Below are 72,089 nucleotides of genomic sequence, written 5' to 3'. Positions count from 1 at the left end.
AGGTCGAATCACAATGGGCAGGTGGCAGAGAATCAAAGTCCAATAAACAGTCCAGGTCATACACGGGAAATCAAACACGGGAAAAACGCTCGGAAAGGTTTTTTTGAAAAAAAATGTAATTTTTGTTTACTGGAAAGTGGTGTCCAGCTGAATTGAAATGGTGATTTGTTGTATTGGTATAAAAAAGGTTATTATACCGCGGCAGTTGTCGTGTGAAGCCCTCTTAGTGTGAAGACCGAAGAGTGTAAAGACCATCAACTCTACCGTGCGACTCCACCGGGCAGGGACACCGGCAAGGTATAGAAGTATCGCTTTTTATTTTAGTTTATTAATTTATATATTTATTGAAATGTTGTTATATGCATGTGTCAATTTTATTTAATTTCTTTATTTTCTTAAATATGTGGGTATATAGTATTTATAGAGTTGTAACTTTTAGTTTTAGTTACTTTTTCTTCTTTGTAAGTTGCTTTGGACAAAAGCGTCGGCTAAATGACAAAAGTAAAGTAAAAGTAAAAGTTTGCATGGCAGAACAAGACGTCGCAATGAGGGAATGGAGAGGACAACTTAAATAGACCAGGACTAATGTGTGACACCTGTGTGTTACGGGGTTGATGAGACGTGAGACGTGCAGATCCATTTGCAAAGCTTTATTACAAAACATGGTCAAGACAGGCAGGGTCAATGAACAGCAGACAGGTATGGCAGAGGCAAGACACAGAGCAATCCGAATGGCAGCGTGGGTCGACGATCAGCATACAGTATCCAGAGGGCTAGGCAGAGAGAATAATCCAGGAGACCGGGCAGGAATCAGAACACAGGAAATCTAACCAGGAAAACTACAAACAGAACGCTTCGTAGAGTAGCAGGGCTAAACACTACTCGGCAGAGAGCAAGAGAATGTCCCAAGCTTATGTAGTGTGTGTGATTGGGTGATGATGATTGTGAGATGGTTCTCAGGTGCAAGCGTGATCAGTGTGAACAGCGGTGTCAATGCAGTGGGTGATAGGAAATATAGTTCAATGTAATGTGCCTGTGGTGTGGTGTATGAGTCAGTGTGGTGAACGAGTGACCTCTGGTGGCAAGTGAACGGAAGTGCATGGCCAGGATTCGTGACATAGCCCTCCCCCAAGGAGCGGCTTCCAGACGCTTTAATGTGATCCAGGAGGGCGGTGGAGTGGAGGTGGACCAGGGGGAGGGATGGAGGGCCAGGTCTGTGTGCAAGTGGAGAGGCAGGGAACTGAGGCAGAGCGGGAAGCCAGGGCAGAGGCGGTGGGACTGGAGCCCACCAGGGCAGAGCAGACAGGACCAGAGCCCACCAGGGTGGAGCAGGCGAGACCAGAGCCCACCAGGTGGTAGGTGGAGTTCAGTGACGGTCTCTTTGACCACAACATTACAACATTATAGCGGGTGCCATTGCCTGGGACAGTTCAGAGGTGGTGTATGCGGCCCAAACGCAACACAAAGCGATCCCTAACATGGGAAGTGCTTCAGACAGGGGAGTAATTTCAGGGACAGGAGGGTTAACATGGGTGGATTTGGGAACACCTACTGCGCGTGCAGAACTCGAAGGACTGACCTCAAAGCTCTGGGTGTGACAGACTCTGGCTGAGGAGCTGGAGGCGTGAAGGGACTCTGGCTGAGGAGCTTTGATGGGGTGTGATACTGGCTGATGAGCTGTGATGCGGAGTGATTCTGGCTGATGAGTTGTGAGTTGGGATAATTCATGATGGTCAACGGTGGTTTGGTGCGACTCTGGGTGGAGAGCTGAGACGTGGTGTGACTCTGGCTGAAGAGCTGAGACGTGACCTGACTCGTGACGATCAACTGTGCTTTGGCTGGACTTTTTAACATAGGCTGTGGCTTGACTTGGCTCTTTAACATCAGCGGTGACTTGACTTGGCTCTTTAACATAGGCTGTGGCTTGACTTGGCTCTTTAACGTGGGCTGTGGTATGACTTGGCTCCTTAACGTGGGCTGTGGCTTGACTTGGCTCCTTAACGTGGGCTGTGGCTTGACTTGGCTCCTTAACATGGGCTATGGCTTGACTTGGCTCCTTAACGTGGGCTGTGGCTTGACTTGGCTCCTTAACGTGGGCTGTGGCTTGACTTGGCTCCTTAACGTGGGCTGTGGCTTGACTTGGCTCCTTAACGTGGGCTGTGGCTTGACTTGGCTCCTTAATGTGGGCTATGGCTTGACTTGGCTCTTTAACATAAGCTGGGACTTGGCTTGGCTCATGACCGGCAGCACTGACGCTACAGGGTGATGTTGTGGCCGCCATCTTGTGCGAATGCTCCAGCGCGGCTGTGATGACACGATTGGGGCCGGTGTCGCATTCTTCCGCAACACCCACGGTGAACACTGAACCAACAGTCAGCAGGGCATAGTCCATAAAATCGCCTAGTGACGATCGGAGACCTTCACGGATTAATTGTGATTTAAACGGCTGGTTAATGCCTTCACAAAAAAGTCTATCAGCAGACAGTCCGGCAAATCAGAGCCATTTGCCAAAATTAGATAGTCATTTATATAATCCTCAAGGGGTCGTGTTCCCTGCTTGAGGGTTAGCAACATACCTGCCAGGTCCATACTGGGCCAACATCTACCGGAAAAGCTGCTGGATCCTTTTGGGGCCGAGTATTCTGTTAAGGGGTTGACGAGACGTGAGATGTGCGGATCCATTTGCAAAGCTTTATTACAAAACATGGTCAAGACAGGCAGGGTCAATGAACAGCAGACAGGTATGGCAGAGGCAAGACACAGAGCAATCCGAAGGGCAGCGTGGGTTGACGATCAGCAAACAGAGTTCAAACAGGGCAAGGCAGAGATAATAATCCAGGAGACCAGGCAGGAATCAGAACACAGGAAATCTAACCAGGAAAACTATAAACAGAGACCGCTTCGTAGAGTAGCAGGGCTAAACACTACTCGGCAGAGAGCAAGAGAATGTCCCAAGATTATGTAGTGTGTGTGATTGGGTGATGGTGATTGTGAGATGGTTCTCAGGTGCAAGTGTGATCAGTGTGAACAGCTGTGTCAATGCAGTGGGTGATGGGAAATGTAGTTCAATGTAATGTGCCTGTGGTGTGGTGTATGAGTCAGTGTGGTGAACGAGTGACCTCTGGTGGCAAGTGAACGGAAGTGCATGGCCAGGATTCAAGACACTGTGCATGCAATCAGTCACAGGTACGGGGTGTGTGTGTGTGTGTGTGTGTGAATATTCTGGTGAAGGCGCCCTCTGGTGGTGAGTGGAGGGAGGCACAGAGGCTGAGTTCGTGACAGTCATAATGGGGTATGGTTGTAGAATTTTGAGGAAAATAATTAATTTAATCCATTTTGGAATAAGGCTGTAACATAACAAAATGTGGAAAAAGTGAAACGCTGTGAATGCTTTCCGGATGCATTGTAAGGATATCACTGAGGCCGGAGGTGATGGATTGTTTTTTATAAAACGTTTTTATGACATGACGTATTAACAAAGCCAGAACATTGTATCTGCAAAATGTTGAGTATATTTTGAGGATGTTGTTGAGGTAACAGATTATACAATTTTCTCAATAAAACACTGGCACAATGTTTCAAGATAACAAAGGAAGAGCATTCTCTCAGCCACGTTAGGAGAATGTTATAAGCATGTCATTGAGGCCGGAGGTGATGGAATGTTTTTTTATAAAACATTCTTGTAATGTGACATAATAACAAAGCTACAACATTTGACCTGCAACATTTTGAGGATGTTGTTGAGGTTACAGATTATACAATATTGTCAATAAAACATTGGCCCAATGTTTTAAGATAACAAAGGAAGAACATTCTCTCATCTACGTTAGGACAATGTTATATGGGGAGTCCTGAGATAACAAAATGGTCTTTATAAAAGTTTCTTGTAAAGCTGGAACATTTTACCTGCAACATTTTGGGGATGTTTTGAGGATGTTTTTGAGGTAACAGATTGTACAATGTTGTCAGTAAAACATTGGTACAATGTTTCAAGATAACAAAGGAAGAACATTCTCACTATAAGGATGTAATAGAGGCCTGAGATGGTGTAATGATTTTTTATAAAACGTTTGGGAATGTTCTTGTGTTTACAAAGCTACACTCTAAAAATATGGTTCTTTAAAGATTCTTTACAGGTAGAAACAGATCTTTTTAGAACCGTATCATCCGGAAGAACCTTTTAAATGCTGAGACAGTTCTTTGCTTTATAGTTTAGGGTTCGTTTTCTCCACCTTTTTGTTTTTCAAATCTGTAACTGTCAAAGCCGCATAATTACGTTTTCTGGAGCTCAAGACAGACTTTCAACACACTCTTAAGAGGTAAATGATTATTTTTTTTACATTTTGATACATTATACCTTTCAAATTGTAACTAGTTTGCTAATCATGTCTTTTTCTCTTTTTAGTTTAACAGAAAATGTATGTGACCGGCCCTGTTCAGTTAAAGATACATACTTTCTCTTCACTATGTAAGTCGGCCTAAATGTTGAAATAACGATCCATGATCCGATTTGTTTTTCTTTATTACTTTATGCACCTTATTACTTTAACACCCAGTCATAAATAACATTCATGTTATCCCAAGACCTTATATCAAATTTTCTTTTAACATTATAAAGGGCTCACATAGTGTCCATTTTTTCTAATAGTTTTACATAAATAACTGGACACATTATAACTCTAAACTCAGCTGTGTATTTCAGAAGCTGTCACATCCTACCTACCATCATCAGCAAAGAGAAACATAAAGATGGACATAAAGACATTGTGAAGATATTTCACTTGAACATGGTCTTCATTAATTCCATATCATGTTCAGTGTCAACTGATATTTATTAATGTTTTCAGCTAATAACAATTGTTTGAGCGCTGTCATTTTTCCTGCACTTTTCCAATAAAAAATAAATGTACATAACTGACATATGCTGTTTGTTTTTTTTTTGTTGTTTATTTATTTATGTAAAAACTAAATAGACGCCACAAGATATTATAAAATCAGGTAGATAGAGGGGTGAAAATTAATATTAATAAATAATATATAAAATCACGTTAATACAAATATGAATAATTTAAATATATTTACTAATATTAATTGAAAATAAATTGTAACACCAGGTCCTATAAACTTGTCAAAGCACAGTTCTTTACGGAATCTTATTAAAAAAAAGGTTCTATTTAGAACCAAAAAGGGTTCTGCTATTGTTAAAAGTCGAAGAACCCAAATTGGTACAGTTTAGAACATTTTACTGGCAACATTTTGAGGATGTTGTTGAGAAAACATATTATACAATGTCCACAATAAAATACTGGCACAATGTTCCATAATAATAGAGGAAGAACATTCTCTCAGCCACATTAAGAAAACGTTATATGGATATCACTGAAGCCTGAGATGACAAAATATTCTTGAAAAAAAAAACTTTCTTGTAAAGTGACGTGTCATCAAATCTAGAACATTACGCATGCAACATTTTGAGCATGTTTTGAGGATGTTGTTGAGGTAAAAGGTTGTACAATGATCATTTATAAAACATTGGCACAATGTTCCATAATAACACAGAAGGAACATTATCAAAGCATTGTGAGGACTTAAGATGACAAAATGTTTTTATTAAAACATTTTGCCTGAAACATTTTGAGGATGTTTTAGGGATGTTGAACAGAATTATATCTTATAAATCATTGGCACAATAACAGGAGTCTAAACAACATTTGTAAAATGTTTTGAGGATATTATTGCCTGAGATGATAAAATCTCATGATATGATGTGTTAACAAAAGCTCACAATATTTTTAGGATATTTGGGGAATGTTGAAAAAACCAATAGAAATCATCATAGAATTTGTAATGGTTTTACGGGTTATAATGGTAATTCGATTGGTTTTAATGGAAACTGTAATGGTTCCCGTTGGTCTCTACTGGTAATTGGTCTCCTTCTATCGGTGGCTTGTTAAAACCAATAAATCCTAATGGAATGTGTCGCAAAACACACTAGAGAAAACAATTTTTTTGATCAAATTCATCAAAGATGCACTAAATTGGCTTCTGCGTTGAGTGGTCAGCAGAAGTCAGCTGAATTCCAGGGTCTCGATTACAAAAGGAAGAAAAAGTCTGGCATTTGGCTGCAGTTCTGAACTGTTGCAAATGTGGGGAGACCGGGGAGTGTTGTAACACGGGGTTAGTTGTCAGAAAGGAGCTGTGGTGATACACTCCATTCACATTTTTATGTTACAGGAGAAGTGGCATGTGAATGTGAGCAACATTGTAGATTTTATGACAAAAATATTTGATTTTCACGAAAGTAATTTTTTTTCATTAAGATAATTTTTTGCCCAGCAGTCATTGCGTTGTAGATACAATTATTTGACTTACAAATCCTAAAGTAGCTGTTTAGTTTAATTTGATACTTTGCATTCATGTTAACTTAAAACCCACATGATAAAACAGTTAGCTATGTTATGGCTGCTTGGAGTGGGGATAGTTGTAACAGTTCATTAAAAATATTACAGCCAACTCCTTATGATTCCAATGAGTCCAGTCATCCAATCACATCCTCTACTGAGGCAAAGTCATGTGAGGTTTTTTGTTGCACATCAAGGGATTTATGTAAAATGTGTTTCATCGAAGTTTATACGCATATCTTCTTATTGGATAAAAACACTATCTGCCTCAAATGAGCACATACGTGTTTTTATTATATATTTTTTTTTTTTGTGCACTTAGAATTTGAATTTAAATTGGAAGTGTGGGTCTTATTTCAGCAAATTACTTCACACTCTTACATCTGTCCCCAGCCTGTGTGGCCTCAAGCTGGCACTGCTGGCATCCTGTCGGCAGTGGCATGTACCCATTCAGCCAGAGCTAGGCCATGTGTGGCAATGATGGCATGGCGTGGATCATGGCAAACAATATGAGGGCCGATTGTTGGTGGGAGGAGTGTGGCCCAGATCGTTCCGGTGATCATGTGGGCCAGGTCAGGCAGTGACCAGACAGCATATTATGAGACCCATGAAAAACAAGATAAGTAAAATATGATAAAATGATCACAGAAATTTTAATGAATTGTAGTATTGTTTAAATTGAATCTTTGAAATAGTAAGTCAAAACAGCAACATAGTGTTGGCCCAGATCCGGCCCACATCTGGTCCGTGTGAAATCCGGGCCAGATGTGGGCTGGATCTGGGCCAACACTGCTTGCTGTTAACATTATCATTTCAAAATAAAGCAAATCAGTCAACTGCATTAAACTGCACTTAATTATCATTTGATTATATATTATTATTCTCAGTACAAATAATCTTAGAATCTTTACATAAAGAGACAGAAAGAGAGAGAGAGAGAGAGAGGAAGATCATTTTATCATTATCATGTAATATTTATTTGGTTTACCATGGAGCACATATTTTTATACATACTGTATTCATACTGCATACAATTTTTTTTGTTTTCAAATCCTCTGTATCCATGTGATGATTTGTGTGAGGAACAGATCCAAATTAAAACCATTCATCAGCAATATGTATCTCTTTTCTCTGTAGCTATAGTAACAATTAAAAAATTTGCCATTAAGCAGTTTTACAAGTTTTACGGCAGCGACATCAAACGCTCATTGGCTCTCGCCGGTTTCGTCATAGATTGCGACATGCCGTGTTTCCGGTGATGGCGTGTTTTGAATAAGAAACGCGCGCCCTCACGGAGTTGATCAGGATAGTATTTTTAGCGTTTAACAAATTATGCCCTGCTCCTCACACTAAATTATTATATTCCGCCAGAGAGGACCGCGACTGCAACGCATGATCGTTTAGACTACTGTGGTACTGCTCTTTGACATTTCTGCAATAAATTATTGTGATTACAAGTTTGTCTTTTATGTTTTTCGTATAGACTGTTTTGGCACTCACTCCATTTTGGTTGATTTGTTCTTCATAAAAATAAAACATGTTCAATGCAATATTTTTTTTTATTGCACAGTCACATGACCTGTGAATTTTAAGGCTGATTTTATATTGTTTAATATACTTTATTGGCATAATTTATGTGTGCATTACCAAAACATTTCATAAAATGAATGATGGCGATTATAGTAAATGCAATAATATCCAATATAAGATTCTGTATTGGATCTGGGCTATATAAGGCTCAGGTGTGGCTCAGATTTGGGGATTCTGGTTTATTTAAGGCTGAGAATTGGTACCAATAATAAAACCTGCTTTGGACAGTTCAGGGCCAGTGAAGGGTGATTACCGGCTGAGATTCGGGCCGGTTATGGCCCACGTGTGGCCCTTGTCTTTAATCCAGTTGTAAAATGTTCGTGGTCGGGATCGTCTTAGCTGACAGAACTAAATGAGCACAGACTCGGAGTCTTTCACATTCAAACGTGACAGAATCGGACACAGAGCAGCTGGAGGATGTTTTACTGGCTGGTGAGTTACAGTGTGTGGCCCAAACAACAAACCTGTATCCTAGTCAGCAGAACTCTCCCTTCCACAATAATTACTGTACTGTACGTTTTTTTATGTCTTTTTCAGTTTACCTATTTCTTTTTTATCCTACCTATTTACATAAACAAAAATCAGTTTCAGTCGAAGATGACACGATTCTTTTTTATCTTTAAACTTTTGTTTCACATGCACATTTGATCTAGACATCTTTCAGTATTGGGGCTGGATCTTATTTTCTTAGAATTATATGACAGTTGCATCAATTTTGGGTGTAATGCTGCTTTTGAATAACAACAAGATTTGTTTTCATCCAGAACACAAGCTACCTGCTTGAAGATGAACACTGATGACGCAATAAAATGCCTCCATTTACAACAAAGGTACTGTAATCCGTTTCTACTTTCTTGGTAACGTTAATATTAGGAACACTTTATTTTAGAGTTCAACTCTCACTTTTAACTAGTTGCTTATTAGCTTGCATATTACTAGTATATTATAAGCACATATTAGTGACTTATTCTACATCCCTAAATCCTACCCAATACCTAAATTTAAATGCTACAAAAACTACCTTACCAACTATTAATAAGCAGTAAATTAGGAGTTAATTAAGGCAAAATTTGTAGTTAATAGAGAATATGTTCCCTAAACTGTAGTGCAGTGGTTTTCAAACCTGTCCTGGAGGACCTCCAGCCCTGCATATTTTGTATGTCTCCCTTATCAGACACACCTAATTTAGTTCTTGCAGTCTCTACTAACAAGATGATGAGTAGAATCAGCTCTGTTTGATGATGGAGACATACAAAATGTGCAGGGAAGGGTGTCCTCCATTAAATTTATTAATTAATAAACGTTTTTTTCCCTTGGTGTACACTAGTCAAAGTTATTTCTTTGCAGTTTGGAACTAGTGCAATCAATGTTTTAATCTACAGTAATTTCCTTTAAACAAAAATGAATTAAATATTTACATTATAAAATGATAAAAGTGCATACATTCATATTTAACGTAGAATTTCATACTAACATGTTTATCATACTTCAATGTAACTGCAAGTCGCTGCTTGAGTTCAATGGACTGTCTGTAGTTTGTTGTTTGCCTTGTTAGTTGTCCTCCAATCATGGAAAGAATGTGATCCATTTGCTCAGAACTCATCCTGAAGTAGTTTAGGTGGCGGTCAGGGTCAAGAGACAGTTCAGTCACAAGATGGTAATAAGCACCTCATTATGTCCTTTGTCAGTTCATGGAGTGAACCCAAAGTCTGTGTCTCATCCTTTTTTGTAGTCTTCGTAACAACATTATATAGCGTGATTGCCTTCCTTCTATCAACAACTCTCACTAAACGCAAAACAAAGACAACAAAAAGAAAGATGAAAAAAAACTTACATAAAGTAATTTATTAATAAAATAAGCTTGACAACTTTCCCCTCTCTAATGTATTCTTAATGGAAATAAAGCAATGCTAACTTACCCATTATAGAGAATTCTATACAAAAGTTGCGGTTTAGGTGCGCGCTTCTAACGCTACCAGTTTGAAAGCAAAATGGCTACGCGCTGCTCTGATTCCATCCTGCTTATGCTCTGCTTACGCGTGAAGTGTGAAACCGGCATAAGGGATATTAGAAAGCTACAGGCAGGTGAGTTTTTATCAACGTTGGAGCAAAAAGCTATATTCTGTCCACAACAGACCTAGATAAATACTTTTGGGTGAACTATCCCTTTAAAGTTAATAAAACAACAAAACACAAGAACTTTAATATCGTGCAGCTCGAGCTGGAGGCGGTGGAGAAGCAGGCCCAGATGAAGGAGCGGAGCGGAGAGCCGTGCTGGAAACACTCCCACCACCTCTACTCCGTGTGTTTCTCTGCACAGGCCCCGTGCACCCAGGACACAATCTTCCCAGATCTCCTTCACTCCGGCACTGGGACACCACTTAACCTGGGTGCACCAGCAGTGGAAGACGCCAGGCCCCGAGCAAGGACCTCTCCCCTCTGTCGCCTCTGGTCTTCGAGATCTCCAGAAAATAACCAGAACAATCCAAGGTTTTTATTTAGCACAGTGGCTAGATTAATAAGATTCAAGATTAAAAAACTTTATTATCTATCAACCAGTGATAGAAATTTGTCTTTGGTAAAAGGCTCACATATACACAATACAAAAATAAAAACACACAAAACAACCAAACCAAAATTAAACCACAAAACACCTCTAAAATAAATAATAACAAACCTGAGATATAAGATCCTGACACAACTGCTTGGTGTCACGAATCCGGTTTATGAACTTCCGTTCACTCACCACCAGAGGTCACCCACTCACCACATGGACTCTTGCACAACACTACTGTTGCACTTCACCCTGGACTACAGTTTCCATCATCCATTGCACTGATGACACACACACACACAGCTGAATGCACTGATTACACAGCTGATTCCCATCAGACATGCTATATAAGCCATGGACTTCCTCATTCAGATCGCCGAGTTTTTTTTTTTTTTTTTAAGCGCATATCACTCTTCTAGCGATAGCTACCTTAAGGAGCTAGTCTAGTTTTCCAGTCATAGTTTCTAGTCTTGTGTTTGCCTGTTACCTGATTCATGCCTGTGTATCTTGGATTAACGCTTTGCCTTGCCGTTTGGATTCTATTGTTTGAGTTTATGGATTACCCCTTTTGTCAAGCCCTCTGGATATTGTCTGCTGATCGAAGACCCACGCTTGTTCTAGGATTACTCTTCATCTTGCCTCTTCTATTACTGTTTACTATTTATCGACACATGCTTGTTTCATGACCACGCCTTTTAATAAAAGCCTTGCAAATGGATCCGCACGTCTCATGTCTCGTGCGCCTCGTAACATTTAGCCTTATTTATAATAGAATTTGCAGTAGGATAATACCCAATAATTTGAAATGCCTGCCTGATTACCCTTGAGAAAAATAAATCTACTTAATTGTATTTGAAATACATTTATTTCATGATGAGTATACTAAAAAATAGATTGACATGTCTATACTAACTGAAAATACATTCTAAACCATAGAATTAACCGTAGTTATTTCTTGCTTTCATCAAACACAAACTTAGTGCACTACAAATTAATTTGTAAAATACTGTACTTTTTACTAATGCATTTGGGGAAGGATGAAAAAAAAAATATATATATATATATATATAAATTACACAGTGGTGTGAAAAAGTTTTGGCCCCCTTCCTGATTTTGTTTTTATTTTTTGCATGATTGTCACACTTTAATATTTCAGATCATCAAACGAATTTAAATATGAATCAAAGATAACACAAGTAAAACATTTTTTCACACAGGGCCATGTGGGTTTGGATTTTGTTTTCTCTTCATAAAAAACCCTTCATTTAAAAACTGCATATTGTGTTTACTTGTGTTTATCTTTGATTAATATTTAAATTTGTTTGATCTGAAACATTACAGTGTGACAAACATGCAAAAAAAAAAAAAATCAGGAAGGGGGCCAACACTTTTTCACACCACTGTATATATATTTCATCTTTGAGAAAGTACACTGGCTAGGTTCTTAATTCCATCTACAACATGTTTGAAACTTGTTATAAGTGATTTTCACACATACATACCCATATAAACTAACTGGATGAAACCTTTGAAAGAGCACGCCACTTCATAAACCCAATGACGTGTATGATCACTCAGCCCAACAACTAGTGTCGATAAGGGATGAATGAAGCAACTCAGCTTATGATACTGTAGCTGTATGAAAGCTATATAATGTATGTCTGTGGGGATTGTTTGTATTGAATGATGTTATATCATTTAAGTAAACAAGGCCGCTGTATTCCAAGATGGCGCTGAGCATGGCAGCCGTGTTGCGAGCTCCAAGATTTCTCAAGAATTTCACTCACGAAGGCACACGTGCTGTGGTGATGTGACAATAAAAGTGATTTGATTTGATTTGTATGAGTTCTCACCTAAGACAAAGAGACAATTTCACATTCTGTGTATTGATATTTGTTTGTTCCTTCACACCTTAAAATTGTCTTAAAGTATTTTAATTATGTGATTTTAACATTGGCTTAAATATAAGCTACAGTATGTGCAGTGAGAGGGGCTTGATAAATCAGTCTCTTCTCACCTTATACTTTCATGAGCTCTGAAATTCACCAACAATCGGTTTTGTTGTACTTTTGCTGAACATCTGAACTCGGTAGAATGCACACTACTGGGAATCTGTGTTGCAGATTTGGCACATTTTTCAGAAGAAATCTTTAGAGTCTAGAAACATTGCAGCTAAAGACACACCATGTATTTCAAATCTAAGAATTATGAAATTATTTTAAGATGATGCTGTGTATTTTATATTTTTTTAAGTTGAGACTTTCTTTTTGGGCAAAGAAAATGTGAGGTATGTATTGAAACATCCAGTATGTTTCTGCTAACAGGTGCTGTAAGGGCAGTTTCCACACACAACTTTTGCCTACAGCCCAAATGTAACAATGGGGGATTTGCAAATAAAACTATTTAATTAGTTAAATATTGAAGTAATTCTTCAGTAATTTATTTTAATTGAATCCGCTGTTGACCTGTTATGATTAAATATACAATACAACACACTGTATTTGAGTTCTACTTGAGTATAAAATAGTATAGATAAAAATAAATGTTTTGAGTCGCAAATATTAAAATAATAATTCATAATGATGCAGTATTTTGTATAGTTATGATCTTTACCTTTTCAATAATTTAACTACACTTCAAATAGTGCTTTTCACAGTTTTGCATGGTTGAAAAGCCGCTTTACACACGTGACCCTGGACCAAAAAAAAAAAAAACAGTCTTAAGTAGCAAGGGTATATTTACAATAGCCAAAAATACATTGTATGGATCAAAAATATAGATTTTTCTTTTATGCCAAAAATCATTGGAATATTAAGTAAAGATCATGTTCCATGAAGATATTTGGTAACACTTTATTTTGATAGTCCACTTTAGACATTATACTAACATTAAGTAACTTTGCAACTACATGTCAACTAGCAGTCATTAGAGTACTAGTAGACTGTCTGCTTAATATCTGCTAACACTTCATTTTGATGGGTCCACAACATAAAACATACTGACTATGAGAAACTTTGCAAATATGTCAACTTATTCTACTAAACCTAAACCTACCCTACTGAGAGTTAGTAGACATGTAGTTGCAAATTAATGAGAATTAGTTGACATGTAGTTGACGTAGTTACAGAGTTATATATGATATATATATAAACTTAATTTTGATTAGTAATTTGCATTGCTAGGAACTTCATTTGGACAACTTTAAAGGTGATTTTGTAGCCTCGGATTACAAATTTTCAAATAGTTGTATCTCAGCCAAATATTGTCCTATCCTAACAAACCACACATCAATGGAAAGCTTATTTATTCGGTGTATAAATCCCTTATGACTGGTTTTGTGGTCCATGGTCACATATAGAAAGTAGTTACAAAATATGTAAACATATAGTCATGGATTTGAAATTGTGAAAGAAATTTATAAACTTGGTCAGAAGGTTTATTACTTTAGTTTATTGCAAATACACTCCAATGCACCTGGACCAACACTATTTCCATTAATGCTTCTTTAATGTCCCGTACAGACAATGACAGCATTGCACTTGGAAATGTGGACTGCAGTCCTTTGGGCTGTCAAAATATTATGAATTATTAAGCAAATTATTAAATTATTTTGACCGCCCTGGAGGCTGGAGCAGAACCTGGACAGGACAAGGAAGCCTCCAGGGCGGATCAGGAGCCTTAGGAGGCCAGGGCAGGACTGGAGACTCGGGAGACCATGGCGGATCCGGAGACTCAGGAGGCCGTGGTGGATCAGGAGCCTTGGGAGGCCGTGGTGGATCAGGAGCCTTGGGAGGCCGTGGTGGATCAGGAGCCTCGGGAGGCCGTGGCGGATCAGGAGACTTGGGAGGCCATGGCAGAGCAGGAGACTTGGGAGGCCGTGGCGGAGCAGGAGACTCGGGAGGCCGTGGCGGATCAGGAGCCTTGGGAGGCCATGGTGGATCAGGAGCCCAAAGGGAATCATGAGGCCATGAGGATTGAGCCATAGTGGCCCTGACCAATGGCGCTCTGGAGGAGCGGGCACTTGAGGGCGCTCTGGAGGAGCGGGCACTTGAGGGCGCTCTTGCAGCGCGGACGCGTGAGGGTCGGGAACGGCACTCCTGGCCGTGGTCAGAGAACTGGATTCTCAGGGTTCGGGATCGGCACTCCTGGCCGTGGTTTGAGAACTGGATTCTCGGGCTTCGGGATCGGCACTTCTGGCCGTGGCTTGAGAACTGGATTCTCGGTTTCGGGATTGGCACTCCTGGCCGTGGTTTGAGAACTGGATTCTCGGGGATCGGGATCGGCACTCCTGGCCGTGGCTTGAGAACTAGATACTCGGGGGCGCTCTGAAAGCACGTACTCTTGAGGATGCTCTTGCAGCGCGGACACCTGAGGGCGCTCTTGCAGCGCGGTGCTGGGCGGAACCAGCGGAGACGTAGGAGAGCTGGGCGGGACCAGCGGAGACGAAGGAGAGCTGGACGGGACCAGCGGGAACTCAGGTGGGCTGGACGGGACCAGCGGGAACTCAGGTGGGCTGGACGGGACCAGCGGGAACTCTATCAAAATTCCCACCGGTACCTGAACTTCCTCCCTTGGTGGCTCGGAGTGAGCCGTAATTGGCGGCGGAACCCTTTTCGTCGCGGCCGGCGCAACTTTCATCATCCTTTGCGGCGGAATCCTCCTCGCCGCGGGCGGAACATTCATCGCCATGTACGGCGGGATCCTTCTAGCCGTGGGCGGAATTCTCTTCGCCGCGGTTGGAAACCAAAGGCTCGCGGAGTGTGGAGGAAGCGAGCTGAGGATCTCCGGAGCTTCCTTCCGGGGAACCAAAACTAAATGCCTCCTCATCATGTTGTCTTCGGTAGCGGTCCGATCTTCTGTAACGGAACTGGTCGGACATAGAAGGTAAGTTAAATTACACAGTGTTTATTAAAGAAGTGAGCAGCACACAGGAGCAGTGAAGAGTCTTCAGACTTGGTGAGTATCAATCCGTGAGATTAACGTGAGGTGAATGTCTCAGTAACAGTTCGTCTCTCTATCTTGATAGATCCAGAAGAGCGGCAGCATCAGAGTGGCAGAGATGAACAAGCGTACACACAGGACACCAGGAACGGGAGAAGAGGATATATACCCCCGGTTTCACAGACAAGGCTTAAGCTAGTCCCAGACTATAATACATATGTTTGAGCTGTCTCAACTGAAAATATCTTGCTCTAATGTATCTTAAAATATGTCAGTGTCATTGTTCTGTTTCAAGATGCACACCTTAATGTTTTCTTCTAAGGCATTTTTGTAAAAGTTTCTTAAATATCTTAATTTAACTAAGTCCTGGCTTAAGCTAAGCCCCGTTTGTGAAACCGGGCCTTAATGTTTTGTCTGCTGACTTTAACAGCTTCAAGTTTAATGCACTTTAGTGTTCTATACAGGTCGTTTCAAGTTTATTTCCACGCACCGCCTATAATAAGACTCTTTGGCGATTCGCAGTCTTTAAGTCCATATAATTTATGCTGTCACTGATTGAAAAAAAACTATTTACTTATTGTAGTATTTGTAACAGTATAGAAAGACTACAAAGTAACCGCAGTTTTACACTACACGTCTGCTTTGGTGGTGCATCTGGTAAAGCGAGTGCACGTGTGTGGCAGCGACCCTGGTTCGAATCCCGTCTGTCAAATGTCCGTGTCCAATGTTCCACTGACATTCTCTGGATATTTGAGTTGACTGGTATGGTGGGGGTCTTAGTAAAAGGTAATTTCTTAAGCTCTGCCATTATTTATAAAGGTTAATTTATTACATTTGAAGCACACAGTAATTGTGCCATTAGTACATTTCAAGTTTACTTGGAATGCCATTGCAATGCATTTTAAAGTCACTAAAAGTAAGAGATAAAGTCGTGACGTATTGTCAAGTATGGTGACCCATACTCGAAATTGGTGCTCTGCGTTTAACCCATCCAAGTGCACACACACAGCAGTGAGTAGTGAACAAATGCACACACACACACACCGTGAACACACACCCGGAGCAGTGGGCAGCCATGCTGCAGCGCCCGGGGAGCAATTGGGGGTTCGGTGCCTTGCTCAAGGGCACCTCAGTCGTGGTATTGAGGGTGGAGAGAGCGCTGTACATTCACTCCCCCCACCTACAATCCCTGCCGGCCGGGGACTCGAACCCGCAACCTTTCGATTACGAGTCCGACTCTCTAACCATTAGGCCACGACTCCCCCTAGATAGTATGACCTCAGTTTGTTATTGGTATAATAGTAATGTATGTTCAACACTCTTACAGAGTATTTGAATTGCAATTGTAATGTCAACAAAATACATTTGAAGTTTATGCAGAAGTAACTCTGCATTTCAAAAATTAAATAAAAGAGTGGATATTTAAAGTGTACTTAAGTATACTTGGAATAGTTCCACTTTAGCACAAACAAGTATATTTATTACAACTTTAACTGAATTTTCAGTTGAGTGCTTTTGCACAACTAAAATGCATATAGTAAACAATTAGTTGTTCCAATTTAGCAGACTTTAAGTATACCAATTTATAGTCTGCCACAAATATATTTAGTTGTTCTAAAGAACATACAAATAAATTGTACTTAAGTATACTATTTCTTCACTAGGGTACTCTGATATTTTTTTTTTTCTTGTTTGCAGCTGAAAGACCAAGAAACAATATTAAAGGTTATAACTGATTCCACAAATGACCGATACACTGCTAAGATGTTCTGTCTTACACTGAAGCTCTTTAACCTTCTCAAAAGAGATAATCACTGTTGAGCTTTCTTATAGACGAATAATCAGACAACAAACAAATAATCAGACATCAACCAAACTAAATATTCCCTCACAGTTTAATAGAAAAAACGTCATGAATTTCTTCACTGATAAAATAGGTAGCATTAGAAATACAATAACAAATGTAGAATCTACAGCGTCTTGTAATTCAGTTTCATTTGTCGCACCCAAAGAAAAACTGCAGTGCTTTACAACTACAGGACAAGCTAAGGAAGAGCTACATAAACTTATCATTGCATCTAAACCAACAACATGTTTATTAGATACTGTGCCCACTAAATTACTGAAAGAGTTGTTACCTGAAGCAGAAGAACCACTTCTCAATATTATTAACTTGTCGCTTTTTCTAGGTCATGTCCTAAAACCAAGCTGGCGGTTAGTTAGACTTTTATTAAGAAACCACAACTAGATCCTAGTGAACTGGCAAATTACAGACCCATTTCAAATCTTCTGTTTATGTCAAAATGTTTTGAAAAAGTTCTCTCTGTTCAATTGTGCTCCTTCCTGCAAAAAAAAAAAAAACTAACAAAAAAAAAACATTATCTATGAAGAACTTCAGTCAGGTTTCAGGCCCCATCATAGCACAGAAACTGCAATTGTTAAAACTGCAAATAACTTGCTTCTTGTGTCAGACCAAGGTTGCATCTCATGCTAGTTTTACTTGATCTTAGTGCTGCACTTGACAATAGATCATGACATACTCATAGATTGAATGGAAAACTATACGGGTGTTTAAGGGCAGGCTTTAAGATGTTTTAGATCCTATCTGTCCGATCATTATCACTTTGTCTATTTAAATGGGGAATCATCTCAATTATCACCAGTAAGGTATGGAGTGCAGCAAGGATCTGTCCTAGGACCTTTGCTATTTTCAATATACACGTTGCCCCTTGGTAATTTTATTAGAAAATATGGGATTAGTTTCCATTGTTATGCTGATGATACTCAACTATATATTTCAACAAGACCAGATGAAACTTCTAAATTATCTAAGCTAACAGTGTGTGTTAAAATTTAATAGACCAATATTGTTTCTTATTAAATTTGGATAAGACAGAGATATTACTTATTGGACCAAAAAAAAAAACAGTACACGAAATCTTAGATTACAATTTGCATCTAGACCGATGTACTGTTACTTCCTCTACAGTCAAAAAGTGGGTGTTATATTAGAAAGCAGTTTGTCTTTTGAAAATCATATTTCCCATGTTACAAAAACAGCATTCTTCCATCTTAGAAACATTGCCAAGCTACATCAGCACCTGTTCCTGATGCAGAAAAACTAGTTCATGCATTCATGACCTCTAGACTGGACTACTGTAAAGCTCTTCTAGGTGGTTGTCCTACATCTTCAATAATCAAGCTACAGGTAGTCCAAAATGCAGCTGCTAGAGTCCTTACCAGGTCAAGAAAATATGATCATATTACCCCAATTTTACAATCTCTGCACTGGCTAGTTCCGTACACATTACAAAATATTAACACTTACTTTTATTGTAAGGACCTTAATGGTTTAGCTCCTGCATACCTAACTAGTCTTCTATCACACTACAATCCATCACACTCCCAAAGGTCACAAACTCTGGATTCTTGGTAGTACCTTGGATAGCAAAGTCCACTAAAGGAGGTAGAGCTTTTTCACATTTGTCTCCCAAACTCTGGAATAGCCTTCCTGATAACGTTTGGGGTTCAGACACACTCTCTCTGTTTAAATCTAGATTAAAGACACATCTCTTTAGCCAAGCATTCACATTATGTATCATAGAACCTAGTGCTTCAGTTATATCTGGTCAAATGCACATCATCATTCTTTTGCTTGGGTTGAACACATCATTTTTGCTTGGTTGGAACAGCAACCGCTAATTGTGTCTCTGTTTGCTTCTCTGTTTCTGCCACGGGATTGGGATCCCGAGGTAACTAGGAATTAAAGGATCCAACCCTTAAAAAGATCTGAAATGACTAAACACCTGAGAATAGATGATGCCAACTCCTCAGAGGACCTCAGATGATGCCAACCCTCAAACAACATACAAAACTACCAAATGTTGCTATAAGTTTAATCACAACATATAATCATTGCAGTTAGTGTTCACCGTCTTTTTGATTACATGTTATTAACTAACTGCATGAATTTTACTGTACATTTCTGCCATATGGACATCAACTTGACATAGTCACTACTGATGAGCTACTGCTAAATATACTGTAGAAACTTTAAAATAGAAACTTAAGTTTTCTGTAAAGCTGCTTTGCAACTATTTGTATCGTGAAAAGCACTATACAGATAAACTTGACTTGAATTCAATTGATTTATTATTCCTCCCAAATGGCAGTCAATGGCAGCCCTATGAACAGAACATATGAAAATGATGAAATTTGACACACTTGTAGAGATGGCAATGAATCTAACCAACTTTGGGGTCTGTAGGACCAACTCTATAGTGCAACCACCAGTTCAAAAATTCAAAATGGAAATGGTAGTAACTCTTGAACCCCTTGTTCTAAAAATAATGAGATGTAGTACAACTGATTACCCTCCTCATGCTGATCACATTCAGTTGCTTACATTAGCCACGTTTCCACTGTCGGGCTAAAGGCAGGCATGCCTTTAACTGAAAATTGAGTGTTTAATCTTATCATTGTACATTACTGACACTCTATTCTCCAATTTGATACTGTTAAGTGCTTTGACACAATCTGTATTGTTAAAAGCGCTATATAAATAAAGATGACTTGACTTGCCAGGGCCAGTCGCGTTTCCATTGTCACTTCTGGGGCTTGATCGTGCCTTGTCGGTGCTTCCTCAGGGCCAACGGTCAGGTTTTTTGGCCCGATGAAAACCTTGGGCCATAGCGGGCCAACTGGGGCTAAAAGAGTGGTTTTGAACAAAGGCATTTTTCTCCACGAGTTTCTCCACGCCTGGAGAGCATCAGCACTGCGGTTCAGTTCATAAAGTTAACAGCTATAACACCAGCATTAAAGACTTTTAAAATAAATTTAGCTCAAAACTCACTTTCAAACAGCAGCGAGTGTAAAAATGACACTTTGATGACCTCTTGAAGAAATCAGACTTCAGCATCTCATTCATATGCGTATTTATTTAGTAACATATTTTATCTGTCATAAGTCTCGTCTTGAGGCTTAGCTCCGCGTATGTCATAAAAATGAGCATAATGTTTTTTTTATTTGGGAGCTCCCTCTGCTACTCAGGTTCTAGTTTTGATGGAAAAATATAGAAATGATCATTCAGTCTTTCTAAATGTGATGTATACAGTGACTACAAATAAATAGAAATAGACTCGACTGAATAAGTAGGCTATATGTCCTCTTTCTTTTGTGAAATAACGGTTCATACCGCTTTATTTCTGTGTGAATAATTTTCAATCCTGATAAATTAATTCATTATGATCAATGCATCACTTATTATTGTAAAACGTTGATGTTTTTGGATTTAAATCTTTAACAAAGCATGCAAACAAATGGCCGCTTTTATCATGTTCGTTTTATGATCGCGCTAATTCCATTGAGTGACTTATTTCTGATTAGTTTTCTGATAGCTTGGGGGTTGCATAAAGTTGTTCCAAAGAGGCATGTAAAAGAGCGGGTTTTAGTGATGCGCTGCAGAGCTTTTGGCCCGATGGTGGAAATGCATCATGATTTTGGGCTCGGTGCTACAGGTCCGAGGCTATTAGCCCCGCCCAGCCCGTTGAAAGCATTGGCTCGCACTGGCCCGACAGTGGAAAAGCAGCTATTAAGACCCATTAGCGGTCATTTTGAAAAGTACAGTATTTTTTTTTCGCTACTCCTCTGTCACACTTATGTTCCATTCTTTTTAGTTTTCATGGACTTTTGTTGTGTGTTCATTTCTCATGTGTTCTGTGACCCAGTTTTTCCCCGTGTTTGATTATGTTAATCAGTTCACATGTGTCCTCATAAGTTAATCCTCCTCACATGCCTGTCCCTCATTAGCACCCCTACTTTAGTTCTAGCCTGTTCAGTTGCCCCTCGTCCAGTATTGAGAATGTTAATGTTGTGATGTGCGTGTGTTACCTGCCTGACGGATACCCTATATGTGGATTATTAAATACTATTTGACTTCATCTTTTTCTTTGTGCGCTTATTATACACTGCACCCATGACATCCACCTTCAAAATTTATCCAATTCTTGCTAAAATCGGCTCAGATGATCTTTGGACTGAGCCGGACAGAAATGACTCAAAAGATTTTTAATATTTTTTATTAGTTTTTTCATGTTCATTCATTCAAGTTCTGCTGTTTTTGTTCTTCCTGCTCTGCACTGCGATACAGCCCTTCAGGGGCTTGGCCCGTATCGCTGCTTGCATCTATATTTCTTCTTCTTCTTCTTCTTCTTCTTCTTTTTCTTCTTCTTCTACTTCCCCCAATGGGAGTCTATGGCAGCCCTATGAATGGAACATAGAGAAATTATGAAATGTGGCACACTTGTAGAGATGGCCATTAATAGCGATCTGAGCAACTTTGGGGTCTCTATGACCACCACTTGTCCAAATATTTACTTTTCAAACAGTTATAACTGTCAGTGGTGGATCAACCCGATGTACTATCAACCCGATGAGACAATCACAGCTTATGAAACAGCCAAACACATAGACACTTTTGGAGGCACTTAACAAATCCACAGCCATAACAATAGCTATTCCTATAACAATGTGTGCTCTACTTTTGCATTTCTCTTCTGCTGTAGCATTTGTACTATTCTAGCTTAAATTCCAAAATTGCCATTTTGTACCGTTTTTTTTTTTTTTTTTTTTTTTTGACTCTTTTGATAAATTGCAACTATAACAACATTTATTGCATGCATTCCCTCATGTCACATTGGGTAGAAGTGTCTGCAAAATGAATAAATATAAATGTACTCCTTTCCAAAAGAATAATATGTATGTGCTCTTTTACTTATGCAGAGTACATAATGTGAATGATATTATGAAAAAAATTAAAGTGCACCTACAAGACTAGTAACCTAAGTAATTCTTATTTGATTATTTGAGACTTATAGTCATATAATTAGTGTCATAAATGTTATTGTAATAGTATAATCACTGTATTTGAAATTATGCAGAAAAGGGCTTCATTTCAGGAGTTTATGTCTGTCTTTTCACACATTTGACATAACATTTTGAATAAAATTTAACAGGTGAGAATGTTATAAATGAGGCAATTTTAGAAGAATATATCAGTAAAGAAAGATCACATGAGTATGCAGACATAGTGACAGACAGCAGGAAGTGTGAGTGTCTGAGCATCAGATGTTCCTGTTCAGGTAAGACACTGACAAATGCACCATCCACTCAACAGTTCTGCTAAAATAATGACCATGGAGAAATGGCAATCAATGTCACAAAACAGCCTTAAGGACAGTTACTGACAGATCTTCATCTGTGAGAGCTTCCAGGAATACACTAATAGGCTAAACTAACCCATTTAATTTTGTTCCCATCCAATATTTATTTGTCTGTGAGGAACAGAATCATCACCATAACAACTACCATACTAACTATTAATAAACAGCAAATTAGGAGTTTGTTCCAGGAAAACTCTTAGGTCTTCTGGGCATTAAGTGTAGTTTTTCAAATATATTTGGTCCATTCCACCGAATGGGTGGCATTTGCTTTCAAAACTCTTCAAAAAATATATATAATTTTTTTAAAACAGCAGTAAGTACACTTTTTGGGGGGTAAACCAGATTAATAAAAGCACTACACAAAACACATTTTTTGTGTACATTTGAGTGCTTGTCAGATTAAAATACCCAGTCCTTAGATTAAGTCACATTACTTAATCTTTGCCTTATTGTCATATGTTTGTTTGCTTTATACTTCATGAGACATACTAAACAACATACTTCATACAACATAGTAAATACTCAATGTTATTCTCTGTTTGCCTGTCGATGAAGTTCTTGTGTTTGACAGGCCAATATCAGAAAATATCAGCTGCTTTTCCTTAGTGTTTTATTTATACTTTTAAATTCAGAGACTATGCATATTCAGCTTTACTCAAATTGCACTGCGGGAGCTGATGCTTATGTCTTGTGCTAATGATTAGAAATGTTGCTTATACGAGCCACAGTACATTTTCCAAACGTCTTGTAGACATGGCATGGAGAGCACTTCAGGAATGAAAACATTAGCTGATTTGATTTGATTAGCATTCTCTTTTGAAGAGACAAAGTGAAGCAAAAAGTATTGTCATTTTGAGGTCCATAAGAGACAATGAGAAGGAAAGTGTGGAAAATGAAATAAAAGCAGAGAGCATTTTTGAGCACTAAAGCACTAACGATTAAAGGTAAATGTTCACACTGAGATAGTGGCTCTAAATGAATTAGCCAGAGATAACATGTTGTGCTGCATTTGTGGGGGTAGTCAATTTTAATTAGTGTTTTGGAGACATCTTTTATCGGACTGCTGGTAACCTTTCTCTCCTCTCTCTCTCTCTGCTATCTCACATTTGAAATGAAATATGCTTTTTGAATACTTAAGACTCAAAGGCAACTGTAAAGCTGTTTTTTTATATTTAAATTTTAAGTTCTGAAATTATTATTACAAGGTATTAAATGAGTCATATCTTCATAGCCCTTATCAGAGTGAATTTGTCTTCTCATTTTCATTGTTTCACTTTTTTTATTAAATGTGCAAAACGCAGTTCACATTATTACATGTTTTATACTTCAAAAGTCTTGAACTTTACTGGAGACTCTCTCTCTCTCTCTGTACGTGTCCTTTTTTTCTGTTGTGCATTGTTAGGCTGCTACTTTACTGGCCTGAGCAGCACTGCTGTACTGGACATCAGCTGAAACTACCAGTGACAGGATGCAATAAACTGGAGAATAGCAGCAATCTGAGAAAAGTTCCTCATTCACGGCCTCCTGTCTTCTATCCTGGGAAGAAAATAAAAAATCAATACAGGCACACAAGGCCTTGATAAAAGCACTGGACAGGGAGAGAGTCAATGCTGAATTGACTGAATTAAAGTGATCAAAATTTTCTAGTCAACTCAGACTGCTGCCTACGTAAACTAACAACCCTATCTCCGCAACTGCCTGTCATTCACAGTGCTTTACCATTTTCTGTCCGTCTTTTCACCCTCTCTCTGTCTTTCTCTTATCAGGTTTAGTGGACTTTATTGGCATGACAAATAACATTGCATTTAGATGGCCAAAGCATTTGTAGGCTGCTACAGAAAATAGTTACATAAAGGACAGAATAATAATAATAATGCAATAAACATAACTATGTATTTAAGATGTAATGTGAGGCTTTAAACTAAATTTAATTCCTTTATAATTATTATGCATAATACTTTTTAGTCTCATATTAATTGAGAGAACATAAATTATTTTTACTTTTAAAAAATAATTTGTCATATAGCTTCACCAAATGAACCTTTTAAATAAACTTGAATACAAAAAGGTAGCACAGATGTATTGAACTCCCAACCTGTTTTTTACAGTCTATGCTCCCAACTCGATGTCATTCATTGTACGCGCAAATTCAAAGCATCGCATCTTGTCACATCAATGACGCTCGCACTCTTTTAAACTCGTATTAAAGCAGTGAATTATCTTTCCAGAAATCACGCTGATCGACAGAACAAGTTTATATTGAGAATACATTGCAATCACTCCAAAATAGATGACAACAACTCACACACCTGCATTTGGAGCTATTCTTCTTTGCGTGCCTAATTAGCCTTTTGCATCATATAGTTCGCAGCACCTGAAGGATGCGTTCATTACGCAAATATCCACAAGGCGGGACCCGCTTTGAAACTGCAACATTAATTGGTTTAATTGCAGATGAGTGACAATTCAGCTATATCCAATGAACAATGAGGCCAGTATTTCTGCCCGACTTGATTGGTGGACTGGCGTTTAGGGGATGCTACGGTTATGGAGGCCCCTTCTCAAATCCCGAGGCCCTAGGCAATCACCTGCTCTGCCTATAGCTAGCACCGGCCCTGATCCTGCCTACCTTATGTGGATTACCCTTATGTAAAGGTATTAAAGCCTGTATACTGTTATCTTCATCATATTCGTGCGTTTCTTCTACAGCGCACCGTGACAGAAGACCGGACCTACAAACAGTGTTAGCGGCGTGTTCCCCCATGTTTTGTTTTTCATTTATTGTCAGTTTTTCTTTCTTGTTTTATGGATTCCCCTGCTGTCCTCCCTCTGCTGGAGCAGGGGGAAAAAACTCTCGAGACTATTCATGGAAATGTCCAACTTTAACCCTTACCCAGACGACTGCCTCTGCTCATTCTAGCACGCTAGCTTAAACTCCATGAGCAGAGCGCAGTTGTCCGGAGATGTTCCTCGGGAGGATTTTGCCGCCTTTGTGGAGTGGGTACTGGTGTCCTGGGGTTCTCTTATACCATGGACATCGCAGACAACAACACCAGTCCCACTTCGGACCCAGAGCCCAGCCTACCATTACCCTGTGCGGAGCGTCAACTACAGCCCACTCCTCCAGCTGCATCTAGTCCCTCCATCCCTCCGGCACTTTCAGGCTCCTCCTTCCATCCAGCTCTGCCTTGGTCCTCTGTTGCTCCGGCTCCACCGCAGCCTTCTGGATCCCCACCTCCGCCTCGGTCACCAGAGCCATCTGCTCCGCCTTGGCCTTCCAGATCCTCTGCATCACCCTGGCTTGTCAGCTCTCCGTCTCCACCTTGGGCTCCACCACCTCCTGCTCCGCCGCTGTCGGTCGTCCCCCCGGAGTTGTCAGGCCTTCCTCCACCATGGCTCCTCCCTCCATCAGCTCCACCATGGGTCGCCTTCATGGGTCCCACGTCCTGGGTCCCACTTGACTCCTCCTGCTCCAAGTCCCCCATGTCTCCGTCCTGGCTCCACCCTCCGTCTGATACACCCTAGCTCCTCCTGTTTCATCTATGGCTCCTCCTTCCTTTGTCTCCAACCTGGACTCTGTTCGTCGTCCTCCTCCCGGGGCTCCGTAATCTGCCTATTAGACAGGTGTGTCTTGTAATTACCATCATTTGCTCTACTTACCAATACTTAAGTTCAAGTCTATTCTGTATGTCTTTGTCTGGTCTTAACGTTGCCTGTGTGTATCATGCCTACCTTATGTGGATTACCCTTATGTGGATGTTATGTGTAGGTATTAAAGACTGTACACCGTTATCTTCATCGTATTTCTGTTTCTTCTGCACCACACCATGACAGTTAGTTGTTAATTTGTTTGTTTGTTTTTTTTATTATTACATTTATGTTAAGTGTCCATGACCAAATAAAAACAGAAAACTTTTGGCAATAGCAACTGCATTTAAAAGCAGAAGTGAATACCTTAAAGAACTGGTCTGCAACGTTTTGACTTCTCCCAGGTATAAAGAGAGTGATGTCATAACATTAATAACTACTGTAGTTGTTTCATTTGGTTGTGTACAAAGTTGTCTCCAATGTTATTTGAAACTAAGAGTACAGTCTGGCTGACTATCTTATCTCAGTCAGGAATATAGCACACAGATATTTGTTGACTAAGTACAGACTTGGTGACCACCAGCTGGCCATAGAAAGAGGATGACATAAGATGACGTGGTTACTTCTTTTTAAGAATAAAAAGAATAGAGAAGCTAGTGTTAGTTTTTTTTTTTTAAGGAGTCATCGGATGCAAAATTCACTTTTCAAGTTGTTTGAACATCAATGTGTTTTGGAATTGTGTGTACACATTTATCCTATAATGATAAAAATCCACCCAGTGGAACCCCTTTCTCAAATCAGGCTGCGAGCCCTGTCAGAATGATGTAGTTCTGTACAGGCCCCTCCCACGATAGTTGATTGACAAGGCCGTCTTATCTTAGGCCCGCCCTGAGTGAGCTGAATGAACTGAGTGAGCTGTAAACAGTCCGACCGCCATTGTGTCGACTCTGGTGCAGGGGAAGACAAGATGTCTCAGATTAAGCGATTGAGGTGCTTTGTTGTTGAATGTAATAATGAATACAGTATTCATTGCTTGTTTATGTGCAATGCTTTGGCAATATGTTCACTATCAGTCAAACGTTTTTGAACAGTAAAATGTTCTGCTCACCAAGCCTGCATTTATTTTATCCAAAATAAAGCAAAAGCAGAAATATTGTGCAATATTTTACTGTGCAATATAAATTTTCAGCATCATTATGCCAGGCTTTAGTGTAGGATGATCCTTCAGATATCATTATAATACACTGATTTGTTGTTCAAGAAACCTTTATTATTATTATTATCATCATCAATATTTAAGTATGTATTTATCTGAAATAAAAAGCTTTTGTTACATTATATATTATACCATTCAAAAGCTTTCTTTTTTTTGGGGGGGGGGGGGGGGGGGGGTAATATAAATTAATACTTTTATTTAGAAAGGATGCTGTAAATTGATCAAAAATGATAAAGACAATTATAATGTTACAAAAGATTTCTATTTCAGATAAATGGTGTTCTTCTGAACTTCTATTCATCAAAGAAACCTGAGGGGAAAAACTACTCATCATCATCATAATAATAATAATAATAATGTTTTTGAGCAGCAAATTAAAATATTAGAATGGTTTCTGAAGGATTATGTGACTAGTGTAATGATGCTAAAAAATCAGCTTTGTAATCACAGGAATAAATTAAAAAATTTTAAACATTTTAAAATATATTCTAATAGAAAACTTTCTTTTTAAAAAATAACAAAATAAATAAATAAACATTGTACTGTTTTTTCTGTACTTTGGATCAAATAAATGCAAAACTTTTGACTGGCAGTGTACCTAGTATGTCATGCCAATACTTATGCCTACAAGGAAACGTTTTACTTTATTTTTAAATAATTTGTTGTGCTAAAGAAATTAGTTTAAATATGTTAAGATACACAGACTGATCTCAGGCCTGTTTGCAGTTGATATAGATGATTCAAGCAGATCTCCTACAACTTTATCACTTTGAAGTGCACTTTGTGTGAAGATGCAGTACTACTGTCTTTATAAAGACAGACTGTCATGTTTTAAACTCTTTTTAATTTTTATGAAAATATTTCATGTAATGTTTCAACAATGGTATGAAATTAATTATAAAGCAAACACATGCTGAATAGTAGTGAATCTCTGTACAAGCCTTGTTACTGTTACAAACGCTACAACATGTGTTAATGTGTTTGTCTGTTTGTGTTTGTCTTTTTCTGTGTGTGTGTGTGTGTGTGTGTGTGTGAGGTGGGTGAGGGTGTTAGATGCATGCATGCTTAAAACTTGCTAATTTGGCTTGTACAATTAAAAGCAGATAAGTAACCACTAAATAAATGAATCATGTATTTCACAGACACACAGAGAAAACTATTATATCATACATAAAAACTTTACATTTTGTAACTTAAAACGTGCTATTTTTCTACAAACAAGGCGGCTCAGCTGGGACAACGAGAACCTAAAATGGAACTAATGTGTTATAGTCTTGCATTCTGGCATTTGTGAAATACAGAAAATGTTAGTAAGCCACAATGACTTGTATAGTACAACAACCGCGAATACGTCATTCAACCAATCAATAAAAACTCAATAGGATGCATATTTACCTGGAACGTTTCGCTGTGATTCACGTCGCGGTTCAGTAGCCTACTGCCTTCAGTTTGACTCCTGCGCTCATCTGATCTATCGCTTCAGATTTAAAGAATCAACGGACACAATAGACAGCACAATATCAGTGCTTTGCTTTTACAAACAGTTCGTGAAGCTTTAAACGGATTCGTTAAATTACATGTGCTTGCCTTCTAAACCGCTGAAGTGACCCTCCCCGTTCTAGCCCTCGCCTCTCTGAGCTTCACACTAAGAACACAATATTAAAATAGGTTCTGCAGTTCTGCACGCTATTTAACCTCTTTAACAAATATGAATATATAAAACCATTTTTTTAAAGTAGCTAATTACTAAAAATGACATTTTTTTACGTAATAAAATAACTAATCTGGGAGTGTTTAATGAGGATTTTCTTTTACCTTTCTATTTGTCTGGTTCCATCATCATCTCTCTAATACAGATACTAAAACCTAATGGTGGTAAAATCTCTCTGAAGATATTCAGTTTACTGGTGATCGCAAAGCGGGAATTTTGGTTTCTGTGATCCAGCTTAGTTATAACTAATCAATTTTACATCAAGAGGATACTCTCGTGATAAAGGACTTTAGCTGCGTCGGCTATTCATCATAAGTCTGTAGCGAGCAGATAGGTCAAAAGAAATGATATTGCTGTAAAGAGTGAGTGTTCTTATCTCTCTATAGCAGGACACGCCGATCGATACAGGACCTGAGCTATACTCTTGCAATTATCAATGGTTGATTCTGTCTTCTGCATACATTAATACAAGATTTAAGGTCTTTTTGGACATAAGCCTAACTTTTGTAGGGGTGATGGAGTAGAGAAGGAAAAAAACGCTTATGGGAGAACCTGTTGTAAAGGAAACTTTGTACATAAAAAATAGGGTTGAGACGTTATATTACTTTACTTACTTACTTTTGTCATTTAGCAGACACTTTTGTCCAAAGCGACTTACAAATAAGAAAAAGTAACTACTATTGTATATTGTAGCTAATTACAAGTGAAATCCGTTGTACCAATTCTGCATTATATTAAATTAAATTCTGTATTAAATTAAATTAATATCAGGATCAAACAGATACGATACATAGGCTACATCACGATAATTAGGCATACAGATGAGGGAAAATCAGACAAGAAAATAAAATGTAATAATTAATGATAAGCTCATATAAACACGATATAAACATTTGTTCTTTGCTTGTGTTTGTCTCTGTGCTTGTGTGTGTGTGTGTTTTAATCGCTTTGAGGCTATAATTATGTTGCTTATCTACCACAAATTTTTCTGTTGATGTGCTAAAATAAAAAATAAAAAAAATAAAAAAAACGTTTTCTTCAAAAACTGAGACTAGACAGCGGTTTTATCGGATCAGTTTCATGCAGTCGTGAGCATCAGATGACGGGCTGTGGTGAATTGGTGTGTCCTGCTACATCCTAGCGGTTGCTCTCCGCAATGGGCTCAACTCAAGCCTTCAGCAAATCCCTCACACGACACAGTCTCACACACGGACACACACCTCTCCAGCGCCATCACCGACAACTAACAAACTTCTGGCGCTACCGCTTCGCCCAGCTGAATGTAAACCAATACGACAGACAACGACAGTAAAAATCATGTTTTTATTATTATTATTATTATTATTTGTATTTTTTTAATATATTAAATCGCGGACGTTTTTCAGGCAATGCGAGGTGACTTGTAGGCCTGGAGCGAGAGGCAAACGGTCTTATAGAAGACAACCACTGCAGACTCTTGAAACGAATGACATACGACGGATCATGCGTTAAACTGATTAACTTTTAATGACTCCAACACTTTAACTTTCTTTATAAATACGGCTAAATTTGTGTTGCTATAGCCTAAGCATTAAAAAAGAGTGGGGTCTTACCGTTGTACACTATTGCGCACTAGTTGCCAAAATATTGGATTTTTTTTTTTTTACATCGGAGGACGACTTTTTTTTCTTGTGTTTATCGAGAGAAAGAGAGGCATTGATTATGTTATGCGTTCATGGTATCGACTAATGGAACAGCGGAACCTGCAGAAAAGTTATTCTGAACAAGAGCAACCTGTATCATTCACTTTTCTCTCAATAACTTATGGGAATATACATTTATACCATTTGAAGTTAAGAGTAAAATCTTGCTAAAATGAACTACTGAGGAAAAGCCCTAGAGAGCAAAGAAAACATTCGACCCTCCTCCTTTTTCTCTGGGCGTTAGAGGTGATTTTGGGTGGATGGTGATATTTGAAGGTGAAGTTGCCTAGTAAATTGGAGTCCGTCCCTCATTTCCATACGAGTGTGCCCACGGGATCTCTGCCAATCCAAAGTATCATTCACTGTCATAATGATACATTCACATAATAGCAGATCATCTCCGTTATTTTGCAGCTTGACTTTTTGAGATTTTTCATCGGATCTCTGCTTATGTTCATGAATGAGGTTGATCTTGCAGCAGAAGAATGTCCCGTCGGAAGCAAGCAAAACCACAGCAGCTGAGATCGGACGAGGACCCTTCACTTCTGGAGCTGCTCCCTGAACGCGGTGAGTGCGTTGCTATCACTTTACTGTGTGGTGCGTTATTAAATGAAATAATTATATATAATATAATATAATATAATATAATTAAATAACTGACTATTGCAATTCTAAAGTAGGCTAATGTTATAAAATTTTTATAGTTTATGTAGTTTCACATTTGCAAGCTTATTTTGCAGTTTACTAAAATTGTTATGCATTGTTTTTTTTCGCTTTTCGAATATATGACAGGTGCGACTTAATATCGAAATCTTAATTTTTCTGATGTTATATTTTAAGTCAAAGCAGAAGGTTAATATGACGTTAAAATGCTTCAGTTAAATTTACATTAGTGTAGTCCTCGATAGATATAAATGACTGAAAATACATAGACGTTTTTAATGTGACTCTTAAATTAAACAGCAAACGATGGACTTTGGAATTCATATGAAACTTCAAATATTAGTTAATCCAACAAATAAATAATAACAAACTAACAAATCTAATAAAAAGCATACAAATAAATTCGCAATGCAGCGATTATTGTTCAAGTTGAGAGATTCACCTACAAAACCTAATTTATCGCGTGTGTGTGTGTGTGCGCGCGTGCGTGTGTGTGTGTGTGTGACTATGCAGAAGCATCCTAAAAGCAGGTTTTGTTACTCGGGAGATACTCCAAACTTTTAACCGAATGTCTTTACAAAGACTTTAAATAAAAACGGGCTGATTTTCAGGTGAAAAATTAAGTAGGCTATCTTTTTTTGACATTTAACTTTTTTTTCTTAGTTTTAACTGGACATTTTTACTTAAGTCGTCACTAAATCACTGCCAAAAGAAAAGGAAAAAAGAAAAGGTGTCAGTTTCACATGTGTATTGACGATCGCACTAAACTCTCAGACATTGCACTCATGAAATAAAACAATCCGGGCTTCTACTTGATTCTATTTTATACAAAAACAGTTACTAGAGAATTAGTTGTTAATAATAATATCAACAACAATAATAATAATCACTTGAAAGTAAAAACCTTCCTCATATCTCAGTCACTCAGCAGAGTATGTAGAAAAAATAGTCTAGTTTATAAACATCAGCTACTTTATCATATTTATTGCTAAATTATTTTTTTATTATATTATATTATATTACATTGTTTATTTGAAAAAAAATAAAATAAACAACAGTGCAAATACGCATGTAATCCAGATAAACTCATAAATCTATCAATACATATTTTCAGTACATATTTGCCATTTTTGTGTACATATAATAATCACAGTAAGTCAAGAGAGAATTAATGAGAAATGCACATTGGAAATTTATTGACAAATTAAACTAACATATTTGAACTCTAACAGTACTGAACATATTATGTTGACTTGTATTTCGGTTTTTGGCAGTATACTGTTGATGTATAATCTGTATTATACTGCATATGATTAGCAACAGAAGTATTGATTGTTTCCCCATTACAGTAATCTAATGACACGATCGGTCATGCTGTGAGAATTTAACCATTTTGTCCGACAAAGGTCTAGATGTCCATTACACCATTCTCATACTTCAATTTCACTTAGTGGAATGTTTTCTAGTAAGAATGTTTAAGCAAATTTGTCCTTTTCTTAATGAGCACAGTGTTTTTAGACATTTCCTCTGTTCCTCTTTGCACAATTATTTTAAATGCCCATTTTGATTCTCTTTTGGTTGCCTGGCTTTTGAAAGAAAAAAAAAAAAAACTATTTTGTGTGGGAACTCAATGGTGTGTCAACAAGAAACAATCATTGTCCCCCCCACCAAGTAAGTCCTGACCTGACACAATTGTCCCTGAGGAGGGCTGCTTTAAAGTGCTTTGATACTGCATGCACTTAACCTTTGGCTTTAAGGCACCATCATGGGTGGCCAATAGATGTCAAACATTAAATGCAATTTGTGCAGATGTTCTGTTGACCTGGGGAAAGTGGCTCATATATGCCCTATGAAGTATTAATTATAATAGTCTTTATGTTGTCTTTCATCTCCAAACAACTAAGAGTTCTTTCAAACTTGTCATTATGAACACCTAACAGAGTTTACAATGTCAAACACCAAAAATCTTACATAAAGATTTTTTTTTCTTCTGCTGATACATTTGAATTCACTGTGTATTTTTTAACACTACTTTTCCTGTCTTTTATATTTCCCCGGTCACCGAGTAAGAATATTTAAGTAACTTTGTCCTTTTCTTAATGAACGCAGTGTTTCTTTAGACATTTCCTCTGTTCCTCTTTGCACAAGTATTTAAATGCTCGTGTTGATTCTCTCTTGGTAATCCACTATATAGAGATATACCAGATATTATTTTTAAAATATTTTTTACTAGTGGGTGCAAGACACTATAGTAAGTGAGGAGAGCAAAATAAAGTAAACTGTGACATATTATACTTAAAAATTCTTCATACAGTGGACTACCAGTAAAACTGATAAAAAAATTTGGGATGACAAATTATTCAGACACTTTGACCTGACCATGTTTTGCTTAAGTGTTTTTCCTTTAATTGCTAATGTGAACTTTTTACACCACATACTGAACAAAATTAGGCATTGATTGGCAATTGGTTGACTTAAATTGGTATTATTTAATTGTGTACTTATGTATATATATATATATATATATATATATATATATATATATATAAAACTATTGCGAATAAACTGATAATGTAAGAAATGTTGAAGGTGTCTGAATGGTTTGACTATATATATAGATTCAGATTCAGCTGTTAAATTAAAGTACACAATTAAATAATACCAATTATATATATATATATATATATATGTCCAGCATGTATATATGTCCACATGTATATATGTGAATGTCCAGCGCTCTCTCCACCCTCAATACCACGACTGAGGTGCCCTTGAGCAAGGCGCCGAACCCCCAACTGCTCCCCGGGCGCCGCAGCATAAATGGCTGCCCACTGCTCCGGGTGTGTGTTCACGGTGTGTGTGTGTTCACTGCTGTGTGTGTGCACTTTGGATGGGATAAATGAAGAGCACGAATTCCGAGTATGGGTCACCATACTTGGCAGTATGTCACGTCACTTTCATATATATATATATATATAGCTTCATTAAATGTGAAAATGTGCAATTGTAACATGTTTTTTTTCCCCCTTCAGGTTTGTTCAGTGATAATGAATAACATTTTTGACTTTTTATCAAAAAACATTTTTGCAGGGGGATTTTGTTATTTAGATCTTTTTAATGTATAGGAAATTGTCTAAATAATTATGTAACTGGTAATGTTTTGGCTACATATCTGTAAACACTGACTAAATTTTAATTGTTTTGAAAGATATTTGGGTCCTTTTTGTGACATAAGTGCAAAGCTTAGAAATGCCTTTCAGTGTCTCTCACTCATGTCCTCTCATTCTCATTCTCATTCATATTTTCTTTTGGCATTGGTCCTTTCATCACTAGGCACTGACATGGCATGATGTTTTCATGTAAAAGCTTAATATTAGAGTAATATTAGAGAATATTGGAGCATTTACTGACTACTTCAAGTATTTTAAGTAGTCAGTAAATGCTGTAGGTTGTCACTAATGAATTGTATACCGTAGTGTACTAGTGTATGTAGAATAATATTAGCCACTTTGGCTTGAGCACAAAAAATATCACAAATAGATTGTTTGTTTTTTTATTAAATAAAAATAGTCAATGAGTTGCATTTTAAGCATTTGTGAGTCTGGGAATTTGACTTGTTTTTATGATATATGTTATAAGATATATATTTTATGAGAATATGCATTTTGGAATGGTGAAGACCGAGAAGTGTATTTTTTTTTTAATATGTCTTTTTAATACTGAAAAGCATAAATTCGTAATCTGGCCTAATAACAGATTGTTATATAACAATATAACATTGGCAGAATATAACATACACACACACACACACACACACACATATATATATATATATATATATATATATATATATATATATATGTATATCAGTCTGTATTACTCATAATAAAAGGAAGCATTATTCAAATAAACTCAAATAAAGGGAAGCATAATTATGACTAAATAATAATAGGGAAAAACGTTCATTTTAGTTTGTCTTTGAAATAGGATAGGAATGTATAGGAATTGTAATTTAATTCCAGTCACTACTGAAAAGAGGAATGAAATCCTTTTCTTCTTCTTGCTTTTTTTTTCAACATGTGTATTCATTTTACTGTAGAATTTACAGAGTAATTGAATTTCATATTCCCCTAGGTCCAGTCAAATGAACATTTAGATGTTTAACACTGCTTGATAAGTTGTCTATTAAGAGTTTTTTTTGTTTTTTTTTTGTGTGTGTGTCTGTGTATGTGTGTAACATAATTAACATAAATTCATACCTAACCCAAACTCCTAGTCAAGCACATTACCAGACAATTGCCATGAAGCATGTGATGCATACAAGTGCACAAATTATCTGGCACTGAATTTATTTGTACAGATTAAACTCTCAGAACAAATGTATGATTTAAACAGTTCAGATATGATTATATATGAATTAGGGCTGGTGTGACATGTCAACTTTACAGAACATGCAATAACTTTAACAGACATTTATTATATAAACACACGGTGTGTTAAAAGATTTTGCAAAAGCATAGATCACACATCTGACAGTACTAATGAAATCTGAAGTTTCATGTTAGTGGTAAATCTGAGTGAGACTTGATTTTCAGATAAAGTGCCCTTGGCGTATATGAACAGTGTAAATCAACAACTTGCACTGAATCCCTTCCAAATGGCAATTTCTACAATTGATAGTCTCAAAATAAATAGATTGCACAAGGACAGATATTATCTGGCTATACAGAGAAAAGTAGAATGATCAAAACTGGTGGTTAAGATGAACACAATCATGGGAAAGGGTAAAACAGATTTGATTGTGCAAATAATAATAATAATATTAATAATAATAATATAATAATCCCCCCCCCCCTCCCTTCATTTTCCTGTTCTTCTCAGTCTCAGGCGAAGGACTGGATGATTCAGACAGTGGAAATGAGAGCCGCAGTGGGAGTGAAGAGACCCATGTGTGTGAAAAGTGTTGTGCTGAGTTCTTTAAGTGGTCTGATTTCTGTGAACATCTGAAGACCTGTACCAAGAATCCACTTGTGTTAATTATCAGTGACAATGAAGTGACTTCAGACCAAGCACAGGACTACCCACCTGAGCCATCACCTATGCCCAGCTGCAGCAGTGAGCCGGCAGACAGTGAGGATGTAGTAGAGGAAAGCCACATGCCCACTGAAGGTGTTGAAGAAGCAGAGATGATGCTGGACCCAGGTGCTTTTCTGGAGAAAGAATATGAGCCCATGGAAGTGGAACTGTCTCCTGAGAAACCCATAAATTCTGAAGATCAAGTTACACTGTCAGAGCCAGACATAAGCCTACCTCAACTTGAAGATCTTAAGCAGTCTTCTGGGGCAGGATATACTATACCCAGCACTAATGTCACACTGGAAACATTGCATGGAACTCGTGTGGCTGTGGCTCAGTTCTCTCAGGGTGCCCGGGGAGCACTAGCTGATGAAGTGTCAACTATGGCCATTCCAATGATCCTTGACCAGCTCATGGCCTTGCAGCAACAACAGCTCCACCAGCTTCAATTGATAGAGCAGATTCGGAGCCAGGTGGCGCTAATAAACAAACAGGCATCCACACAGACAGCTGTCAACCATGAAGCAGACCACAGCATGAATACTACCTTAGAAGTATCCTCATCTTCCAACATATCCACAATGCCTGGGCAGCTTCATTTACATGGCTTCATTACACCCCCTGTGCCTCAGCTTCCAATCAAAGGGCCCTCCGATTTCAATGGACAGGTCTCAGCATCATTATCTTCAGCTCTGGAGGTAGCCTGTGTTAGTGTTCCTCAGACAGTTGGCCAGCTGGCCAGTTCTGGGATGAAAAACAATATCACAATTAATTCCTTATATCCAACAACCAGTAATGTGGTTCCTTCTCAAATGCCACCTTGCTCAGCGTCGATTGGCAGCAGTAGCTGCACCAGTAGTAGCACAGGAACTGGGGGTGAAATAAGTTGTTGTATTTCACTTCCAAAAAACACACCTAGTCCTCTAACACTGACTCATGGAAGATTGCTAACATCCCCCTCTAGCCTTCCTCCCGTACCTCACAGCTCATCCAGCAGTGTTATCTTCCCTAATCCTCTAGCCAGTATTGCAGCCACAACAAATGCTCTTGATCCTCTTTCTGCTCTAATGAAACACCGCAAAGGAAAGCCCCCAAATGTCTCTGTGTTTGACACCAAACCCAGTTCAGAAGATCCCTTCTTCAAACACAAGTGCAGATTTTGTGCCAAGGTGTTTGGAAGTGACAGTGCCCTGCAAATTCATCTTCGCTCCCATACTGGCGAAAGGCCTTTCAAATGCAACATTTGTGGTAATCGCTTCTCCACAAAGGGTAACTTGAAGGTTCATTTTCAGAGACACAAAGAAAAGTATCCTCAGATTCAAATGAACCCCTATCCAGTTCCTGAGTATCTGGATAATGTTCCAACTAGCTCAGGTATACCTTATGGCATGTCATTTCCCCCAGAAAAACCTGTTACCACATGGCTGGATAGCAAACCTACTTTGTCTACAATCCCAACATCAATAGCACTTCAACTCCCCCCAACAATACCCAATATTATAGGAAATTATGGGGATTCAAGTAGTTTTTCCCCTTTAAGTAGGTCACCTCAAATGCCATCACCATCATCAAGTGAGTGTACATCTATGTCTCCTAATCACCTCATTGCTGAGGCTAGTATTGCACAAATTTCCAGTTCACCACAGCCTAGTGTGGCAAGTGACACACCTCCAGTTCTAAAACCTGAAGCCCTTCATCTACCACCCACCTCCACCACCAGGCCCGGAGAAACCAGCATATTGGCTTCCTCCATACACCAAGTGATTTCTACAACAACCACAACTAGCACCAGAACACAAATAATAGATTCAGCAAATACTCCCTCTGCTGTCTTTCATTCATCCCTTCAAATGGTTTCGAGTCAGTTTAAGCCCAAATTTCCTTTTGGTGGCCTCCTGGACTCTATGCAAACATCAGAGACCTCAAAGCTTCAGCAGTTGGTGGAAAATATTGATAAAAAGATGACAGACCCCAACCAATGTGTCATCTGTCATCGTGTGCTTAGTTGTCAGAGTGCTCTGAAGATGCATTATCGCATCCATACAGGAGAAAGACCCTTTAAATGTAAAATATGTGGTCGTGCTTTCACAACCAAGGGTAATTTGAAAACACACTTTGGGGTTCACAGATCAAAGCCCCCTCTCCGGGTACAGCACTCTTGTCCCATATGCCAGAAAAAGTTTACTAATGCAGTAGTTCTGCAGCAACACATCCGCATGCATATGGGTGGACAGATTCCTAACACACCCCAGCCTGACAGTGTTCAGGACATGGACTCAAATCTGTCATTTGATGAAAAGAGCTTACCTACCATGAACAACTATGATGACGAGCTAAATGATGAGATGGACCAAGCAATGGAAGATGAAGCGGGTATTAAAGAAGGGAATGTGGACCCACCCAAAAAACATTTATACACAGAGATAAGCACTTCACCCCCAACCTCTCTTATTTCTAGTATGGTTGCTTTGGAGAATGAAATGAGACTTTCTGACATGACAGTTAAAACAACCAATGCATTCAGCCTTCAGCCTCCAGAAAATGCGAGTTCAATTGATGAGGAAAATGAAGACGTGTTTAAAAATGAGTCATCTTTCACTGTAGGAGACTTGGAGAACCACAGTGTTGGGAGTCCAGCACATTCTGAATCATCTGGCTCTATGCAGGCTCTGTCTCCTACTTATAGTCAATCTGAGAGTCATCGCTCCAAGTCACCTACTCAGACAAATAACAGCAAGGAGGATGCTTTGCATCTTCCTTCAGTGAATGCAACAGTGAAGTTTGAACAGTCAAATACCCCTTCTCCTGGATCGGAAAACACAGGTGCATTAGATCTCACTGCCACACAGCACACCAGGTCATTTGTCAAAGACGAGAATCACTTCAGTCTGCTGTTCCTGGGAAAAGACAAAGGTAGTATACTTGTAGACACATGTGTGTGTGTGTGTGTGTGTGTGTTTGCGCGTTTTTGTGACATATGAGGACATACATTTGTATAATGACATGGGTATGACATAGGTATTACAAGGAGAAGGTGACTGATGAGGACAATTCCCCATGACCCCATATTTCAAAAGGCTTATAAATCAGACAGAATTAGTTTTTTGGAGAAAGTAAAAATGCACAAAGTTTCCTGTTACTGGTAGGGTTGGTGTAGTGCGATAGAAAGTATGTTTTTATTATAGTATAAAAACCATTACGCCTATGGAATGTCCCCACAATTCACAAAAATAAACGTGTTTGTCTATGTGTGGTTGTGTGTGTGTGTGTGTGTGTGCTATACCGTATATACACTATCAGTCAAAAGTTTTTGAAAGAAGTATCTTATGATCACCAACCCTGCATTTATTTGATCCAAAGTACAGCAAAAGCAGTACAATTTTTAAATATTTTTTTACTATTTAAAATAACTGTTTTCTATTTGAATATATATTTAAAATATCACTTATTTCTGTGAATTCAAAGCTTAATTTTTTGCATTATTACTCATTCACATAATCCTTCACAAATCATTATAATATTCTGATTTGCTGCTCAAAAAACAACATTATCATTATTATTATTGTTATTATTTTGAAAACAGATGAGTAAAATTTGGGCTTTTTTCCAGGTTTCATTGATAAATAGAAAGTTCAGAAGAACAGCATTTATCTGAATATAAATCTTTTGTAACATTATAAATGTCTTTATCATCACTTTTTTTATCAGTTTAAAGCATTGTTGCTAAATAAAAGTATTAATTTCTATAATTTCTCCCTTTTGAATATGCTATTACATGGTATAGTGTATAATATAATGTAAAGTATAATGTTACAAAAGCTTTTTATTTCAGCAGATAAATGCTGATCTTTGGATCTTTCCATTCATGAAAGAATTATGGGGGAAAAATATTTTTTTCAAATGTTTTTTGTTTTTGTTTTTTTTTATGTGCTCAACTGTTTTAAATGTTGATAATAATAATAATAATAATAATGTTTCTTAAACAGCAAATCAGCATATTAAATAACAAAAGTAAAAAAGTAAAGAGTGTAAAGACCATCGACTCTACCGTGCGACTCCACCGGGCAGGGACACCGTCAAGGGATAGTATTATCGCTTTTTATTAAATTTTTTCATTGATATGTTTATTATTGAAATGTTGTTATATGCATGTGTCAATTTTATTTAATTTCTTTATTTTCTTAAATATGTGGGTAGATAGTATTTATAGAGTTGTAACTTTTTAGTTTTAGTTACTTTTTCTTATTTGTAAGTCGCTTTGGACAAAAGCGTCTGCTAAATGACAAAAGTAAGTAAGTAAGTAAGTAAAATTATCATGTAGTAAGACTGGAGTAACGATGCTGAAAATTTAGCTTTGATTACAGGAATAAATTGCATTTTAAAATATATTCAAACAGAAATCAGTTATTTAAAATAGTAAAAATATTTCACAATATTACTGCTTTTGCTGTTTTTTGGATCAAACAAATGCAGGCTTGGTGAGTAGAAGAGAATTCTTTAAAAACATCAAAAATCTTACTGTTCAAAAACATTTGACTGGTAGTGTATATAGCACACACATAGAGTTATTAACCTATTCTTTAATTTTTCATACTGTACAGTATATACAGCAGCGTTTCCCAATCCCAGTCCTCCCGCCCACAACCCCCACCCCCTCACTCTGCAAAATTTGTATAAATCCCTTATCACGTACAACGTTTGTTCTATTCTACCGTAAGTGCCCTGCAAAGTGGACATCGCCAGATATTCCGCCATGATTCCAGTTCGAAACGAGTATATATGTTCCATTGAAAGGGCATTAAATTGTGCGAGACGTGAATTGAAATTGTATTTATTTACAGAGGTATATGATGTCACACTCGTCTGTGTGTGAAGACGCTGCAGGCAGCGGCGCAGTGCAAATCCATGAATGAATGTTCCGAAGTAAAGTAAACTTCAAGGTATTTCCCTGCTCAGGGAATATGGAGCAATGAACACTGTGTAGGATTCATATCAATCGGAACACAGTTCATGCACGTAGCATCTGCTGAGCTGGTTATCTGAATCGGGGTGTGTGGGTGTGTGTGTGTGGGGGGGGGGGGGGGGGGGGGACTGAGATTGGGAACCGCTGTTCTACAGTATATAATACTGTAAGTAAATAAAATAAACATTTTCCTGTTATATATTCATTCATTCATTCATTCATTCATTTAGGTTTAAACACTCCCAGCATTATGAGCTCAGAACCAAGCACAGTCAAATTTGAAAATGGTCACAGTAAACCACCAGCCATGTGTGAGGGGTGCCACTTACCAGCTGCCCCCCAGGTACCTTCCACAACCCCTCAGACAACAATAAGCCCCAACCTTACACCAAAGCTTGCACCACCTCCACCTCGGCGGACCCCCAAACAACACAACTGCACCTCTTGTGGGAAGAATTTTTCATCAGCCAGTGCTCTTCAGATCCATGAACGCACTCACACAGGAGAAAAACCATTTGGTTGTTCCATCTGTGGCAGAGCCTTCACCACAAAGGGAAATCTGAAGGTATGGCTTAAAATTCATTTAGCCTATGTGTGTATATTAGTTTATATTTATGGTATTACATATATAAATGTATTTGTTGTTTGCAGTTGTGGACAGTAACAGTAAGTACTTTTACTTTGTTATTGTACTCAAGTATATTTTTCCAGTATCTGCACTTTATCAGAGTATTTTTTTTATTTTGAGAAGCTTTTATTTTTACTTCACTGCATACTAAAGCATAATATCATACTTTTTGCTCCAATAGATTTCTTCAAAACATGTCATTCCTCATAATTTTGAACTGGAGAAATCGTCACACTCTCTGAAACGCAATAACTGTGTCTAACACATGAACAAGCTGATTCTTTTCAATTAACCCATTAAATTGGTTTGCAAATCATACTGGATGATCCATTCACAAATTTAACTGATGCAGCTTTTCTCAAGTCAGAAACTCACTGATTCAAATGCTACTGTATGGTAAAAGCAAGCCTCCAGGTAACAATTCAATGAATTCACAAGTTTGACTCAAAATGAGCTGAGAACGGGCACATCTTTGGAGCTTGAGTACGCACATGACAGTTGGCATGAAAAGCTAATTTTTTTTCAAATTATTTTTTAGGATTCATTATTGTAAATGGAAATCATATTTAGGTCATGACTGTATTGTGAACTAAATCACATGATTTTGTGAACTAAATGAACTGTAAAAGGGTGAGCTATTTGAAATGTTTGAATGCAGACATGTCCACTTTTGTGTGTCACTGTATCAACGGGGTAGGTTTTTAGGTAAGAATGAGATAAAAAAAAAATAACACAAATTATTGCCTATACATCTGCCCCACTGCTGAAACAGTTTCAAATAAGTTTCAAACTACACTCTAAAAAATACTGTGTTAAACACAACCCAGCGCTGGGTGAAATATGGACAAACCCAGCAACTGGGTTGTTTTGACCAAGCAGTTTGGTGAACTGTTTAATCCAACCTTCTGGGTACTAACCCAACCACTGGGTCAAAACAACCCAATAGCTGGGTTTGGCCATATTTTACCCAGCCCTGGGTTTTATTTAACCCAGTATTTTTTTATTTTATTTTTTTAGAGTGTAGTATGTTTGCATAATATTCTTTCCTAAAATTGTATACATGTTGGCCTATGTGGCATCTGTTTCGTACAGTATATTGTTTGTCAACACACTTTTTATTTTCCTCATTTTTAAATGTTATTTTTTTCACTTGTTTGCATAAATGAAGTATCAGTAACCTAAATTGATATTTGAATATATTTAATGTTTTGATAGTTTATGACAAGCCCCCTCTCCCAGATATTTTGAGCAGTAGGATTATGTAAAATATATAATGTAAAATTATTAAATATAAAATAAAATTATAAGTAAAAATTTCAAAATAAACATTCACCAATCAGTGCTTTTTACTTTTAATACTTAAAGCTGCAGTCCGTAAGTTTTGGCTCTTTGTCACCAGTTTGTCGCCATCTGTTTGAAACCGGCAATTGTGGAATTATTATCTTAACGTGGCTTGTGCATTGGCATGGGTCCTCAGTGCGGATTAATCTAATATTTTGAAGAGTATGTGGCGGCTGTCAGTCACCACACCAGTGTGGATACTGTACTTCGGAATTACAGATTCTATGGCCTGGTTTCACAGACAGAGTTTAGACTAAACCAGGATCAGGCTGTAATTCAATTAGGACATTTAAGTAATTTTTATAAATGTCCCTTAGAAAACAACATTACTGGTGTGCATCTTTAGCTTCAAGATTCAAGATTTTTATTTGTCACATACACAATTAATACAGAGTATAACCAGCAGTGAAATGTAGGTCAGGTCCGCTCCAAGGACAGTGCAATTATATAAAATACAAATATTAAGAAAAAGAAAAGTAGAAAAAATAAATAAAATAAAAGATAAAAAAATATATATATAAATATAAATGTGCAGGTCAGTATGTTGTTGACTTAAATAGTAATAAAGAGGAATGTGCAAAAGAATGTGCAAAAAAGTTGTACCCTGAATTTCCTCAGCTGTCGCAGGTGGTACAGTCTTTGCCTGGCTTTCTTAACCTGTGTTTGGATGTGTGTAGTCCAAGTCAGGTTCTCGGAGATGTTTACACCGAGGAACTTGAAGCTACTCACCCTCTCCACAGGGGTCCTACTGATCATAAGAGGAGTGTAGGGCTGCTGCTGTCTCTTCCTAAAGTCCATGATCAGCTCTTTAGTTTTGCTCACATTCAGAGAGCGACAGTTGTCCTGGCACCATGATGTGAGTCTCTCTACCTCATCCAAGTATGCGGCCTCATCATTGTTGGATTTCTAGTATTTGAAGAACAAATAAAAATGTATAAAAAAATTATTTGTGAAGTGATTGGTCCATCTTCAAAAAGATCAGGGGCTTTTGGCAAAACATCAGGAGCTTAAACCTACCTGTACCACTCAAATTAAAACACATTATTACAAGCTTACCTTTGTGAATAAGGCCAGGGTAAGGAGATCACTGGCTGGTTACTTGGTCAAAAATTTATTTTGGATCATTTTTAAACAAACAAACAAACAAAAAAAAAACGTTATGGACTGCAGCTTTAAGTACATTAAACATCAAATACTTTTGAGTAAGAGTAGTTTTACTGGAGTAATATTTTATTAGGTTATCTGTACTTTTGCTCAAGTACCTGATTTGTGTATTTTGTCCACCACTAGTTCTTTGCAGCAAATAGAATATCACATTAGATAAACACCAATATGATGCTCTGTTATGAAACTCTAGATTTGCCGATAGGTTCTAACTTAGAAACCCTCCATCTTCTCCAACTCCACCTGTATATATCTGCAGGGTATATACAGGGTAATTTCACGTATGTTATTGTACACAGGGGTTATTTCATATATGTTATACAGTATGTACAGCAGCAGTATGTCCTACATGCTCACAGGAGCATGTTTGTGCTAAAATATTTTTAGCAATGCTTTAGAATATTGACAGATGGTGCACCCAGAAACGACAACAACACAGCCCCTCACAGTCAGCAAAGACCACAATGAGACAAGATCTAGGGCTAGGGACAGATGTTCAGTTGTCAAAGACCTTGACAACTAAGCAAGCCCTCAGCACAGATCCCTACTAGATCTAGCTATGGGCATGTCATGCCTGGACAAGCTGGGACCAAAATGCAGTTTTATCAAGAAGGATGGTTATCGTTAGTGGTATACACATTGAGATACATTCATAACATTGAAATAACTGTGATTGATATGAACTGACTTGAGCTAAATAATTACACTATTTTCTTTTAGAGCTGCTTAACAGGAGAAACTGAACAACTGAGAACCTGAAACTCTCCATAGCATGAATTTTCATAATTGATTCTGCTATTTCCTGTTTATCTCTGTGAAGCTGCTTCAACACAATCTGTATTGTATAAAGCGCTATAGAAATAAAGGTGACTTGACATGAAATTTTGCATGTCATTTTAACCATTCTCTAACAATACCATACTAATTTTGTGATGCTACCTATTAATCAAAAGTTATAAACAACTGTATTAAGCTATAAGCAGTTTTAGTTATGGCTTAAAGTCATAATTGGGGATACTATGTCCTATTAAAATTTATTTTAACAGATCTGCCACTAAGGTGCTTGGCCTTGTAATTGCTCCTTGCATCTATATTGTTACTAATTTTACTAGTTACTAACTTCAAATGAGATTAAATTTACTAAAGCAAGTTTTCCGTTATATGTATTTGATATATATTTATAAAGCAGATTAATGTTATAAAAGTGTATAAGAAATGCATATAAATAAATATTGTTTATTTATTTGTTTGTGATGCACATAAACTGAACTAGCATTCTCATTTCAGGTCCACATGGGAACCCACATGTGGAACAATGCCCCAGCCCGGCGGGGAAGACGACTGTCAGTGGACAATCCGATGGCTCTCCTAGGGGGAGATACCATTAAATTCAATGAAATCTTTCAGAAGGATCTTGCAGCACGAGCAATCAACATAGACCCAGGCTTTTGGAATCAGTATGTAGCCATTACCAATGGACTAGCAATGAAAAACAATGAAATCTCTGTCATTCAGAATGGAGGCGTTCCATCCATTCCCATTAGTCTAAGTGGTGGTGGCATTCCTGCTGTAGGAGGAATGTCAGGAGGGATGGAGAGGTCTCGCACTGGGAGCAGCCCTCCACTGACTGAACTTGAGAAGACTAACCTGGAAATGAGAATTGGACATCCCTTCTCCAGATTCAGGGAAGAGGACAATGAAATCAGGATTAAATGATGATGTACAGTTAGAAAATGATTCAGAAAAAAAGATTAATGAATTAATAAAAAAATAGAAAGAGTAATACTTAATCCAGTTTGAAGTATTTATTATATTGTATGAATTAAGTCTGATATGCTGTTTAGATTTGGAACTCTAGTATTTAGTGTTCTTCAGTCCTACTATACATTCAGTAAAAACATTTGTCTTGACAGGTTTGCATGGTACTTACTGGTTTATATCAGTATGTTTCTTTCTTCAGTGGTATTACCCTCTGACCTATATATGTTTCAGCTGACATGGGCAAAAAAAAAAAAAGATCTATTTCTTTGTGGAAAGATAATAGTTGCTCGTGGTACATGAAGAAACATGAAATTGTAAATCTTAGCTTTTTCATTTTCTAGATGCCTGACCAAAAGGACAAGAGTCCTATATCATCTGTGTCTTAATATTTATGAAATAAATTAAAAGCAGGTATTAATATATATTTAATTCCTCTGAGTTTCTATTAATCTATTTAATTTCATTTAATTTCATCTTTTCTAAATTTTTATTTTAAATATACATTGAAATTAACAGAAAAAAAAACTTCATTATACCAATGCAATGTAATATCCTACATAATGGGACAGCTCTGATATTTAAAACTGCTACAATCACAAGCCTCTTTTTTATTCTTTATAAAGAAAAAAAACAGTTCTATAAAAAAGTTTGTGTTAGCAAATCTACTCAGTACAAACAGAACTGGTATGATTTTTTTGTAACACACACACACACACACACACACACACACACACACACACATTTGTTTTTGTGAAAAGTGGGGACATCCCATAGGCGTAATGGTTTTTATACTATACAAACTGTATGTGCTATTGCCCTACACCTACCCTACACCTAAACTTAGCCTTCACAGGAAACTGTGCATTTCTACCCCCCCCCCCCCAAAAAAAAATACTCTCTTTGTATGATTTATAAGCGTTTTGAAAAGTGGGGACATGAGGCGATGTCCTCATAAGTCACCTTCACATGTCGTACCTGTGTCATTATACAAATTGATGTCCTCATTTGTCACAAAAACACGTGTGCGCACACCCACACACAAATAATAATAATAATGGTGATTTGTCATGTTCGGGAATGCACATTTTAGAGGAATGGTCTTGTTTGTGAGATTGTATTAATGTGGGCCTGAGTTATCGAGTTATCTAAATTAATTTTATTATTATTATTATATCTTATTTATTTATTTATTTATCCTTCCTCACTTGTGGGGTTTGTAAATGTGAATTCTGGATGTAGCACAGAAATAGCTCTCTTCCCCCTAATTTCAAGACATTCTGTCCAATTAAGCTCAAATAAAATAAGAAGAGACTTTGTCTGTTTAATGCTGTCTCTGTTTCTACTTATGACCACTGCTTTTTCATCAAATAATTTTTTCTCAAAATTTAAAACAGAGGAAACAAATCAAATAAGTTTAAATATATTCATTAAAATATTCATATACCCTAAATAAGAACACTTTCACATAAATATACAGTGGCCCCAAAAAGTATTGGACACCTTTGGACACACAAATTCTTGCATTTCATTGCATTACATACCAGATATCAAAGCAGGATCTTCAAACAAATGAGGCAACTCATTAAATACCTAGATAACGTCTCGGTTATGTATGTAACCCTCGTTCCGTGAAGGAGGGAACAGAGACATCATGTCGGGTGATCGACAAATCTGGGATCTCGCTTAGGGAGACTAATCCACTACGAGTGTATCTAAAGGAGCCAATGCACATTGGCATGCAATTATTGCATCTAGCTGCCGCTGATCACAGCGTGAGTATAAGTAGGCAGCAGGTGCATCGCATATTCAAGTTTTCGTTAAGGAGCCAAGCTGGTGACCCGGCCGCTCAACGGTGGTACAGCAGCCGTGGCGACGGGACGTGACGTCTCGTCTCCGTTCCCTCCTTCTGGGAACGAGGGTTACATATGTAACTGAGACGTTCCCTTTCAGTCGGTCACTCCACGTTACGTCGGGAGACCAACGAATTGGGATCCCTACCAAAGGTCCACGGATACTGCCCCTTCCAGTGTCCTGTGGAAGACTACTGCACCCCTGTTTTTTGGCGCAGGTCAGGGCTTACCACAAGAAGACCAGTTACTGTTGCTATGGCACTACCCACTCAGTAAGACTGGATAAAACTGGGAAAACGTACCCGTTCCACTTGGAACAGGAACGCTGCGGAAGTTCTTAGCAAGCCGACCCGAAACCGTGGCCTCTCAGTGCTTCTACCCATTTGAGGTGAGAACATAGGAGGAAACTGCTTCCACACAAAGGCTATAGAACCTAGCGAACGTGTTAGGGGTCGCCCAGCCCGCAGATCTACAAATATCTGCCAGCAAGGCACCACGAGCCAACGCCCAGGATGATGCAACACTTCTAATAGTGTGGGCTCTCAACCTGAACGAGCAGGGCACACCCTGTGCCTGGTAAGCCAGGGTGATGGCGTCCATTATCCAGTGGGCCATCCTCTGCTTGGAGACGGCATTCCCTTTCTGCAAGCCTCCGTGACAGACAAAGAGCTGGTCTGAGGTCCTGAAGCTTTGCGTCCTGTCAACGTAGCATCTCAATGCTCGGACGGGACAAATCAAAGCTAAGGCTGGGTCTGCCTCCTCCGAGGGTAGCGCTTGCAGGCTCACAACCTGGTCCCTTAAGGGAGTAATGGGAACCTTGGACACATAGCCAGGCTGGGGCCTCAGGATTACCTGGGAGACAGCCGGCCCAAACTCTAGGCACGATTTATCGACCGAAAATGCATGCAGGTCCCATACTCTTTTGATTGAGGCCAATGCCAGCAGGAGCAGAGTCTTCATTGAAAGAAACTTCAGCTCGACTGTCTGCAATGGCTCAAATGGGCCCTGCTGTAGTACTCTGAACACTAGAGACATGTCCCAAGAGGGTATAGAGGGGGGCCATGGAGGATTTAACCTTCTCGCCCCCCTAAGGAACCTGATGATCAGGTCATGCTTCCCCAGCGACTTCCCGTCCACGGGGTCGTAGTTAGCTGCTATTGCAGCTACATAGACCTTAAGGGTGGAGGGAGACAGCCTTCGCTCCAACCCTTGCTGCAGAAAGGAAAGCACGACTCTGATCGGCACTTCCGGTGGTCTTCTCGAGAACACCAATCAATGAACAGGTTCCGCTTCAAGGCATAAGCATGTCTCGTAGACAGCGCTCTCGCCGAAGTGATGGTGTCAACTACCTTTTGGGGTAGGTCACCTAGAACCTCCGCGCCCCGTCCAGGGACCAGACATGAAGTTTCCAGAGGTCTGGACGCAGGTGCCATAAGGTGCCCCGTCTCTGGAATGTGAATGGCACGAAACGACCTCAGATGCTTCTGACTCCAGAGGAAGAGGTGGCGGGTGAGTTGCGACATGCGACGGGAGCATAGACCACCTTGTTGGTTGATGTACGCAATGGTCGCAGTGTTGTCTGTGCAGACCAGTACGTGCTTGCCTCGTAGGTGGCTCTTGAGACAGATCAAGGCCAGGCGTACTGCCAGCAACTCTAGGCAATTGATGTGCCAGCGCAGTTGGGGGCCTGTCCAAACCCCCGACACTGCAAGCCCGTCGAACGTGGCGCCCCAGCCGGTGGTGGAGGCATCCGTGTAAACCACAGCATGCCTGGAGACCTGCTCCAGGGGCACTCCTCCCCGAAGAATCGAGAGGTCTGACCAGGGGGTGAGGGTTTGGCGGCAGGCCGGTGTGACTTGGACCCAGTGAGTGCCGCGTTGCCACGCCCACCTCGGGACTCGGCCATGGAGCCAGTGTTGAAGGGCTGCCTCCGCAACTTTTGTGAAGACACAGGGCGATAGGGACAGCCCAAATGGCAGGACCTTGTACTGATATGCTCGTGCTTCGAACGCAAACTTCAGGAATGGCCTGTGGCGCGGAAGGATCAATACATGGAAGTACTCGTCCTTCAGATCGATCGCTGCAAACCAATCTCGGGGACGGATGCACCTGAAGATGTGTTTCTGCGTGAGCATCTTGAACGGGAGCTTGTGAAGGGCCCGGTTCAAGACGCACAGATCCAAGATTGGTCTTAACCCTCTGGGGTCAGCTGTCTCGCCGGCGAGACAAGCTCATTTTTTTTTCTTATCAGTGCAAAAGACACTAAAAATACTGTTGATTTTGGTCACACAAATAAGTGTTATACATCAAACGAAAAAGTGTCTACTTTTTTGTGTACTTTCACAATTACAACAAAACTTTGTGGTTTTGGAAAAAAAAGAAAACAAACTGGGTGCGCTCTTTGTCTTCTCCATCTCTGCGAACTGCTTTTTGAAACACATCACTAAAATGAACTGTAACTCAGCAAATACTCAACACAGAAATCTCTATAGAAAGCTTGAAGTGTTTACTTTTAAATGAAGTAAGTCTTCTCGAAAACAAACATTCTGTGAAAAAGTAATCCGTATGAAACCAACAGGATGTTCAGTCTTTCCTGTCTAACTCATTATTTCTAATGCAATCCCGCCGCCTCGCAGCTCGTGCCGTTCATTTGTAAATAACCACGTGAGCCACGTGGGCATGGAGACGCCCAACATAAACAAAGAGTCAGGAGGTCATCCATCGCGGGTACTGTTCGTTTCTGGAAGAAGACGCGCTGAGTAAAGGCTGGATTTCCCTCAAAATAAGAGCAAGAGTTCATCCAGAAGAGAAGATTGATCTGATGAGTAAGTAATGTTTCTTTTTTTGCATTAGTTAATGTGTTATTGTGACAAACTTGAACACGTTTAGTTGGCTTTTTCCCAAACGACAACATGAATGCTATGCATCTAAGAATGTTTAGAAAAATGTTTGAAGTTCACAAATTTAATAGCGTGCTAAACAATAATAATTAGTTTCTCAGATATAAAATATCCTTTTTTTATAGTACAAAGTACATCCTTTTGTAGTAAACAACCACGCATAATATTTTTTTTTCTAAAAAATGCAAACATGTACATTCATCTTGGTCACATATTATTGTAGCACAGTTTGTGCTGAATATAAAAAAAAATACATGTTGGTCAATAGTATGTTATAAGTAGCTGAAATAAGCACAAATATCAGGGCATGCCAAAACATCTCAAGGGCCCCAAAATCACGGAATCACGAAAGGAAGGAACCACCGCGACTGAAGCGCCGTGACACCAGCACGAGAGACCTCCAGAGAGCATGCTTGACTCACAGGCACCGTAGACGAAAGGCTTGTCAGGAGCAGAATGATGAACCACTCAGTTCCGAAGCGAAAAGCTGAATATGCGCTGCACCTGCTGCCTACTTATACTCACGCTGTGATCAGCGGCAGCTAGATGCAATAATCACATGCCAATGTCCATTGGCTCATTTAGATACTCGTTTAGGGCAGTTGTGGCCTAATGGATAGAGAGTGGGACTTGTAACACGAAGGTCGTCGGTTCGAGTCTCAATCCAGCAGGGATTGTAGGTGGGGGAGTGAATAAGCAACACTCTCTCCACCCTCAATATCACGACTGAGGTGAGACCCTTGAGCAAGGTACCGAACCCCCAACTGCTCCCCGGGCGCCGCAGCAATGGCTGCCCACTGCTCCAGGTGTATGTTCACTACTGTGTGTACACTTGGATGGGTTAAATGCAGAGCACAAATTCCGAGTATGGGTCACCATACTTGGCCACACACCACTTCCCTTCTTTCTTTCTTTTCCCTTCTTTACACTCGTAGTGGATTGGTCTCTGACGTGACGCGGAGTGACCGACTGAAAGGAAACTACTTTTGGTGTTTGTGTATTTCTGTGTTAGAGAGAATAAACAAAATGTTATGTACCTTACTGAACATGATAACTAATACTGTATGTCTTTAAAAGTAGTGTGTGTGTGTGTTTACCTAAATGGGATTTTTTTTTTTTTTTTTTAATAAGACTAATCGTAACTATTACTACCTTACCCTAACCTAAACTTTGACTCAAGCTAATAAAAGACCAGTGTAGCAAAATAATAAAATGGTATTCTCTTTATCTATGTACTTTAGATCTCAGTGAATTTAAAGAAATAAACAAATAAGTAAATAAAGTTGTGTTCATAAGTTTACATACCCCTTGCAGAATGTGCAAAATGTTAATAATTGCAATAAAATAAGAGGGATCATGACATTTGCATATTATTTGATATGTAGTACAGTCCTGAATAAGCAATTTCACATAAAAAATGTTTACATATAGATAAGTTTGTTTATTAAAGATAAAAGTTTTGAGATTAAAGTAACACGTTTTTGGTTTCTAATTATAATTCTAATTATGGTTTTACACAACATATTTTAGTGCATTAAACACCAGCTTCAAAAAAAAGAAAGAAAAAAAATGTGATCGAGATGATAAAAACCTGCATCTAAACACCATAGTGAATTAAATTAAAGAAATGCCTCTTTAACCGAATTAAACAGATGACATTCATAACCAAGCTGCAGAAACCATAACTGCTTGACCCAATCAGGCACTCTAAAAGGTATTTAAAAAATGATTATGCAGGCCTGATTACAATGCAAGTATACTGCAAAATTAGTTTAAACAATTAACATAGCAGCTACTGACTAAACCTTCCTTGTGTTAATGTAGACCTTGATAAGCTTGTTCAGGTGTGTTTGGTTAGGGTCAGAGCTAAACCCTGCAGGACAGTGAACCTTGAAAGCCAGAGTTGAGAACGCTAGCCTTAACCAGTAATCTCTTACAAATGATTATTTCTGTCTGCAAGCCACTGTGCATTTTCTTGCCTTGTTTTTGCTGTGTTTTCTATAATTATTGCGTTCCAGACATTCCTGTGCTTATCACTTACAATTATCAAATAAAAAGTTTCAATCTTCATTTTTCAGGGTTGATAAAAAAATATAAAGACTTTTGTTTTATCCCGGGAGTGGAGTAATTCTATGAAATTCAATAATATAATTTAATATGCTGAAGTTTAAAAAGAGCTTTGTTTAGAGGAAACCTTTGGAAAATGGGGGGTGCTGGCTAACAGGTTAACTTAAATGATTTGCATTACTGGATGCAGATTTAGCAGCAGTGCTGGATATACTGTCTCTGTAGCCCTCTTAGTTTATGTGTATGATGAATATAATTATTTACTTGTATTTCTCACAACTGACTGTTGATCATATATCACCAATTGAATTTAAAATATATTTTGAGAGCCCATGGAAAAACAAACCAATATGGGATTACAATTAATTATGATTTTATAGAACAGTCCATTTTAAAGAGATTATAAACAATATTTTATTTATGCATGTATTTACTCATTTATTTATTTATTTTTATTTTAGCATTTTATAGAGAGTATGGAGAAGTACACTGAATTGTTACATACTGCACTAAATAATTTAATAATAAATACAATAAATAAATATGGTTAGGAATGCCCTGTCCCTCATTTATGTAATCCTGTAGCTGTGCAGCAGCTGTAACTATAGTCAGTAATCTCAAGAGAGCTGTTTTGCGATGATGTACAGTAGGAGGCAATGCAAACAGAGTAAATGTGCCTAATAGGAAACTGGTCCTGTTTTAGGCACCTGGATATTAGATACCTATATTTACAAATATTTTGCAAATAATAATAATAATGATAAACAGTGGTTAATTTATATATATATATATATATATATATATATATATATATATATATATATATAAAGTTGGTGTGCATGCTACAAGATTATTGATCATTATAATCTTATAACATCAAATTAATACAATATGTCTCACATCAGTATAATTTTATCATGAGAAACTAAATATAATTAAAAATGTCACAGCTAAGGATTTGGATATTTCAGTAGCATTTATAACTTTAGATCTTGCACACAACCTAAACATGTAAAGAAACTACCAGGATTTGAAAAGTAGTTCTAATTTGAATACTGTAATTTGAAATTTACCATACAATTACTGTATACTGTGTTATTTTCTTCATGATAAATCAAATTACTAAGGAGATGTGTACAAATATGTCATTAAGAATTACTAAAAGCTTTAGCTCTTTTGATTTTTAAATAATACATTTAATTTCATTTGGAATTATGGTCAGTAGTGTTCCCATTGGCTGGGACCTTAGAACTTCCTTAAAATTAATCTCTTTTAACCAGTTTTAGGACCTACAGTTTATGTAACTACATATTATGTAATAGTACAAAAAACAGCACTCTATGAACAATTAAGGCATGGGGTTGCAGAACTGTTGCAGGAAATTGCAAATTGATAGACTTATTTATTTATTTTTGAACTTGATGAACTGCCAGTGGCATTTAGAAATATCAATACAAATACAAAATTCAGCAGTGGTGATAATCAAACCAGCTCACATGACGTGTCACAGACTTTCAGTTAATTTATCTTTATTCCTGCTTCTTGGACTCTTAAGTTTGTTTTCATTAGTTCATGTTGTCCTTTGTTCAGTTTCCCACCACTTATTAGTTGTCATGGAATTTCATTTATTCTTCACAGATGTTAATCATTATTTATGGAGCCACAGAGGATAAGATAAATAAATAAGATAAATATCCTCTTATAAATATAAGAGGATAAGATAAATATTGGCACAAAAATCGCTCCATAATTATTACCCTGATTTACTTTGCATTTAAGTTGTAGAATTTTCAGTTACCTTTTGTCCAGTCTCGTCTCAGTTATAGGTTGTGTTTTAGTTTGCCTTCTTGCTTAGATTATGTGGTAACACTTGATCCAGTAAGATAAACCTCTCAACAATCCATAAGAAGCTTTTCAGAATGGAAAAGGTGAATATTTGTCCACTTACAAGATAATCAATAAATGTAAATGTGAAAATGTGACTTTCTACAGAAGACAAATGATGACTTCAGGGGTGAATTTCATTACTACATTCTTTACTAAGCAGAAAATGCAACATGTTTTAAGATAGGTTAAACCTATATATTTTAACCAGTCTCATTTATTTTATTCTAATGAAGACTTATTTTCTTAAAGAGTGGCAGTATTAGAGTCTTAAAACAGCCCAATTATGATGAGCTAAATAATAACAACAGAAATTAAACAAATATATTTATTTACTTATTTATTCTGAGAAATCAATTGGTTTCATTATTGGACAGTAATTACATGCACATATGTATTATTAATGCATACATCAGCTACTGCATCTACTTTAACATGACAAATCCAGGAGCTCTGCTGCAGGCCAATGGAAATCAATTCATCTTCATCTCTGACTGACCTCAAATTATTTTCAACAAGGTGCATGACGCTATACAGTTGACCATAACAAGAGATCATTAAGAAAATCCTGATATGATTTGTGACAGCTGTGGAATGTTATTTTACTGATGTGTCTTTTTTGCTCAGCTCAGACCCAGCTGTTTTCCAGGTGTGTGCTCCACCTACAGGCCAAACAAAGGAGAAACAATGACAAAAGGTTTCATGTTTTTTCCGAGGTGTTCATTCATAACATGATTGATTGATTGATTGACTGTGCCATTGCAATAAGCTCCACAAAATAATTACACATTAATAAAATGTAGTGTTACAGTTAATACAAATGAGCAATGTAAAGTGTGTACATTAAAATATATATTGAATATAAGTCATTGAAGAGTAGAGGTAAATGTTATTTATCTAATAAAGGTTATTTATTTATTTATGAAATACAATTTTGCATATTTATAATTTTATTTACATTGTGTAAATCATAAAGAGCATAAATTAAATAAAAACTAATTAAAATATGTACACAAAGCATTCATCACATCTGAAGGCTCACACAAAACTTACTATAAGTTGCAATCAGAACTCACAGTTTCAATAATATCAATAATAAAGCTGAAACAATGGCTGAAATCTTTACAGCAATGTGAACATTGAGTAGGTACCTCAGGCTTATTCAGGCTGGTTTAGTTTACATTTTCTTTCTGTAAGCAGGTTGATTTACATTTTATGTTTGTGACTTTGTACAAAGTTGCATATGGGCTCAGGTATGACAATATGCACAACACACACACAGTTATCTGTATATATATTTATTTGTACTCGTTTTGTTTCTTGTGATGATTGTGCTTGTTTTTTATTTGGTTGTTTTGATTTTATATAAAAGCCAAGCCAGGGACGAGGGCTGCAAACTAGCTTTATGCTATATGTCCTATGTAAACGGCATCGGTTGTCTGTGTGTAACAATGCCTAGTGTATTGTCCCTGTTAAATAAACAAACAAATAAAATAAAAATTGTTATTAAAATGAACTGATTATTTATATATATATATATATATATATATATATATTTACAGCCAACCAGTTTATGTCAATATGTCATTTTGTTACACGATCCTGAAACATACGTTTTTTTGTTTGTGTGGATATTGTCTTTAGTGTGAGTATGTGGCTTCAGATGTGGTTTATGTGCACGTTTCTTTGTCCTCCTGTTTTCGTTTTTCATGTTAGAGCATGGTATGTGTTCCACACAATGACCCAGGAGGTCACTCCCCTGTCAATCCATCTTAACATCATCTACACAGCCACTGCCCTCCTGTTTGGCTGGGCTGCAGACACCTCCCCATTGGCTCTGTCATCAGTGTGCCCGGGACTGCCAGAGTCCACTTTTTCCCCGGAGCCACCAGAGTTCGTCTGTCCCACACCCACTGCACTGGTCAAACCTCCCTCCCTTACAACAGATATCTTTCTGGTGTTCCCCATTTTCAGCACTGCACTGGGCCAACCTGAGTCTAGGCTGCAAGGCCAGGCAGACCTCCCTATCTTGAACTGGCAATGTTGCTGCAACAGTATTTAAAAAGTATCTGAAAGAAAGTATTTGAATAAAGACCATTTCAAGGACGTAAACAATAACAAATGCTTTGAAATGCTACTGCACGTCTGGTCCTAAAGCATTTCCGGTAGCGCCATTTTTAAATCTCAGATCTGTCAAAACAAGTGCGTACTTTTTAAGTCTAGCGAAAATGCAACAGTTAAGGTATTTAAAAATATTGAAAATAAACAGTGATTGGAATTACCCTTTAAATCTGACTATGAGGCGCAAACTTACAAAGAACATTAAATGTAGTGTTCAGGACATCTCAAAGCGGCCCATTATTTGATTTTTGCTGTGTTCATGTACACAAGAGATGGCGGTAAAAGCATATCGCATGCAGTCTGGATGCTTACAATTAACTGCTTAGCAGAAAGGTTGGAAGCATTTTTTGTACAATGGATGATATCAGTCTATTGTGTTTGGTTAAACTTAGACAAACAGTGTTACTTACGTACTTATCATGGTTTGTTGCTAAGATGTCCAGGGAGGTTTTTAGTAGACATTTCACTTGCATTGCTGAGTCAGTCCGTATATCTATGCAAATATTCATATTCATATTTATTTGTACAGCACTTTTCACAATACATATTGTTTCAACGCAGCTTTACAGACCATGTATGTTACAACACTAAATGTATGCTAGTAAACTAATCACTAGGGCTCACTAGGACTAACTAACCGTTAGTCGACCAGAAGAGGTTTGGTCGACCAAAATTTGATTAGTATCTTAGTCGCAGAAATAAATAAATAAAATCCACATTGGCAAAGTTACGCAGATCCTTATCGGCTGGTCTATGTAGTAATACAGTAGTAGGCTACAACGGGCAAAAACATGTTGCTTGTAGGATATGATTTTAGAAATACAATGAAGCTAAAGCCACAAGTCTACTAATGCTTCATTTTAAATTTCAGAACATAATCTCTAAAACTGTGAATTTTATGAAACATTTTCTTTGACCATGTCATGTGTGTTTTTAGAGAAGGCTAATAAAAGGCTAATAAAATTGATTTTATGACCCATGTAAGCTCTCCTGTAAACTGTCTCCACATGTCTTGCTCGGCAAACTGCCACATTCATGATTCTATTGTTATTACACAACGTGCCTTTCACACCTACACCAGGTATGAGACTTTATCCTCGTTATTCCTTTATCATTATTCTTTTGTTTTATTCAGCCATTATTAGCCTTTATTCTGGCATTTCAAGATTTGCCAAGCCACACTGCTTCAATCCCAGTATACATTTACCCAACTATTATCAGAAGTCTTTCTAAAAAAATACAACAGAACATTTTCTTGTGACCTTACATGAATTATGACAAAATGCATTATGAAGAAGAACTGCACCTGTTCTGCAGCTGCATTAGAGCTAACGTTAGCATCAAGCTACATAAGACAATTTATGAGATGATTAGTACACTCTTACTTAAAACTCACTTTAAACCACCATCGAGTGTTTGTATAAATTTCCTTTTGCGATCACGTCACATGTGTTTGTTTACTATTGCTAAAATATGCTTTATAGCCTTTTATATCGCTGCACAAATTAGCATTTCATATGTATATATTCTTCATGATCATTAAAATACCCCATAATAAAATTACCTACAAACCATATCATATCGTAATCGTGTGTTTATTATCTTTGTTCTTTGTGTGTAAAAGTGCTTATCTGTGTTTTGTTATAATCAGATATATACCAGGAAGAGCACAGGAAACGCATCACAAGATGAAGAAGCGTGATGTGATGCATAATAAGATTGACGTTTTTTACAACAAATCAGCTTTCTGTGACTCATACTACGACCAAGGAAGAGTAAACACAGATACAACGCTGTGAAGTGCTAATGCTAATGAAATCGCCTAAATCAGTGGAAAATTCTTAGAAATTGTGATTCTGTCTGAAGAAATATGAAGTAAACATATCTATATTTCTCAGTGTATATTCATTTTTGGACTATAAGCCCTGAATATGAATGCATCATGAATTTTTATTCCAAAAATGACACATACAGATTTATTATTTTGCACTCCTGACATAAATTACTAAATTACTGGTCACTGCAACAATGTTTTATCAAAACAGTGGTCAAATATCGAAGCTAGAGTCTTTAATCTTTCTACTAATGCAGTTTGTCCAGATCTTCCCCACAGTAGAGACATAGTTAGTTGACCAGGCGATAACGCCACTCTCTTACAGTCAACTGTGCTCTCCCAACCTGCATTGGCTCCTCCTTGGAAAAAACGAGATGTTGGGGAGGTGTGTCACTCACTGCTCCTGACGCGGCTCTAGTGATGAGCTCAGGGGGAAACACGCTCTTCTGATGACGAGAATGGAGGGAAATCCGGTTATCCACTCAGATGGTGAGGTTGATGAGCCCATCCAGGCTCGAGGGTAATTCAAGGGAATAGATTTCTTCCTTGATATGCTCGGCCAGACCGTGGAGAAAGTGATCCCAAAGAGCCTTGTTGTTCCAGCCACAGGATGCCGCAAGCGTGCAAAACTCGATCGAGTAACTGGAAACTGAATCCTCTCTCTGCCATAGCAGCGCCAAGGCTTGTGCTGCCTCAGTTCCCTGAGCCGAGCGATCAAACACCTTGCAGAGTTTCTCCAGAAAAGCAGTTCTGCTCATTATCCCACATGGCCGTTCCCCACTCTCTCGCTTGCCCCACCAAGAGCATGATGGTGAAAGCTACCTTAGACCGCTCCGAAGGAAAACAGAACAGCTGCAGCGAGAAAGTCAGAGAGCATTGGGACAAAAAGGAGCGGCATGTGTTGGGCTCACCCGAGTAAGGGGCAGGAGGATTGAGCCGAGGTTCAGCATGACAGTTACTCATTCCATCGGGATCGGGATTGCCATAGGATCCACGGGAGGGCTGGTGTGCAGCTGATCAAACCGTTCAACCAGCTTATTTTGCAATTTTTCTCCATTTAGGTCTTTAGCAGCTTAGAACCCAAAATATCTCAATAGACAGAACTTTATAACGATAACGACAAAGATATTTTAAATTGAAATTTCCACTACTATTACCATGACTTACCTATTGTAACGAGGTGAATGAGACGTGAGACGTGCGGATCCATTTGCAAGCTTTTATTAATAAACATAGAAAGATAACAGGCAGGGTCAAAACTCCATCAAATGGGTATGGCACGGACAAGACACAAGAGCAATCCAAGGGCATGCGTGGGTCCTCAAACGGCGAACAATATCCTGAGGGCTTGAGAAGAGGGGTTGCTCCGATAACCTGAGCAATAATCCAAACGAGGTGTACACAGAGTCCGAAACGGTGAGACAAGGGTAAATCCACGATACAAGGGCGGGAAACAGGAAACGAGACTATAAACAAAAACTAAACTTATACTTAGAAAACACAGAATGGCTCGGTAAGGCAGCTAACACTAGGAGAGTGTTATACGCAGAACCAGACTCAGAGCTAAACATGAACACAGAGGGCTCGGTAAGGCAGCTAACACTAGGAGAGTATTATATGCAGAACTATACTTGGCAGAGAGCAAGAGGAATTCCATGGTTTAAGTAGGGTGTGTGATTGTGTGATAATTCTCAGGTGTGAGCGTGATTAGTGCAATCAGCTGTATATGTGTCGTCAGTGCAATGGATGATGGGAATTGTAGTTCGTGGGTGAAGTGCAACAGTAGTGTGGTGCAAGAGTCAATGTGATGGAGGAGTGACCTCTGGTGGTGAGTAAACGGAAGTCCACAGACCAGATTAGTGACACCTATAGTGTTGATAACATGAACTGAAGAAAATATGGCGCACTACACACCTATAAACACTATGGTACATCAAGAGGCTCAAACAGCGCTAGAAATACTGAGAAGGGTCTGGCTGCAGATTTGCACTTGCATTTTCAGACTTGCACTCTCAGACACCCGCACGTCTTTTTTATTTTATTTTATTTTATTTATTAATTACAGTTTAAATTGAATCTCCCAACATTTTACACAAGTAGCCAGGTGGTGAAGACAAGAAAAAAGAAACTAAATAACAAAGTTACTTGCAATCACCGCTTGCACTCTTCGCTACCTGCGACGTCACTTGCAATTCACATAAATTGTGCGTGTTGCCAATGGAGACAAGACACTGTGGTGGTTAAACAAATAAAACGGTCCCACTTTATATTAGGTGGCCATAACTACTATGTACTTACATATAAATTAATCATTTGGTACGATGCACTTATTGTGTACATACATGTTCTTACATTGTACTTATATTTTTAAAAATGCTATATGTAGTTACATCTGTAACTAATTTCTGTAATTACATTTATAATTACACTTTTAACCCATCCCTTACACCTTAACCCACCCTTAAACCTACCCATACCACCAAACCTGTCCCTAACCTTACCCGTATCCTACCTCAATAGCAGCAATAGTGTGTTGCAATACAATATGAGCACAATAAGTACATTGTACTTATTTTTTTTTTAAGTACATAGTAGTTAAGGCCACCTAATATAAAGTGTGACCAATAAAACTAATTTAATATCATAACATACAGGGTCCTGCAAGTCATCTGTAAGAGAAAATGACAAGACCCGCAAATCCGTGGCAAAAGAAATCAAAACTACAAAATAAATTATAACTGTTTTAAACACTTTTGACCTGATTCAGACACACTATGAACATTACTCATCAGTAGAGGTCTAAACATTTCATCCATTGTTATTATGGATGTAGCACTATCTGATCACTTCTGTATTTTCTTTGATATAATGATCTCTGCTACTACTGAATCTAGATCTGTCTCTGTCAGAAAGAGATGCATAAACGATAACATTAGTGCGCTATTTATGGAGGCTATATCTTCAACACCAAGCATTTCTGCAGACTCTGTTGAGCTTCTCCTTGATTCCTTTCACTCAAAAGTTAAGAATGTTATGGATGGTATTGCTCCTCAAAAGGTCAGTAATAAGACTGGCAGACAGAAATAACCTTGGATAAAATCATCAGCAGTTCAGAGTATGAAAAGACAATTCAGAAAAGCAGAGTGGATATGGCGGAAGACGAAAATTGAAATTCACTATAGCATCTATAAAGACAGCCTTCATGCTTTCAATGTGGAACTAGCCACAGCTAAACAGACCTTCTTCTCAAACCTTATAAACAGTAACGTAAACAACGCTCACACTATTTTTGCTACTGTTGAGAGTCTAACAGACCCCCCAAGTCAGATTCCCAGTGAAATGCTTTCTGAAAGCAAATGCAATGAGTTTGCTTCCTTCTTTCCTGAGAACATCAATAATATCAGAAAGGCGATTGGCACATCTTCAAGTTATGCACAGGTCATACAGATTTGACCACAATTTTAAAAAAAAGTAACTATGTCTGTTTTTGAAGCAAATGATAGCAGCATTTTGGAAGAAATAGTACAGAATCTTAAATTGTCAACCTGCTATCTTGACACACTTCCCACATCTATTTTTTTTTTTTTTTCAAAAGTGTGCTTAACTCTTTAGAAGCAGATTTCTTAGAAGTGGTGAATGCCTCACTTTCTTTTCTTTTCCAAACTCCCTGAAAACTGCAGTTTTTAAGCCCTTCTGAAAAACCGCAATCTTGATAACACCATATTGAGCAACTATAAAATCTTATATCAAATCTTCCTTTCATAGGTAAGATTATTGAAAAGGTAGTTTTTAATCAGTTGAACAACTACTTAAACTCAAATGAATACCTGGACAATTTTCAATCTAGTTTCCGACTGAATCACAGCACAGAGACAGCACTCATTAAGATAATAAATAATATTCACTTAAACTCTGATTCCGGCAAAATCAGTGCTGGTACTACTAGATCTTAGTGCTGTGTTTGACACTGTTGATCATAACATACTTCTAGAGAGACTGGAAAACTAGGTTGGGCTTTCTGGGATGGTACTCAAATGGTTCATGTCATACTTAGAAGGGAGATGTTATTATGTGAATATAGGAGAGCATATAACATGCAGAGTCCCACAAGGCTCAATTCTTGCACCACTCCTGTTTTGCCTGTATATGCTCCCACTAAGTCAAATAATGAGAAAGAACCAAATTGCCTATCACAGCCATGCTGATGATACCCAGATTTACCTAGCCTTATCTCCAAATGACTATAGCCCCATTGACTCCCTCCACCAATGCATTGATGAAATTACCAGAACTTTCTTCAGTTAAACAAAGAGAAAAAAAGAAGTCATTGCATTTGGAAACAAAGATGAAGTTCTCAAGGTGAATGCATACCTTGACTCTAGTGGTCAAACAACTAAAAATCAAGTCAAAAATCTTGGGGTGATTCTGGAAACAGACTTTAGTTTCAGTAGTCATGTCAAAGCAGTAACTAAATCAGCATACTATCATAAACATTGCAAGAATTAGATGTTTTGTTTCCGGTCACAAAACTTGTTCATGCCTTTATCACATGCAGGGTGGATTATTGTAATGGTCTCCTCACCGACCTTCCCAAGAAGACCATTAGACAGCTGCAGCTCATCCAGAATGCTGCTGCAAGGATTCTGACTAGAACCAGAAAATCTGAGCATAACACACCAGTCCTCAGGTCCTTACACTGGCTTCCAGTTACATTTAGGATTGATTTTAAAGTACTTTTACTCGTTTATAAAGCACTCAATGGCCTAGGACCTAAAATACATTGCAGATATGCTCACTGAATATAAACCTAACAGACCGCTCAGATCCTTACCAAAGCGCCACATTTGCTGCCCCTTTCAGTGCCCTGCGCAAGCCAGCAAATCCCCCCACACTTGCTGTGGTGGAAGACAGGACCAGGTATATGCAGGGAAGTGTTCAACACTGCTGTTACATACAGTGAGCTGATTGGAAAACACTGGGAAAGCGTACTTGTAAGGGAACACTATGGAGACCACATCCCACATGTAGGAAAGATTCCTCCGTGCAGCACGCTCAGCAGTCAGGCGTGGTGGAGCTCCAGATGCCAGGTCCAGCACTTGTGTGTATGCCCAAGGTCAGCCCCTGTGCTAGACTAGGTGCCCTTGTGTTATGAATCCCCCCTTCAGGTGATCCCACATGTTTATTTTTCCACTGTATGGCTCCCCTCACGGTGAGCCCATCTCTGGGCTGCCCGTCTCAGGAATGCCAGTGACTTTTGTCACCCATAGGGCAAGGTCCGTCACTGTGCATAGATCCTGTATTATGCCTGGGTCAGAACCACCCTCATGCAACTATTTCAGAGCCTTGGCCTGGTAGACCTGAAGAAGGACCATAGCATGCAGGGCGGAAGCAGCCTGTCTAGCGGCTCTGTAAACTTTGGTCATCAATGCAGTCAAAAATTTACAGTGCTCTGCGGACATAACTGCATTGCACTAGCATGAGGATGGAAGAAGAACTAGCCCTGTTTCGGGCAGAATAAGGTGCCCTCCAAGACCTAGTTACTTGCACCTCTGGGAAGAAAGGCACTGGGGATGGGGGCTGGCGATCAGTTTGCAGCACCCCTATGTACTTGAACTTTTGGTTGATTGCAGTTCTACGCTCTCAGCGGCCCAGGAAAGCATAGCTGGGTCTGACTCAGGCAAAGTAGCCGAGTCTTCCTCCCCAAAGCCTAGCTCATCCTCGGAGGCAGTGATCAACATCATGTCATCTGCCGGAGCCCCGAATGAGATGCTGTGTCCCTCCTTCGAAGGACCAACCACCTCACTTTGGAACTCCACAGGTTGCAACATGCTGGAGGAGCGAGGGGCCCACGGAAATTTCCTCAGCGGGGAAGCCTTCACTGTGACTCTCAGGCTGTCCTGACCAGAGGCAGAAGTATTCCTTTCTTTGAAGAGGAGGCGCTAGAACGATACATGGCAAGGTGGACTCCACCAAGTTTGGTGTAGTGAAGTCTCGACCACAACGCAGTGATGGTCATGCACACGCAATGAGAGCATGACTCATCCACGAACACTGACTCAGCGTGCTTTAAGCCAAAGCACGTGATACAGCCATCGTGACTGTCAGACAGAGCCAGAAAGCGACCACATCCAGAAACAAACGGATGGAAAGACATCTTGAAAAAGATGTCACATCACCCGTGAACTCTTTTAGCAGGAACTTGCTCTTTTTTTGCGAAAAAAATAAGTGCCGAAGCACCCAGGGGAGGACGCAGCATGACTGGCAGCTCTAGCAAACTGCAGCGTGCTTCCTTACCCAACAGTCTCAGTCGAGTGTTTGGATTGAATTAATAACCCAGCATTTTTTATATGTGTAGACTATTAAAAAGTACAGTGTATGTTTTAGCTAAATCGCTTGCAAATATAGATTGTTGTTAGGTCATACATACCACGGAATATTAGAACAGGTACCCCTTTGTTTCAAAATCCGGTTACAGGTTGTTTAATGTTGTTGTAAATACACACACAACTGGAAACCATAAAGTTTGTAAAACATTTACAACTGATGAGTAGTTTACACTTTAGATTAAGGGATGCAGAAAGTGTTGTAAATGCCTTGTATACATCTACAGATCATGTGTAACAGGTAAGAAAGATCTACAAATGATGTGCAACACATTTACAAGTGATGAGTAGTTTACACTTTAGATTAGGGGATGCAGAAAGCTTTGTAAATGATTTATAATGTTTATTGAGATAATAGTACAATGTTGACATTTCAATAATTTATAAGTGATTAATAATATATTAACACGTAACTATTAACCATTAAGCATCTGTTTGATTATTTCATGATGTTATTCTTTAAAGATAACTTATGACAGATTTGTAAATCGTTAGCATATTACTTAATCATTTTTGAATGTATAGTCTTGTTTTGTAAATGATTAGTTCATCATCATCTAATCACTTTTAAATGATTTATAACTATATCTACAAAACATAGATAAAAATATTGACATATCACTTATTAATCATCTATGAATGAATAATCATGTTTTGTAAATGATTAGTTCATCATAAACAAATGACTTGTAAATGACTTGTAAATGAATTAACAAAACATACACAAATTATTAACATATCACTTATTAATTGCTTATAAATGTTTTGTAAATGATTAGTTCATCATTAACTAATCACTTAAAAATTACTTACAACTGAACGTTATTATAAAGTGTTAGCGAAATCACAAGCTACAGACTTTCTTGGGTGGGTCTCCCCCACCCAAGGCACAGACCAGACTGAAATTCCTTTGTTCACAGAACATGACCTTATGTCCGACACAGAATTTCACAGAGACTGTATTTTCCATATGCACCTAAAATCATCTTAAAAGGACTTATGAGCAACTAATGATTTCTATGCATAACTCCATATTGTATATGTAACCCACACATTAGACTATCATGTTTTAATCAAATATTATGTATGTCTTTTTAATAACTACTGAATAGCTTAAGGATTCACATTCATGTTTGGTATGTATAGGGCCTTTCGCACTGCTTTAGTTCCAGAACTAAAAGTACAGTACTAAAGTAGTACCATTTCCCAGTACCATTTAAAGAGTTGCATTTGCACCGACAATGGGTACTAAGAAGTGACATAAGCCGGTCAATTGCGACGTCATTTGTACGTGGCTTTCAACAACGTAAACAAAGAAGAACAACGTTAACAACAGGAGGAAGGAGGATGCTGTGATCGGAGTGGTGTTTTTGTTGTGTCTCACGGGTTTCACAATAATGGACATGGAATTTCGACGTATACGTCAAGCAATTGAAAGAACGGAAAGGAGGACTAAGAATCTCCAACGATAATTTGCAGTGTTACATTTCATTGAGGATGATTGAAGCACAAAACACCGTAGACTTCAAGTAAATGCTCTCAGTATGATACATTGTTTACACAGTATATGTTTACACAGTGTTTTAAATCATGGCGGGTGAGGGCGTTTTCGTACGTGTTTAGCCAATCAGCGTACACTTACGTCACAGATAGTTCCTAGAACTGTTTTAGACCCTACTCTGAAGTAGGAGCTAATTTAATTCCTCCAAACTGAGTTTCTGGAACTAAAACCGTTCCTAGTTCCCGTAGTGTGAACACGCCAAAAAGTGGGTAGTTCCACAATTAGTTCGGACCATGTGACTGATACATGATTTATGATGGGGAGGAGAAACGACCTAAGATAAAATCTAATTGGTCAAGAAACCCATTGAGATGTGTCTAAAAGCTGAGTTTAAAAACTCAGGACACCACCAAACTCTTCTCTCTTCTTCTTCTTTTTGCTTTTGCCTTTCACCACCGCGTTTTGACGCTGCTTTTAGCGCTCTTTGAGCGTGCTCTGGTCTACAATACCCCCTTTCCACCAGCAGGAACCAGGTGCTAGTTCAGAGCCAGTGCTCTTGCCAGTTCTTAGTTGGTTCAACTGGCGACCCCTTTAGGAACCGGTTGCTTTTCCACAGGCTAGAGAACCAATACAGAGCCAGGGCTTACGTCACTGAATACGTTTCATGTTTTGATTCACTAGCGCGGCAGCAACAAACACATCAGACTTTTTCGAGGTGCATCGCGCCACGCAGACAGATCGATCAATCGGCACACAACACACTAAAGCACCACGAGAGCGATCCAAAAGCATAAAGAGCTGTCAGCTTTTCAGTCGCTCCTGCAGCACCCCGATGGCTCGCACCGAATGGTCCATGCAGCGCAGATCCATCCCAGACAAGCCTAAACAAACTATCAACAATGGCGGACGTTGCGTTGCTATTGATGTTCATGGCTTTGCAAACCTACATCGGCATCCAAACACGGCGAAGCAAACCTGTGTTCATGTTTAGCAGCTATTTCAAATATGGAGGTCAAAAGTTTCTGTCATCTTGTTGGTCACGGTAACCCCGCCCCCACCCCCTGACGCAAGCGGTTCTTCCTTCTAGCCCAGCAATGCTTTGGTGCCATTTACAAACCGCTTTTACTGGTTCGGAGCTGATGCTTTGGGTGTCGAAAGACAAAGAACCGGTTTGAAACTAGGCTCTGGCTCCGAACCAGCACTGGAACTGCCTTGGTGGAAAAGGGGTACATGCCAGCTGCTACTTAACACCACGATGAGAAGAAAAACCACCTAGTCTCGTTACATCATTTTATTCTTTTACTTTAGTTTCTTTTCTTTCCGTTGAGTTTTGTGTTCAAAAGTTAAGTTTGCCGCAAAGTCCAGCTCCGACTGCACCCGCTTCAAACTTTACATTTACATTTATTCATTTAGCTGACGCTTTTATCCAAAGCGACTTACAATTGCTATAGATCAGAGGTCGCACGCCTCTGGAGCAACTAGGGGGTTAAGTGTCTTGCTCAGGGACACATTGGTGTCTCACAGTGGATTCGAACCCGGGTCTCTCACACCAAAGGCATGTGTCTTATCCACTGCGCCATCACCACCCTTCACCACCAAACTTCAACTAGAAACGGACTCTGAAACAATTCGTCAGCCAACGCCCAACCATTGGCTTCCCAAGACTTCACTACGGACGACCACTGAACTGTCAGCCAATCAGCAACCTCGAGAAACCCCCTTTCCTGCAACGACGACGACAAAAGGGAATCCCTTAACACAAAGGCAACGCAAGCAAGTACAAACTCCAGATTTTTTCTGAGCTGGTGCATTTAATTTAATATTTAGCCTCATTGAGAAACTCAATGCGAGGGTTAATTATGTGATTGATGGTTGTTCAGGTCTATGCAATTGCACATATTGCTGTGAACTTGGGATTTCACATTTTTATTCTCTAAACTCATATTTTCCTCACTTTCTCTCTTCCTGTAATGTGTGAATGTGTGAATGCTTGTGTTCATGTGTTAGATTAGTTTATGTCTTCGGTTTATAAATAAAGTCTTATTTACAAAAATGACCAGACTCCGATCAATTGCTTATAAATATTTCATTATGCTATATTATCACCAAATATTGGATTCAATCTTTTTGTCAACTTGTTTTCTTTCATTTAGGACTGATTTTGTGTTTCTATTTGCATCTGATCGTAGGCCTCATTTATCTGAATGTAGGCACCTATTTTTTTTAGTTAAAAAAGCATTTTTTATGAATCATTTTCACAATATAACATAAAAAATTATGAAAATAAGTTTCTCACACTTTGTGTGATGTAGGCTATGATATTATGTTATCCTCTGGCTGACTTGTTATCTAGAAAGCATGAGGTGTGACTTTATCTGATGAATATTTTTCCTATTATTCGGTATAATTGATTATTTCTTTCTAAAAAAGGTATTCGCTCCTGGCACATCCTTATTTGTGGCTGACAGATTTAAATGGTCAGACTCCCATCTATTTTAATTTTCACATCTGATATAATACCAGCCACTATTTGAGTTTAGCTGGCTCAGTCTCGCAACTCAGAAGAGAGACTAGTGCCATATCAGATAAAACAAAGACAAAAGAGAAAATGTAGCATGATTAAGGTAAAGGGTTGTGGGTGCATCATTCCAGTGGTGACATTCTTCTCAGTCACAACACCTCTTCCCTTTACAAGCTGTGCATTTACCATTAGACAACAACAAAGTTGTGTTTGCTAGATTGGTGCGGGGGACTGGATACATTTTCTCAGTACTCCTCTTGGCTAGTACTGCTTCAGTTTCTGTAGCTGAAGAGTCCACTTCTAAAAGAAAATGCTGGGAGAAGTCTGGACTAGAACACATCTTATCTTTCACAGTGCTAAATGCTGTTTCACAGAGTGCTTATGCTAAATATAATATGGTAACATGGTGGATATATCTGTTGTGTTTTTTATAGGTGCAGTGTGTAATATTTAGGAGGATCTATTGACAGAAATGCAATATAATAAACATAACTATGTTTTCAGAGGTGTATAAAGCAGAGATGTTCACAAGTCTTTAACCTGGACTCCAAGTCAAGTATGAATTATTTGTCGTTGGAGTCTGAGTCAAGTCTCGAGTCTTTGGTCACAAGTAAAGACCATCGACTCTACCGTGCAACTCCACCGGGCAGGGACACCGGCAAGGGATAGTAGTAGCTTTTTATTTAATTTTTTTCATTGATATGTTTATTATTGAAATGTTGTTGTTATATGCATGTGTCAATTTTATTTAATTTCTTTATTTTCTTAAATATGTGGGTAGATAGTATTTATAGAGTTGTAACTTTTTAGTTTTAGTTACTTTTTCTTATTTGTAAGTCGCTTTGGACAAAAGCGTCTGCTAAATGACAAAAGTAAGTAAGTAAAAGTAAGTCCGAGTCGAGTCTCAAGTCATTTGATGGCTCGCTAAAAAATCCCATTCAGAATCCCGTTCATTCAGAAAGTTTTAAGTTTTAAAATTAATAGTTTTGAGTACACTGAACTTATTTCAGTTGAGTTCACTAGAAGAACGTTAAGTCATTAAGTGATTAATTAAGTGATAAGTGATGTTTTATTAACAAATTTCGGGAGGAGCACGTGCAGATAATTAACACGGCCAATTCATCATCAGTAATTACACCACCTAAACAATCAACATGAGAGAGAACCCCTATAAATAATCAAAGCAGTCTTACCTTCATTAGCTCTCGTTTTCCAGCACTGGCACATCCAAACGCTGTATCATGTCAGAGATCAAGCTATTTCCAAATGAAAATTCTTTCGACACCATGCCATGCACCAGTGCTCCGCAGGACATCATAATCGAGCCCATGGCTGCAAGACAGGGCCGCCGGCCTTCCCGCACCGCACCCGCTCATACCTCCAGGCGCCGATGCACGCCATCACCTTCGCCTTCAAGGTGTCAGCCACCTTCTCCGGCATCCTCCTACACGTTAGCTGTTTCCTATGCCCCAGCCGCGGAAAACTGGACCGGGGCAGGACTACGCCAGGTGCTCACCAGCTCCGGCGTCATCATCCCAAGTCGTTCAACCAAGCTGGATGTACTCACTCTCTACGCTTCTCTTCAATCTGGGGAGCCTTCAAGCCCTTCTCCTCCGTCTAAAGCAGTGAATAAAGCAAGCCAGGACCACAGTGTTCCTTACTCACGGGCCGAACAAATCACCACTCCCTCAGGGAAGGGCCTCAGGCCACTAGGCCGCAGCAGAAGGCCTTCGGCAAGCCTGGGCCGTGCCCCGAATGCCGCAGCCACCAGCCCCCGGCACCCGCCATTCCCCCCTCTCTTCTCCTTCCTTTCCTCTGCTCTCTGAGATTTCCCAAGCGCAAGCATGCCTCCGCTAGCGGCTCCGGCGGCTGCTTTTCCCCCTCGAGGTTCATTCTCACTTTCTTCCGCCACGCCCCTACCCATCCCTCCTAATGCGCTCGCACTGGAACCACTCCCCGTAGCCAACTCCATCAGGACACAGATCTTGTCATGTACGAATATAGGCCTCTTTTCCCTTTTGTCACCAATTTCACCTTCATCTGCAGATCGCCAAATCGACTGCGGCGAATTTCCCATCACTTTAAAAAACACAGCCAACAACCCGTCACATATCTTGTCATTCACAGAATTCACGATCGCTTTCAGCCGTTACACAGAAGTCATCTGCACTGCGTTTCCCCACAGAAGACATGAGCTCGGTGATTATTTCGCGATAATGGCCAAACTCGCATTATCATACGGAGGCTCCCACTTTTATATGTACCACAAATTATTTGGCCCAAAGTAATCAATGTCCTTACTGGGGAGCCCTGGACACCGAGCTCCATAACAGAGTATTTTTTGGCTGCCGTAACATTACATGTGCAGTCTGTCGATCCATTTCCCACTCCACCATCATATGCGCCTTCATCAACCCATCCATCGCCCCCTGCCCAGAACCATCCCAACCCAAATCCACCAGCTACGTACCAATCCACCCCCCCCATTTCGCCACAGCTCATCTTCCTCCGACAGCCAGGTCTGCACCA

The 72,089-nt window shown here is 38.6% G+C and overlaps 1 protein-coding gene across 1 annotated transcript; it reads left to right on the top strand.

The window, feature by feature from the left end:
• Positions 1-31,388: 31,388 nt before the first annotated feature.
• Positions 31,389-46,454, top strand: sall3a (spalt-like transcription factor 3a; the record flags this gene model as incomplete). Its single annotated transcript, XM_079444933.1, has 4 exons — positions 31,389-31,470; positions 36,448-39,555; positions 41,836-42,170; positions 46,026-46,454. The coding sequence occupies 4 exons, from the start codon at positions 31,389-31,391 to the stop codon at positions 46,452-46,454; spliced, it is 3,954 nt and encodes a 1,317-aa protein (XP_079301059.1).
• Between the last annotated feature and the right edge of the window lie 25,635 nt (positions 46,455-72,089).

The sequence above is a fragment of the Barbus barbus genome (assembly GCF_936440315.1).
Source record: "Barbus barbus genome assembly, chromosome: 21".
NCBI classification, from domain to species: domain Eukaryota; kingdom Metazoa; phylum Chordata; class Actinopteri; order Cypriniformes; family Cyprinidae; genus Barbus; species Barbus barbus.
Note: the sequence above shows the minus strand (reverse complement) of the source record. Positions and strands in the feature narration are given on the sequence as shown.